Source organism: Mangifera indica, chromosome 16 (assembly GCF_011075055.1).
Source record: "Mangifera indica cultivar Alphonso chromosome 16, CATAS_Mindica_2.1, whole genome shotgun sequence".
NCBI lineage: Eukaryota > Viridiplantae > Streptophyta > Magnoliopsida > Sapindales > Anacardiaceae > Mangifera > Mangifera indica.
In genome coordinates, this window is record NC_058152.1 from 9330031 (window position 1) to 9402119 (window position 72089).

Here is a 72089-nt window from a genome sequence, read left to right on the forward strand (position 1 = left end):
AAATTATTTAAAAGATTACTACGTATAAAATGAAAATTGCCACAAAGATAGATTACCAAGAAGATTACTAGTTATAAAGTAGTATGATATTTGATAAAAATTGATATGAATAAATAATTATTATGTTTAGTTGGGTGTAATAAAATATTATTAAGATGTTATTTTACTTAAATATCCTTGAATATAATTATTTTAAAAAATTCTTCATATCACTTGTTATATTAATTGAAAATAAGAGTATATTTATCTTAAAAAATTAATAAGTAAATATAAAAATATAATAAAATAAAGATATTTTGATAATCTTTTAATATTTAAAGTGAAGTTAGTAATAAGATTACTTTTTATATTACCTGTCATATCACCCTTGGTAATAAAATATTATATAAAATCTTTTATTAATTATCAACTAAACCAAGTAATGTAAATAATAAAAGATAGATTAATAGAGTAATTTTTTTGTCCCTTAAACCAAACTCTCCTTAAAGGTATCATAGCTAGGTCTCCAAACAAGTTGAGAAGTTTGCAAACAACTTATGACTCCCTTTGATTAAAGCCGAATAGAGCTCAAGTTTAAGCCGCTCTAATTCAGATCTCAATTCAAGTTTGATGTTGGATGACTTGTGAGCTCATGATTCGATTTAAATAAAATATTAATAAGCTCTAAAAGTTTTAAATTTAATATATACCCTCAATTTTTCATTTTTTTTTAATTTTAAATATAAGATGTAATTAATAAATATATAAATTAAGAGGTTTTAAATATATCAATAAAACTATGTGTACCCACTTTAGGTACACAAATGCATACATATTTATATGTGTCATCATGTGATTCGATGATTTTGAATTAAGAATAAAACAATAATCAATCATATGATGACACATATGAGTGTGTATACATTTGTGTACCCAAAATGAGTATATATATATATATATATATATATATATATATATATATATATATATATATATATATATATATATATATATATATATATATATTTTAAATTAAGAGTTGAAATATAATTTTTTGAACTATGACTTCAATCAATCATTTATAAGTCGAGATTTCATTAACTTGTTGAGCTTGAGACATATATTCAAATATATATATAATATCGAGTCGAAACCAAACACTACTAAACTCAGCTTAACTCATTTGCACTCTAAGGGTTGCAAACTAGAAATGTTAAAACCTATATGTACACTTTAATTTTAAAAATATAGTGTATAGATGAGGTGAAATAAAACTGTAAATTATGAGATGAAAATTCTGACACACCCACCAATTTAATTTGATTATTTCATAATTCATCACCATACAAAAGGGAAGAAAATTAATTAAAGGATCTTCATCTTCAATAGCTATAGATTGGGTGATGAAATTCAAGCTAGCCAACCATGGCTCCTCAAAATCAGGACATGCAATAATGGCTATTGGTGAAGAAAGGAAAATTCAATTTTTCCAAGTGCCCAATTCGGGAAAAAGAAAGAAAAAAGTGTTCATGACTTATGTTTAGTTTAAAAATGGGACCTAGATACCTTTCCATGGTCAATTTATGGCTCATTGAGTACTTATAGTTTCAATGAATTCATAAATTTGTGTGAGTAAAGATGGTTTCTTTTGAGCATTGGGAAGTGGACAAGAGTGGTATTTATGATTTTTTTGTGTGCCTATAAAATTTGGATATATAAATAATAATATAATATCATATATAATTAGATGTTATAGTTTTTCACTAAAATATTTCAAAAATGAGAAATTATTTCTAATGATTTAATATATCAATATTATGTGTAGTATGTTTAATTTGTAGTATATAAATAAATATACATATGATATATTATTATATAATTAAATATTATTTTATTTTTAATTTAAAATTATTTAATTATTTAATAATATTGATAAAATATATACTTATTTATATATTCAAAATAAGTATATATAATTTATTGATCTAATGAAATACATAAACCACGTGTAAGGTTTGGTCATGGAGACGTTGAAGCACATGTGGTGGTCCCTGTAGGCATCTAAGGCACATGGTGAATTTGTAAATGCAAAAGGATTCCTAAAAGAATTGAATTAATATTGCATATATGTATAATTAAAATAATGCGATAATGATAAACTAATTAATTTGGAAAAGGTTGGGCTAAGCCCAGATCGCAGCTAGGTAAGGAAGAGCCCAAGCCGGGCTAGCCGAAGGAGGGAGCTCGATTCTAGGCCTAGGGCGAGTGCCCGGATAATAAAATAAATAAAAGTCCCAAAATTACTGATCTATTTTTAAACGGTCAAACTTTAAAAAAAAAAAAAACATTTTTTTATTCCAAATCCAATAGTCCAAATGTTGAGCTCGTGGTTGAATTTAAAATGGGTTTTGATTTTTTAAATTGAAGATAGAGAATTAAGTGATGAATTTTTAAAATGGTAAATATATATGTATATACACATAAAAAAAATTCCTCGGGTATTTTCCGAAGCTATTATACTAACATTTGATTGAATGATATTAAAACGAGAGAAATAAAACAATCACATGCCACTGATCAATTAGTATGAAAAAATTGGTTAAAAATGTTTATATATCTAGATTTATTCAATTTAGTAATTTTGTACAGAAAAAAATACTTGACCTAATCAGATCAAACACTTCAAGAGAATGCAAAGTTTCCTCATTACCTCTCCAAATCTTGCATGATTTTCCTAACCTAATAATCAGGCTCAATTTTTTTTTTTTTTTTTTTTTGTGCAAGAAAATAGCTAAAGCAGCACTTTACTCAAATACCTGATAATTATTTCAAGGCACAGAGAACATTGGACATAAAAAAATGTTAAAAGTTAGCATATAACCAAATGATCATAAAATAGCTCCATATAAAATCATTATGGCAACGTGCAAATGCCAAATTTTAAACTAAAAAGAAACAAGAAGATAAAAAGCTACCATATATCTACATATATGAGTTGAGAACTAGGCAAACCTTGTTTCCAACATCTAAAATACATAAATGGGAAAAACAAATAGGTTGTTCAGAAGCTAATTGCCTCAGAAAACCATTGGCTGTGGCTTGCTCAGTACTGGAAGAATCATATAAATGACATTCCCAATAATTCCGGCTCCATTTATTTAGCCCTTTTGAAATTTTTCGACGTACGCCTGCCATAATTATAAAATTATGTAACAGTGCAGTAAATTGACATAGAATTTTTTTTTAAAAAAAAAAAAGGAAGAATGGTATCATCTTGGACTCACCTGAACAAGTTTGCTAAGCTTTGGTTTCGAAAATGCCAAATATTGGTTAATTTTTTCTTGTGTTTGAGGAATATTAGCAGACTCTTGCATTGTACCAGTGACTTTATCGACTACTTTCTTCACTATGTTTTTGTAAGCATCTTTGGTAACTTGACCCTCTTTCCATGTGGGTTTCAGGATCTCCTTAACAAACTCCACCAGTGCAAATTTGAATGTGCGAATCCCTTTAGCTTCCTTGCTATCCTTAGCATCCTTCCTTTTCTTACCTTCATCATTATCCTTGTCATCACCATCTGTTTTCTCGACACCATTGTTCTCTTGTGGAATCTGGTTCTCTACTTGTGCTTTTTTCATTTCTTCAGCCTCCACTACACCACTGTTGTTAATACCCCTGCAATCTGCATCAGGTTCCAGTAGTTTTGATGTTTGGCTCTTGTTAGAAGGTTCTTCTGAACCACCATTCGGAATCTCCACCTTTACATCCACAATGCTTTTCTGTGCAACAGAATTTATTGAAAAAGGTGGGAGGTTAACAGCATTGTGCTTCTTGGAGTCAATGCTATCACATAAAGGATCATACTGCAATTCGGATTTAATGGCTTCATTCAGCTGACTGGTTAGAGCAGAGTCTGGTTTAATTAAACCTTCAGCATTCACAGATGATGACACTTGTACCAAATTAGTGGGATTCAGAGCAGCATAAAGTTGTGGTAGCTGCTGCTGATTTCCAAGAAACTGAACAAGAGAGGCCGAAAGCTTAGTGAGCTGTTCACTGCCAACCACATCTTTAGTTGGCTTGATTCCAGAACTAACCCGTGATGCACTTGTATCCACAATGTCCATTTTGTTGATTGATTTTTCCTCTGGAAACAGTGAGTGAGTTTGAGGAGTTTTTATATTTCCTCCACCAGAAGTTTCAGAAGTGATTGCACCTTGACTTTGTCCAAAGGAATTTAAGCTCGAGAAAGGTAAAGCACTTGGAATCTGGCCATTCTGATCAAAGCTTTGGGCTGGCAAGAGGTCGGCAGAAAAATTTAGATCAATGTGTGAAGTAGCAGTTCTTCCAATAGCATTCTTATCACTGCCAGGCAAAGCAACACCACCACCTTCTCTCTGATTATGGTCATGCTTGAAATAAGGCTCTTCAATTATCTTCAGCTGCATAGACGAAGCTGCATCATGCAACTGACCAGAAGTTTCACGACTTAGTTCCTGTTCACGACTGAGTACAGAGGTATTGCCAAGAGCTAGAGATTGTGAACTATGAGTACTATGACCATGCTCTACTTTTAGAGCATGGTTGGAAGGCGGCACTCTATAATTCCACTCAGGAGACATCTCCATATCGCCAATCCAATTTTCAGTACCTCCAGATTCAGAAACTACCACATCAGCACTAGAATTTTTCTGCTTACATTGAAGGGCTTCCATATTGTTGCTCTCAACTGCTCCATGACTTACTGCTGTTTGGCCAGCACGTGCTGCATTCTCATCCAAGCTGTGAGGCCATTTACCTTCAGTAGACCAAGCAGAGAACCTTGGTTCAAGGGATCCTATTCTTTCATTGCAATCCTCTATCAATTTTGTAGTATCTGTTGGTTTATCTTTACCAGCCCATTTTAGATCATCCGGTACTCTCTCCACATCATCTGAATTATGGCTTCGTGACCACTTATCATCCCTTTCCCTTCTGTTACCCATCCTTTCAATTTTTTGATCACTCAACTTTGCAGCATCAGTGAAAGTGTTTGTGTCACTCCATGTTCGACCATTCCATAATTTATCAGTGTCATCTAAATTATGGCTCCGCTGGAATGAATTGTCATCCCTTGATCTTCTGTTAGGACTTGCATGTGCCTGAACACTATGAGAAAACCTGCAATATTTTCCATTGCGACATTTTCCCACAGCAAAGAATTTGCAGGGAATATCACCATTCTTGCGGGAATTATGGTCACCTCCCCACTCCAGTGATGCATCCCTGTTTCTTCCACTCCTCATTGGATACTCCCTAGATTCGTGGGGAATGGAATACTTTGGAGCTCCAGCTTTCCTATGTCTACTTTCTCTACTCTCCTCATAACTTTCACTACTATGATGAGAAAAGGGACAATTATTTCCTCTCTTACATCTCCCAGCAGCAAAATCTTTACATAATTGAGCTGATACATCTGATCTTTCCTGGTTTCTGACATAGATGTCCGATTCTTGCCTAAATCCACGAACTGGGCTTCTGCTCCGATTCCAACTTCGGCTACGGCTCCTGCTCCGGCTGCGGCTTCTACTTCTGCAAGTAACATCCAAGAAAGGCAGACATAAAGAAACCAATTAATTCTGAGACATCGTACGGAAGTAAACACGTACACTATTCTCATACTGAATTTCATATGCCACATCACTCCCTCTGGCATGAAACATTCAACAAATCAAGTATAAAAATAAAACTAACTAGAAAAAAATCATGAACAAATTAAGATTTTAAAACAGATAAATATAACCAGGAAAAACACACCATAATAAATTTCAGTAAAAGAAAAGCAAGCAAATGTTTGTGTTCAGAGTTATTAATATCATCAAGTATAGTCATATATAACAGATCAACTTACCCAAAAAAAATTGCAGCAAATATATAATACAGCCATTTTTTAAGAACAATGGAAAATCAAGATAAGAATATGATATTTATAAAAGGAAACTAATTTTGACATGAATGTTCCATTAAGTACATAATCAAACCTGTGAGGTCCATCCCAATCACTTCTTGGAGAGTGGTGACGAATTTGTTGTCTCCAATCATCAAGGCCAGGAGACATTTTCATGCTGTAGCTCCCTTCTCCATCCCATGCGGTTGTGGGTCTGAAACTTTCTTGATAATCATCGATGCAATCCCCCTTCCGTGAACCTCTGCTTCCAGGCAATGGTTCCCTAGATGGCAATAGTGAATCCCGAGTTGATTTCAGCATGTCATCTTCCCTTGTTGACCACTTATGGCCACTATTATAGCCACCACCCTTGGGGGAAAACCATCCAGACCGTGATTTTTTGTCATGAAAAGATACACCCGCCTTCCGAGGCCAAGAATTGTCTGGTACATTTTCATGTGAATGTTGGGACTCTTCCTTCATATCCCATTTAGAATTGCGTTTTCTGCTACTTCCACTCATCACTTTACAGAAGAATGTCTAGCTTCACTTTGATCAAAAGCAGTATAGTCTGGAGGAATTACAAAAAAAATGTCTTAACAGAGGTACATAATATAAGTATCCATCTTGATCATTTTAATTCCTTTGTTTTTTTCAAATCTGCAACTTTTCAAATAGTGCAGAGTGTTGAGTAAACTTTAAATCCCAGAACAATTTTCAAGTCGGAGACACTAAATAAATTTTCTTATTCCATTTCGACAGGTCATCTCAACACTTCTTGAGTCAATGGACAAGGCCAATGAAATAAATTCAAATTTCAAGGACTAGTACCAGATATGAGTCCATGAGAAGGAGCAAATACTTAGACCATGTAGAAAAAAATTCTACTCTGCAAGCAAGAAGTTACATCTGACAACTACAATATTAAGCACCTCCTCATAAGTTATGACACTTGAGGGGTTTAAAAAAATTAGCTCTAGAATATTAAAGTCCCTACTTTTAAATTATCAAAAAATCTCACTTTCTTTTTGGTTTCTGAATAGGAAAATAAATAGAGATCTTAAAAAGGGACAAAGAAAACAACTTTTTCTTTTAACAATAGATGAAAGATACTACACAAAATTAGAATAAGGGACAGTTCTCTGAAGCTATCCCTTAAATCTAACTTGGATCAGAAACTAGAACAACACTGGTATTGGATGAAATTTAGCAAAATATCCATCATGTTTTAAGCAAGAAGCTATACCGTAAGTAATCCTCCAAATTAAGGCAAAAAACATATCTTAGAAGTATAAGAGCAATTATAAAATGGAAACTACCGATCACCAGTCAAATGTTACAAACAAAAGTCATCTCTTAGCTGTGCACGCCCACCCTGAATCAATTCCTCAGAAATACCAGGCGAAAATGTCAACTATTTTGGCATGTAAATATAGTGTCTTCCACTCAAAAGAAAATCGCTACTTCTATGACAACAGGTGGCACTAAATTATCTTTCCCAATATCACATAAAAGAATTGTCACCACAAGCACGGAATATATATCCAATTTTTACAGCCAAACCAGCACAAACAGGATAACTTTACACCCCACTCCATAAACCGCTAGGAACTTTCATAAATCGTAAGAGGGCTGCATGTGTCGTGCTTTTTCAAGCTTTTCTAAGTGCTCTCTCTCTTCACAATTAACTATAAGTTACAAACTAGCATATGGTCAACAAAGAGTCGGGCATAAGAAAAATTCAAATTTTGCAGTTTCAATTGCAAAAATATGCTATAGCTTGCTCATTTCATCATGCCAGGAGACAGAATACCACTATCTCTAAGGGCAACAGAAATAAGCCCTTTAGTATTGTTTTAGCAATTATGACAACTCTCCCCAGCTGCTCACTTGGCTTGACCAATTAAGCACGAAAATGTCAGTCAAAGCCATTCAGTTGGTTGGGATTCAGTTGTCTTGAACTATGACTCAGGTATTATAGTGCTATCTCAAAATTTTTGGACTGTCTCCACTCTAACAAAATGAAACAATCCATTTATTTGTGCTAATATTCAATAATTTTCTTGTGGAAGGACAGAATGTCATTGCTAAAGTAACCGGATCAGTCACTTTTGAATACACTTGGTAATCCCTTCATGCATTGACCTTGTTTATATACTGCAGAAAAATTATACTTGATATTAGCACCCAGGTAAATGTACTCTTATCGAGACATATAGAACTAATGCACTGGCCTCTAAGAATTTCACCTGAGCATAACAATAAGAGACTAAAGACTCAAAAAGAGGCAGAGAACACTTATCCACGAGCTATCTGATGTGGATACAGTGCAGTCAAATTTCAGTTGCCTAGTAGATTGTCAATGCACTTATAAATAGAGCTCAGAAACTAAATATTGGTGACCTAAAACTAAAAACATATATAAACCATAAATCAACCACTAGGGGCATTCATATTATATCACTAAGATCATAATAATAAATTCAATTCAAAATCATCAACAAAATAATTGCCACTAATAAATTGCATCTACCAACAGAACATTAAATTGGCGGCTAAATCTCAAAGAAAAAACGTTACAACACCGCTAATCAGTACAAAACCGTTTTATTCTCTTTTTTTACTACAATAAACCTTAATTTATTTTCAACCCTGTCACTAATTGCAGAAAAAAAACCCAACCCACTTCAGATTTCAACGTCAAACTCACAGTAACTCAAACGATTACGAAATTTAACCTTTCAGTATATCAAACAAAATCTACCTCCCGAAACCCCAAAAAACCCTAATTCGAAGCTCAACAACTTCACTGTCCGTTTACAGAAGTTTCAACTTTAAATTCGAATAAAAAAAACCAAACAAAAAGAAATTAAAAATAAAGACTAAAAACAACGAGAAGTTCTGAAGAAAGTGAACTTTCTTGGCGGTTCAGATCGAAGAAGCAGAGAAAAAGGAACATAGGACTTACGTGGAGTAAAAGAGAGGAGAAACGCGTGCCCAATGAGAGAGAGCTGATATTGAAGGTGACGGAAATGAGGGTTTTAGCATTGTCTGGTCTAAGCAGAGCGAAAGCGAGAGACGTAGAGATAGAAGAAGACTTTGCCTAGCTTACATTTAGCAATAGTCGCAAAAATATCTTTGTTAGATTCTGTGTGACAATACTCTTTCCCTTTTCGTGTTTGGGGTTGGGAGTAAATCTTGAATGTTTAGGGTTTGAAATTTTAACATTTTAAGTATCTCAATGGACTTTTAAGTAGTGTTTTTATTCGATTAGTTAAATCTTAAATTACTCTATAATTTGATTCAATTTTATAATCTAATTTATTCTATATATAAATATTTATTTATTTAAAATTCGATTAAATTTGATAAATTTGTTGAACTGAAAAAACTATTTGTAATTAGTTTTTCTTTATTTATATGATGAAATGTTAATTATTTAATTAATATATTTAAAATTATATTTTATATGTTTCGTATGTTTTATGTTTAAAAAATATGATAAATGTTTGATATTATTTAAAAAATATATAATAATTTGATAATAGGTTGAACCGGTTGGTTATCTAATTGAACCGATCAAACTATGAACCAATAAGATGACTGATTTAATGATCGATCTAGTTTTAAAAACACTATTTTTAAGTAGGGTTGATTCGAACTGAATTAAGCCGAATCTATATATGGGTTGATTCAAATTCAAAATGATTAGTTTGAGCTCGATTTTATTTGAGTTAGTTGAATATGTTATTGGAGGATGTTGACAAGATACATATTGTCACTAATAGGATCCATTGTATTATCGACAAAAGTAATAGTATTGTTGATATAATGAATAATATTATCGAGAGAAATCAAACAAAACGCAGCTCAATTTATTGAATTGAAACTTTAAAATTTTTAATGGCCAAAGGACTATTTCCCACCGAAGATATGTTGCATTCCCAAGTTTTCCTTCTTTAATTTTGATAATCTCAAATACCTACTCATCAACAGTTAAAATCTCAAATCCCAAGTTTTTGATAGTTTTAAATTAAGAAGTTAAAATCTTGAAACACGGTTAAAACTTATGGTTACTATTCATTCCTCCAAAAAATGTTGTTTTTCTTAAATGGTGTCTATAAATCCTAAAGGCCTAACTTGACTTTAACCCAATAGACTACCTAATTTACCTAAGCCCATTAACTAATTAAATGCCCAATAACCTAAGTTAAAAACCAACATGACCTTTAGGCTTTAAAAATAATAATTTAAGTAGCCCATTACATAACATATAACTTAAATAAAAGCTTAGGTTTTAATAAAACAAGTCTTAGCCCATTACAAAAAAAAAATGATAATAACATAATCCTAAGTCTAACCAAGGCATGCTTGGACGTCTTCCCTTTAATGTTTCCTTGATGGTCGAATATGTCATACTACTCTTAGATTGGGCTTTTATCCACCATGGTCGATTCCTCTACTCTTTCTTGAACTGAGAACTAGATCAAATTAACTAGTCCCACGGTGGCTTCCTTGACCCAATTTACCTTCATGATGCTTGACTTGGACAAAAGCTTTTTCATAAGTCCATTTAAGGCTTGTTGCAACTTCTTGGTTCAACTCCTCGTAATTGGTTCTACTAGTATTTGAAGTGGATCAACCCCGTGGCTTGATGTTTTGATTGGCACTCTAATGATGTCTTCATCAGAAAGGCAAAATGCATGAGCATCCCTAACATATTTTTCTTTTTTTTAGTTGTGGTCAACCTCGATAGAGCTCCTAACAGTCAAATTTTCTTCTCGGTATACGTTCGATTGGACATTCCTTTTAAATGTACGGTCATTTCTCTTTTATATCCGAAACCTTTCCAAAATTTCATAATCATGAATGTGGAATTTAACAAAGAAATGAACGAGATCGTGACTAGGGGTGTGCACGGTCCGGTTTGGTGCGGTTTACAATATTTTTCAACCCAAATTGAAAAAAATGGTTTGAAAAAATTTCAAACCAAACCAAACCATTTCAAATTACAAACCAAACTGAAAATATACGGTTTGGTGCAGTTCCGTTTACGATTCAAATCGAATAAAAAGTATTCACTTTCAATTTTTCAAATTCAAGAAAAAATAAATGAATAATAACCATGATTAAAAGACATAATTAGTGAAAAATCATTATCGATGTCTTCCATATGTGAAATTTAATAAAATTATAATAATACTATCATAGCATGTTTAATTTATAGTAATAGCATCATAAACACAACCCTAAAACAAAGCACATTCAACATATGGCCAAGAAAAAAAAAACTTTTTAATTTTCCAAAAACTTTTTAATTTTCCAAAAAATAAACTTGCATATATAAGTAGCACCATTTCCGGATAACATAACTATGGACACATTTAGAAAGGATACAAGAATCTCCACATAGAAAGTAAAGAAACAAATAAACAGAAATAACATAAAGCACTTTAAAGCTGATTTGTAACACACCCATCAGGGAAATGGTAGCCTTTTCCTGGCTCCAAATGCCCTAATCCGATAATCTGCATGCATGCATCCAACAAATGCCCAACTAAGTACAGCCTGCACAAGCAGAAAAACTAAAAGTGCAGTAACATGAAAGACCTCATAAACAAAAACTAATAATTTAATCATAAAACAAAGAAAATTTATATAATTAAAAATTCAATTCTTTGAACAAAACCCAATAATTAATTACATTTAATATCAAATCATGTCATCATAAACACATAAAATTCACTATAAATTAGTCATGAAACCCAAAGAAAAAAAAAAATGCACAAATACTCTATACAAGAACATAAGATTTAGGTGAAAAACTAATACAAGAAAAATCACCCAAAGAAGATGGAGAAAAATTCACTAAGAGATTAATTTTGTTCTCTCTATTTTGCAAGACTCACACTCACTCTTATACACCTAATCTCTCCCTTACCACAACAAATCAATGTTAATATTCACATCTCAAATCCATACTTTCTGTATTCTAACAACCTTTTATCAGGTCGCCACTATACAAAAATAATCAACTAAACAATTGGCAAATAGGAAGATAAATAAATGTTTCTTACACGTTCATACCTGGCAAGTGTTATTGATGAATGTAGAATCAATTAAAATTCATAATCAAACATGTCTTATTAAAAAAAGTACCTTATCTCACTGAACGTATTCTTTTAAATATTATTTTCAGAGCATCCACCAAAATCATTCATTGAGAACCTAACAATATCTGTTAGAAACACAATAGAATTTAAATTATAATCATATTGAAGTATAAACGTATACAAATATAATTAAAATTATATATTCAAAGGGAGTGACATATACCTTTCTCTAACTTTTCTACATCTTCAAGTGATTCATCCATATTTTCTTTAGGGACGCAACGAAGCCAATCTTCTGTACATATAAGAGCTTGTACAATCTTTGGAGATAAAAATGTTCTAAAGGAATCAAGAATGCGACCTCCCATACTAAATGCAGACTCTGACGTGATTGTGGAGATAGGAATTGCCAATACATCTTTAGCAATTTGTGCAATAGTTGGAAATCGAAAACTATTTAGTTTCCACCAAGCCAAAATGTCAAAAGAAGCACCATCCTCTTCAAGATCCTCATCCAAATACTTATCTAGCTTAGTTTTGTTTTCTACTATATTTTGGCTTGCCTTATGCTTCTTAAATAAATTTTTAAGAAATAAATCTTTTCTTAATCCTCTTTGAGTCTTAGTCTGTTGACTTGAATCAAAACTTATAGTAGTTGCACTTGTACGCTCAATTGGCTTTTTATACTCATCAAACAATTCATTCAAAGTTGATTTCACCTTACATTGGACCAAAGTAGCCATATCATCATCATACAATTGAGAAATCTCAAAATTCACATATTCAAGTTTGTATCGAGGATCAAGAACTACAACCACAAACAACAAAACATTTAGTTTCCCCGGATTTCCCCAATACTTGTCACATTTCTCTTTCATTTTCCATGCCATTGAAGCAAAATCAATAGACTTAGCATTATCAACAGTGACAGTCATGACTTTTTCAATACCCTATTCAAGCAAACATTTCTCAATTGTCTTCCCAATTGATTGACCAGTGTGACTGGTGATAGGAAAAAAATTTAAAATTTTCTTATGCAATTGCCAATTATTATCAATGAAATGACATGTGATGCACATGTAATTAATCCTTTGTAAAGATGTCCATGTGTCAGTGGTAAGGGAAATCCTATTACAATTACTCTTTATGAATCTTCTTAACTTCTCTCGTTCCTCAATGAAAATTTCATAAGAATCTCTACCAATTGTAGTACGAGATGGAACTTAAAATCTATGTTGCATTTTCCTGCAAAAATCCCTAAACCCTTCTCCCTCAACAAACTTAAAAGCAAGTTCATCCTTTATGATCATTTTTCCTAGGGTTTTTCTCAATGAAAGTTGATCAAATTTTCCCGAATTTACACTATCAGTTGCACTATCTCCTTCAACAACATTATAATTCAATATTTTTGCTTAGGGTCTACTTTATTCACATCATTTAGAGGATTTTTCTTATACCTTGACAAATGATTTCTTAGTGTACTTGTTCCAAGTTTTCTTGGGGAACACTTGTACACTTGACCACAATAATTGCATTTACATTTGTTTTCCCCATTAGATTTAAATTTAGTAAAATGCTCTCATACCTTAAATCTTTCCTTCATAAATTTTCTTTTTGCTACTGAAGAATCACTATCATTGCTCTCAACTAGAGATAAGGAAGATGAACTTCCTCTCCTCCTAATGGGAACTCATCATTGATGTCTTCCATCTACAAAATTTAATGAACTATACATTAGATAATATCATACTAACATTAATTAAAGAGATTAACCTTAAATTAATTAATAAATTGAACCCATTTGCCTTTAAATTTTACCATTTGATTAATTAAATCATTTGATTAATTAACACAAACTACTTACTTTCCTACACTATACATTAGATAATATTATACTAATATTAATTAAAGAGATTACCCTTAAATTAATTAAATTGAACCCATTTACCCTTAGATTTTACCATTTAATTAATTAAACCATTTGATTAATTAACACAAACTATTTACTTTTCTATACTATACATTGGATAATAGTATATTAATATTAATTAAAGAGATTACCCTTAAATTAATTAAATCGAACCCATTTACCCTTAGATTTTATCATTTAATTAATTAAATCATTTGATAAATTAACACAAACTATTTACTTTTTTATACTTATATTAATGCAATATATTCATACAACTTTAAGTTTTAATATTGTAAATTAACATCAGTTGATAATAATTTGGCCAAATCTCCAAATCAAAATGTAATATTAATATATTACTTTAATGTGTAGTAAACACGTCTAAAATTTATTGAAAAGTATAACCTATTAATGAAAATAAAGAATATGATGATTAAGCCAAAATAGATAACAATATGAACAAGAATAGATGCATCATTGGGTTCTAAAGTAAATTGATGACTTACCGGCGACGATGATGAGTTGAGCGACGGTGAGTTGACTGGTGCTTCAGATGAGAACTTAGACCAAAAAGATGGTGATGGCGTTATGGTTCCTTTTTGCTGAGAAAGAATCACAAAAATTTAAAGTGTGTTGCGGTGCTGAACGCAGGAAAGGGAGAAGGAAATTTTCGTGGAAAAAAAAGTGAGGTATTAGGTGCCAAATATGTTTTATTTTTAAGAAATAGATTACTGCATTATTATTATATATATATATGTGTATGAATATGTATATATATATATATATATATATATATATATATATATATATATATATATATATATATATATATATATATATATATACATACATGTATATGTATATATATATATATACATATACATACATGTATATGTATATATATATATATATACATATACATACATGTATATGTATATATATATACACACAACAATTAACATAGCAGTTAGCAATTCATATATGCATACATACAAAGAACAACAAAGACTCATAAATACACATAACAACCAATACAGTATTTTACAAATATATACAACCACCACTAATTAATATATATATATATATATATATATATATATATATATATATATATATATATATATATATATATATATACGGTTTACGGTTTGGTTTAGTTTGAAAACCATTCAAACCGTAACCCAAACCAAACCGTTTTATAATCCAAACTAAACCAAACCGTAATTTTCAAACGGTTCGATCCAGTTTTATGGTTTGAACCAAATTATGCACACCCCTAACCGTGACAGTGTTAAATTTTGCCTATGAATGGGTGTTCATTGAATTTGCCTTTGCATTCTCCACAAAGCATGGTAAGAGTTAACAAGGAAAACTTCTCATGAGTTTTCTTCCCAAAGATACACGAGCACGTTTTGTTAAACACACAGACATGTATGATGCTTTGAAATTTTGACCATGTTGACTTTGCTTTAACTTGAATGAGGGTGAATGCACAAGGTCTTTTCCTCGTGTGTGACTTGCAAAAAAGAAGGTACACAGGCGACCTTATATGACACATAGGCGTGCATGTCTTGTTCTTGCATTTTTCAAGTTGTGTCCATTTGTTAATGTTTTTAACCCAGTCCTTGGACATTGTTTGACATTCTAACCTAGGTTTTTATTATCATCAAAATACTTAGGGGTCTAACAATCTCCTCCTCTTTAATTGATGATAAAAAACAAGTTTGAGTCAAAATTTTTGACAAGGAAAAATGCAATTGAAAATGCTCCCGCTAACATTATTGAATATTTGCAAACTTTGCCAAATTGTTTGTCAAGTTTTTAAGCCCAAAAAATTTCATTATTGACTCCCCCTTTCTTTTAGTCTTAATGAACAAATTTTAATTCAACTTATCTCTCCTTCTTTTTGGCATTAATTTAAAAAAACTGGAAGGATAAATTAAGTTTGAATTTCCATTTGATTACCAATATAAGGCCAAACAACACCAATTAAAATCATTCTCCCCTTTACTTAATACCTATGTACTCCCCCTAACTTTAACACATTTTAATAAACATATTTACAGAGTTTCCTAGTTAATTCATATGTAGAGAGCAAGAGAATATATATTTGGAGTCTAATTTCCTAGTTAATTTCAGTTTTCTAATTGTTTAAGAGCTTCATTTGCTTTAAGATTTTTAGTTAATTTAAGAGTCTTATTTGTGTTTGTTTTAGAAAATTTAATTAAGTTAAGATATTGTTTAAGTGTTTGGATAAAATAAGGAGTCGTTATTTGAATAAACCTTATGTAACTAGGAATAGTAGTATTAATAGGAATAGTAAGCGTCCAAATTGTAAAAGAAATCCTATTTTGCTACATTTTAGTGTTCTTCCCAATATAAAAGGGTGTGACAAACTAAATTAAGCAATTAAAGTTTGAAAAATAATTTCATAAAGTGGTATTTATCTTTATTTCAATTCTCATCTACGTAATTAATTTGTTTAGTGCTAAATTCTTACCGATTCCTATCACTCTTCTTTTTTCTTTCTTACATTGTGGTGAATCAACCTAGTTTCTTCTTGTTTATGGTGAAATTCTTACCAAACAAGGGTTGCTAGTGCTCCTTGTTTTTTTTTTTTTTTTGTTTGATCTTTGATGCAAACTCTCAAACTATCCTAAAATCCTTACAAACATTACCTTAATTAACCACACACAAAAACTTTGATTTTTGGGCACATGAAAACCCTATAATGGTATTTGAACCCAAGGGTACCCTATAGTGGTGTCATTATGGGCTCAACTAAGTTTTGGTTTGTTCATATCTTGTCCTCCAAAGCGACACTCAACTTGGTGAAAACCAAGTGATCAATAGTGATAGGTTTGATTTAACTAACCAAGACACTTGTTCACCAAAGTGGAAATGGGTTGAGTAAGAGACACGATTAGAGTTATATGCATTTGTTGATGTATTAGTGATATATAGTATTCACTCTATTGATACTGAGAGTTAAAGTTATGTGGTTTATAATTAAGGCTTTAGGTTTAAAGTTATGTTAAGTTTAGGGTTTATGGTTTAAAATTTGAGGTTATGCTAAGGATAAAATATGATTAAAGTTTTATTGCCTCAGTTAACTGCATTTTGAATTGTTTAAATTCCCAAAATGCATACAACATAGAGAAGTACATAACTACTTAAATTTATGTTTAAACCCGCAGGTTACCCATAATTATTGATTTATTAAGTTTAATATTTCAATTTTTAGTTATCTAATAAAATTCAAAGAGAAAATTAATCAAATGTTTACTAAAACTAGAAAGATGGCAAAATATCATCACAAAGCTCTTGTAGGTTGATTAAAATGTCAGTATAATTGGAGGATGGATGATCAAATGCAAATGAATAAGTATCTAGACAGAGAAAAAATTATCGAAAAATGACCAAATATCAGCATAATTTGTTTAATTAACACCCAAATAGATGTTTTTAAGCAGTGTTATTAAGCTTTCAAAGCCCTTAAGCATCTCACTAAAGAAAGAAAGTATAATATAAATGTTGTTTATAAATGGTTTTATATTATGAGTAACTCATGAGTGTTTACGGATATACCTGATCTGTCTATAAAAACGGGTGTTATATAGGTATGAGTCTAAAAACTTAAAGTCATACTTGTTTTTTAGGTAGATATCCACGGGTAATACGGGTAACCCACCTGTTTTTTATGGCACCCCAAAAAGTCCATAAATGCCCTTAATTTCTTTACTTTTTTAACTTTAAGAAAAATCAACATTTCAGTTGTTTCACTAATGTTATACAACCCTTACCATTTTGATCCTAAAACAAATTATTATTTTTTTTTGGAAAAATTAAAGCTAAAAACAATCATTGCAAATAATTTGAAGAACATAACACAATTAAACAATAAAAAAAATGCAGATTAAAATATTTATAAATATTTTAAAAATAAAGAATAAATTTATATTTGACTACAAATAGTCTCATATTTCAATTTTTTTAACTTGATTTTTAGCTCCCACTTAATTGATTTTCACCTGCCATTATTAATTTTAGCTTTTATTTTAACAATTTAACCTTAATTTAAATTTCTAAGAATAACATTATAATTTCTAAATACGCTTAACTCAATCAATAAAATTATATATACCTACTTTTAATACACAAATAGATATATATCATTATGCGATTTAATAATTTTGAATTAAGAATAAAAAAACTCAATAATATAATGACACGTATGAATATATATTTATTTGTTTACTCAAAATAGATAAGCATAATGTTGTTCTGACTCTATTATTTATTCATTTATTTATATATATATATATTTATTTATTTATTTATTATTTTAACATTTAATCATACATAAACATTAATGTTGTCATAAACTAATTTATCATTGATGCCTTGTGTTTATATTCAATATTTGTTAGCTTGATGACTAAAAAATACTAAAGCAATGAAAACAATAAATACATAACACGATAAATCTAATTATGAAGAATAAACGATAAGTTGAAGTTAGGAAATTGTAGAAAAAATGTAAAAAAAAATAATAATTAAATTTGATTTGAGAAAAATGGTCCATATAAAACCCCTAACTTAGTTTAAAATTTAGGAAGGTAAGCATGGAGGGTTATTTTTTAAAGAGATTTTTCATTTTTAATTACGTGAGAAGTATTGTTAGCAGTTTAACCATACATTCTTAAGGTCAATTATAAGAGGTCAAAACTCTAAAACTAACTTTTTTAATTCATTAATAATAAGTATTAATTTATAAATTAATAATAATGTGTTATCATATAATTAGATTATTATAAATTAATAATCTAGTTAGTTTTTATTGTAAATATTAGTTGTGACATATTATTATATAATTGGATATTCTTTATACTTAGAGATTATTGTACACAAATTAGTATTTTTTGCTAGTTATAAATAGTTTTACTCTAATGAAATCTCAAAATTTGCCTTTTTTATGACTTTTTTTTCTTATTATGTGGATAAGTAGAAAATAAAAATTAGGGGACAGTCAAGTAATTGTTGAACAATTATACTTTGATCAGTTTTGAGTAATAAATTAGATATTTATATAATTTGACCCATGATTAACAATCAAACTCCAACACTTCAAGTTTCACCAACTCAGTCTAAGTCCAATGAAGTTACTTATTTATTTAATTATGTTTTAGTTACTCTTGTAATAGATTAATCATATGTTTTGTAATGTAAAACCTATTAGTTTTGTACTAGTTCAATATGAGAAAGCTCAAATCAAGTCAAATGAAGCAATTAATAGTGCAGGTCAAGGAGACAAATGAACGACTCAAGAATTGCCCAAATCGGCAAAGACAACAATGACACTATGATTGACTATATGTCCCTTACCTCTTTGGAAGATCTTTTAAACTATTATTTGTCTTGAATTTTGAATTTGAAAATGTAATAGTTTAGTAATATTTTGAGATTTATATAGGAACTTAACTTCTTCATGTAGTATCAAGAGATTGATTAATGAAATTGTTTACCTCTCGCAAGTTGTTCTTTTTTAAGCCATGAGTGTGTTTTTATCCTTTCTTTCTTGACCAAAGTTAGTTGATATACTCTCTTAGGCACTAGTTCTCCTTTAAACCTTCGGTATGTTTTTGATCATTTATTTCATTTATCCTTTCTCTCTTGACCAAAGTTAGACGGTAGAATCCTTTGGGCAATGTTGTGTCCTTTAAACCTTAAGTTGTTTCTCGGTCATTTATCTTCTTATATTATTATTTATTACCTTTGTGCTTGTATTTTGAATTGGTTAAACTCGACTACATATTTGCTTGAAATTTGTATTTGTTAAACTTACCCTTATCTTATTAAACACCTGTACTTGGCTACACATCAAGATGTTCATCACATAATAGCACATCTTGTAGATAATCAACTAAACACTCAAAATTATGTACATAATTTTGTTATAATTACTTAAAATGATTTAGTGGTTACCATTCATCAGCACTACCCATTCACATTAACAAAAAATATATATATTCACCTTTAATCACTTTTTTCATTTCAAATTTTGGCCAGCGACTATTTTTGATCCAAGGTTCGATGAAATGATAAATACTTATTTTTTAAGTTTTAAAAAGTTAATTTGTCACCTATTATTTATTTTTGTTAGGAATATCCAAAATTAGGATAACCAAACCGGTTTAAAAAATTTGCGAACCGAAATTCTAAATCAAAATTGAACAAATTCCATATGAAAACCAATTAATAATCAAACCAATTTTACTGGATAACAAAATTAAATTTTTGGTTATTCAGTTTTTCAATTCTATATAAAAATTTGTTTTGAATATATTTAATAAATTAAATTACTCCACGGAATTGTATTATTTAATAAATTAAAATTTGTATCATGGACACTTCAAATGCTTACTACAGTACAATGATAACGTGTAATAATTCTGCTATACTTGTCAAGTTTAAAAATTTGTGGTAATTCTCAAGTACTTATTACAATACAATGTTTTTAAAATTTGTTTTAAAGAAGTAGTAGTTCTGATAAATTATAAACAATTATCACGATTGTCTGAAAAGAAATATTTTAACTTACAGGCATGCAAGTGAACAGAGAAAGCCACTAGACATTAATTGGTATCTTTAACGTCATGACCAAAAATCGAGGCTTTTCTTTTCATGTTTGTTGACTTTTGTAACGTGATTTAATAAATATTTAATATAAAATAAATTTTTATTATTTATATAATTTAACCCTCCTGCCGAAGCCTAATATTTCATCTTATACGGTCAAACCCTTGTCTCATCCAAATAAGACGAAAGTATATTTTATACTTACCTTGGTTATACTAAGGATCTTGTATATCAGAACTTGTTTGGGATGGTTAATTTTATGTTAAAATAGAGTAATCCAAGTTTTACCCTCATAAAAGGTCTGGTTGAGTGTGAATTGAGTGACCTTAAACCCATAAAAGGATCTTTTATTGTCTGTACAATTCACCGGGGTCATAGTTTGGGTTTTTGAGTACCTTATTTCATTACTACACTCTTAGACATACCTTTTGCTAAACCTTGTTTGCTCCATAAACCATCTTAGTAACCACCTAGGGGTCACCCCCAAGCTTGGTATAACACAAAATTACAAAGGTTGTGTCTGTGAACTAGCCCTCTAAAGAGAAATAGGCACAAGGAAATAGCAATAGGTCAAACTAATTCATAATATTTCAACCTAATATATTTTTAATAATTTACTTTCTTTAGTAAATTTATTAAGTAAAAAGATAAAAACGTTATTTTTTATATATATATTTTTTATTTTATTTTTCTTTTTATTCTTTTTTATTTTATTTTTTATTTTTTTTATTATCCATTTTTAAAAATTTGGGGATGAACTATAAATTTTTAAAATTTTATGAGTATTTATGAAATTTTTAAGGGGTTTTTAAAAATTCGAAAAACTATTTGTGAAATTTTTAAAATTTTAATATGTTTTTTTGATAGTTTTAATAATAACAATTATATCTTACAAAATTGATCAAATTATAATATTTTAAAATTTGTTAGAATTTTAATATTTTTTGTGAGAGTTAAAATAATAAATTTTTAAATTAGATAAGTATATATTAATAATATATATATAAATTAATTATTAATGGTAATTTTATAATTTTAATAAAAATGAAAATAATAACTTCTAGACAAACCAAATAGAATGAAAATAAGTGACGGATGAAAATTTAATTTTTTAAAACTTCAAGAATAAAAATAAGTCGGTACTTTTGATCTCGAGTTGGAAATACTCTATCCGCCTCAAATTTTTTTTATGGCCAAAAGTGTTATTCCTACTCAAGGTTTGATGTAAGACCAACTCACACCTATTAACTTTTAAAAATTTAAAATCTCATCTATAATTCAATTTCTGTTAAAATTTTTAATTAGGATTAAAAGTAAAATGGTCATTTTAATAATATATTAAAAATATATAATTCATTAATTTTCTCTTAGATTTTAAAAACTAATAACTTTACCCATAAATAGAATTTTTTAATTTTGAAAAATTAAAATTACCCCCCCCCCAAGCCTAGGGTTTTATTTTCATCTCTCCACCCACTGATCTAGACCTCTCTGGCCACCTATCAATCATGCATCTAGATCGATGTTAGTCTAAACCGATTTAGACGAAGATTGGTGACAAATGCACAAAGATCTTCATCCAAATCGATGACGAAGATCTAGACAATGTTTGTCTAGAACGCATCTATAAAAGGTGGTCCAGATCTTCATTCATGAAGATGCGTTTTCCTCAGGTTCTTACTGAGACATTTTCTGACACCGACATCTAGATCTTCTTTCACGAAGACGTCTATCATCCTTTGCTTCTTGTAGAGGCATTTTCCTATATCAGTGTCCGGATCTTTGTTCATGTATAAAAACAATGAAAATGGTTTATGGGTCAAGGCCGACGTTGGCTTAAGCAAAAGGAGGAGGTTGGAGATGGATGAAGAGGATACCGGAAACTGAAGTTCAATAGAGGCTGAAATGAAGTTTTTAAAAGTTTTGAGGGTGATTGAAATAGGAAAAAATGGGGGTAAAATGTGATTTTTCAAAACTAAAAAATTTTATATATGGATGAAGATGTTAGTTTTAAAATTTAGGGAAAAAATAAAATGAATTATATATATTTTTAATAATATTATTAAAATGATGATTTTATCTATAACACTAACTAAAAATTTTAACAAAAATTAAGTCATAAGTGAGACTTTGAGTTTTTTAAAGTTGATGGGTATGAATTTGAAAGTACATCAAACCTTGGGTGGGAATAAGGCCTTTGGCCTTTTTTCATCTTTGCATGGTCATCTTGGTGACTGGCTTCGTCAAATCAGGCCCAGTAACATTAAAGCTCATAAAAAAAAAAAAAAATCTCCTGAGCAAAACCATCGTGTGAGTAAACCAAAGTTCACAATTTACATGTTGTATCAAGAGTTTTGTCAAAATAAGCCACTAAGGATAGAAATAAATGGGATAATTTTGGGTCCTTAGGTTTGTGATTATCACAATTTAGTCAATTGAAGCAACTATATCTTTGGTCCCTATAAAATTATAATTAACACATTTAAGTCCCTCAAATAAAGACTAAAGTGTTACATTTCGATTTTAAGGGACTGCACAGTTCTCGTTGGTGGTTTTTGTCACCATAAATTGATAATTCTATGAATTTTTTATTAATAAATTATGTTAGAATATATGGTTATAGTATATGACAGAGTTCAAGATGAAAACGAATATAGAATTTTGGTCCATAAATATTGAATTAATAAATAAAGCATTAAATAATATAGAAATTAAAAGTAGTAATCTAATATCAAATATTAAATGCATTAAATGTATATTATAATAATTCTATATAAGGAAAATGATAATTTTTCCTCCAAGTTTTAATCTGTTATGATACACCCACAAATTTTTTATTAGGGTTAATTGGTAAATTTATCATTTTATTAGTAATATTAAAACAATTAAAATTATATTTTATTTCTCCTCTTAGTTTGAAAAACTAATATTTTTTTCCTTAAATTAAGTTTTGAAAAATTTATTTGCCACCCGCAATCCAATCACTTTCTCGAACGAACAACCAACCAACGATGGAGGAATAAAATGGAATCCTCTAAGGACAATGACCGTTATCTAAATCTGAACGACAAACATCATCCAAATTTAAATAATACTTCTTTGTCTAGATTATTGATGGCACTCTGTCGTCCAACAACCAGCTACATTGGTCATCGGTGGCTGAAGGGAGGAGTGAAGAAAAAATTAGAGATTTGAAAGGGGAAAGTCACTTTTCAAAGTTCAGATAGGGGGTTAAATGTTAAATTTTAAAATCTGAGAGAGAAAATAAAATAAATTATATATTTTTAATGTTATTGTTAAATAATAATTTTACCCATTGTATTTAATAAAAAAATTTTAAGATTAAACTAAAACTTGAGTGAGAAATAGTCTTTTGCCCTTCTATATATATTAGATGGGATTCAATAATCCTATTTAATCCAATTAAGTAATATTAGATGCATACAATACAAATTTAATATAAGTATAAAATGTAATGATATTAAATAAATATACACTTAATTCATTAAATATTATTAAACATTATGAAACCTTTATATGCATTAAAATAGGTCAAGTATAGACCAATTTAATCCAAATTTATATTATTGAAAAGTATAAATGGGAATAATAAAATTATGCGTATATATTTTAAATAAATATATATATATAAATTTAATATAAGTCATCATATGATTAAATGATTTTAAATTAAAGATAAAGTAACTTATAATAACGTAATAACATATATAAGTGTGTATCAATTTATATATTCAAAATAAATATATATAATAGGCCAAAGCACTATTTTCCACCCAAAATATCCTCAAATCTTAAGTTTCCATCTTTTAACTTTGAAAATTTCATTTAACCACCCATGGACAGTTAAAATTAATAGAACCCTAACTTCTTAAAATTTTATCTTTTTTTCCACCCATAAACCTTGAAAATTAATCATTTCCTCCATATACCTAGTTTTAAAAAATAATATTCTCCCTTTAAGGTTTAGTTTTCAATCCACAGCTCCAAATCTGGAGTCATCATTAGTGACGGATTTGAAGCCGAAAATTGAAAAGTAAATCTTAGGGAAAAAATATTATTTTTTAAAACTTGATATAGGTGCAAACTTTTAGTATTTAAAGTTTTGAGGGAAAAATAGATTAAATTTTAATTTATTTTTAATATTATAAATGAAATAACAATTTTATCTTTAAAATTAATAAATTTAACCTCTTATAAATAAGTGTTTGAGATTTTAATAATTAAAAATTAAAAACTTAAGATTAAAAAATATTTTAGACGAGAATAAGTCCTTTTTGGCCTATATAATATTACTAGAAAGAAAATGTATCATATTTCAAGCGGGTAATATCATATATTAAATAAATAAAAAATTAATATATTTGTTAACTACTACCAACATTTAAAATGGGGAAATCTAATGTGTTTTATCAAAAATAATAAAATATTATTAATTTGATTTGACACTACAAATACTTACAAAATTTCATTCAGAATACCTTGACAGTCAAAATTCAACAAGTTTGGTACAACATAAAGCAGGGGTGTTGCCGTCTCTTAGCAAGTAAAATATATTAAATATATATTTTATATTATATTTATATTAAATATGAATTATATATTATTTTTATATTTATTATATTTTTGATCTTTCAGATTAAATTTAAAATAAAAAATATTTTTTTATTTTTAATTATTTATAAAAATATTATTATCATTTAAAAAAGCCTAACAAAATTTTTTCTTAATTTTTAGTCTTAATTTTGTATTTTTTTCCTATGATTTATACAAAAATTTATTCTGATTTGAAATCTAAAATTTAAGTTGATTAATTAATTTATTTTTCTTAATTAACTGATATATTACTTATTATATAAAAAATTTGATTATATATTATGTTATATTAAATTTAAGAATTAATTAAATATTTTATATTTAAATTATTATATTAATTTTTAATAAGAGATTTATAAAAAATATTAAAATTATTATGGTATTATTGATGATATACCATATTAAATATATATATACAAGTTATATATTTTTCTAGTAAACAAATTTAAAAAATTCTTTTTATAAACATATTTTTTATTATTTATTATATTATATTAGTATAATTTATGTGCCTTTTTTTTTTTTTTTCCCTGTTTCAATATTTACTTACTAACCAGGCAACTGTCTCTTCATTAGGATGTTGTTGAATGTAAGAATTAAAAGTTACATTCAAAAGATATTGGATCAGAACGTCGTTTTCCAAATAGACTTGGGTCTGCCTCTTTCTTGGATGCTGTCAGGATCTATGACCAGAGATACAGAGAGATCTTCCCGTTTCCCAATTTCAATAATAATTTAAAAAACTCAAATCTCTCTCTTTCTTCTTTCCACTCGACTAACACTTCCCCCATCCGCATTTTCCTTCTTTTAACCGAGCTTTCTCTTTGTCTTCAAACCGATTTAGTTTGTGTCTTCTGTTAGTCGATTCAATTCAGTTCAAATCAAAACTGTTACTTTTTCCCCAAAATTGCATCAACAAACAAACAAACGAAACTGTGGCTCTTTCCTTTCCTTTCCTTTTCATTGAATCCCTGAAAACAACAGCCAATTAATCAAATTCACAAAATCATCTAACAAATTCAGTATAAATGCCCAATGCCCACTAAATGGCCTCACAAGTAACCCAATTCCAAATACCTACGTCTCCTCTTCATGGCTTCCCGTCTCATTACCCTCTTCCTCTTCATCTTCCTCTTCTCAATCTCCTCAGCCTCCCAGAGCAGACAACCCAAATCCCTCCAAGAAATCCCCCAAATCCCCCTCGCCTGCAAGGCCACACGCGACCCCGTCACCTGTGAATCCTCTCTCTTGCAATCCAACCAAGTCTCTGCCAACTCCACGCCCTCGCAGATGATCCAGGCCGCCGTGTGGGTCTCCTCCGAAAACCTCAAAGTTGCCCACGGTAAAGTTCGGTCTATTCTAGACTTGTCCGCAGACAATCGGAACCTTTCCGAAGCGGCTAAGAATTGTTTAAAGCTGCTCCGGTATTCGGGGCGCCGGATTCAGTCGGCTTACGATGCCCTGCCACGTGGCAAAATCAAGGACGCACGTGCGTGGTACAGCGCAGCTTTAACGTATCAGTACGACTCCTGGTCGGCGTTCAAGAAGATAAATGACACAAAGTTGGTGGTTGACACGATGCTATTTCTAGACTCTTTGATCCGTTTGACGAGTAACGCGTTGAGCATGATGGTGTCGTATGATAATTTCGGGGACGATTTCAACAAGTGGCGGGCACCCGAGACGGAGCGGGCCGGGTTCTGGGAGAAGGACGAGGCAGGCGCGGTTCAACCATTGTTTAACGGTGGGTTTCCGTCGAAGTTAGAGGCGGATGTGACGGTGTGTAAGAACGGGAGTTGCAAGTACATGAAGGTGCAGGACGCCGTCAACGCGGCGCCGGATAATGTGGCAACACGTAGGTTCGTTATTAACATAAAGGCGGGAGTTTATGAGGAGATCGTCAGGGTGGCGTTTAAGAAAAAGAATGTGGTGTTCCTTGGAGACGGGATGGGTAAGACAGTCATTTCCGGTTCTTTGAATACAGGCTATATGGGAATTACGACATTCAGAACTGCTACAGTTGGTAAGTTCAAATCATCATTTTATGTTTTTTTTTTTTTCTTAAAAGAAAATTTGGTGACACCAAGTTTAAAACTATTTTTAGGCTAAAGGACTATTTCTCACCCAAGGTATACTTTTTTTTGCACATTTCTACCTATAAATTTTGAAAAGCCCATTTCCTTATCCATGGGCTATTAAAAAAAATAGATTTAAGAGTAAAATCGTCATTTTATCTGTAATATTAAAAATAAATTAAAATTTAATCTCATTTTCCCTCTTTAACCCCTAAAAACTAACCAATTCCCCCTAGATCAAGTTTTGAAAAATAGCATTTCCCCCCTCCTAGGGTTTAGTTTTCAATCCCTGACGCCAAATAGCCTCCCGACGAAGCTCTTCAACTTTTCAGGCGCAGATGACGCCAGATCTGGGCCGATCGGCTTTCCAGAGGAGAGAAGAGAGGTCGTCGGAGCATGGTGGTGCGTCAAGAAGACTTCCTTGTCGGCGATGGCGCCGGATTTGGCGTTGGGGATTGAAAACTAAACCCTAGGGGGGGAAATGCTATTTTTCAGAACTTGACTTAAGGGGAAATAGTTAGTTTTTAGAGATTAGTGGGGGAAAAAGAGATAAAATTTTAAAGGGTTAGAGTTTTTTTAAATTTAACTGCTCATGGGTGGGTATTTGGTATTTTTAAAGTTAAAGGGAGGGGGGGGGGGGGGGGGGGAACTTGAGACTGCAACATACCTTGGGTGGAAAATAGTCCTTTGGCCCTATTTTTAGGGTAAAGTATGGAATGTCTTCAAATTTATAAATTTTAAAAATGGATTTAAGTTTATTGCATTGATAGAAAGGAATGGGATGAGAACATTTTTTTGTGGGGAGAGAATGAAGACTTTTTGTCATCCTCGCATCGGAGATAGGCCAAGAAGGGGAAAGTTTTCCATACAAGGATAGGGATAGGACAAGGACAAAGATTAAGATAAGGTAGACCCGAGTTAAACTTATTTGAACTCGAAAGCCAGCTCAGTTTGATTTGATTCAATTCAAATTCGTTTAACTCAAATTCTTATCAAAATTGAGTTAAGAGGTTTAACTTATTTTTTAAACAGAGTTAAACTCAAGTTAAAACATAGTTGTTAAAGGCACATCTAGGCAAGACTTTACTTTAGGCAATGACCACACCGCCTTGAGTATGGTCAAAGCGACCAGTGGTTTAAGGGCCATGACCTTTGATGCTTTTTTGATGTCTTGGGAGAAGCTTTAGATATTAAAAAATGTGTTTTATTATCACCTAAATTATCTCTAACTAAATTTGAGGGTTATTAGCAAATTTTGGACAAATTTCATCACAGTTTCAGACTTTTCAGTAGGTTTTGATCATTCTTTGGCTAGATATGAAAGTTATTGACAATTTTTGAAGTCTGCAATGAGGTTTAAGGTTGTTGGGAAGATCATCAACAAGTTCAAAGGTTGTCGGGAGGCCGACAGTGAGTTCCTTGCTAAGAGGCTGTTGGTGAGTTCTAAAGTACCAAAGAGGTTGTTAAAGAAATTTAAGGTTGTTGGATAGGTTCATTAATCCCATTGCTAGATAGGTCAAGACATGATAACTAATTGTTGAACTGATATGAGATTTTCGAGTGAAGTTGTCAATTTAGTATTAAATTATTTTAAATTTAATGAAAATTAGAAAAAAAATTAATGGAATTTTTTATCGCCTTAGGTAAAAAGGTGATGCCTTTTGGTGCTTTTCGCTTAGGCAATAGGACTCTTCATCATCTTTTGGCGTTTTTCGCATAGGTAATAAGACCCTTTATTGTCTTTTGACCTTTTTTGCCTTTGGCAACTATGAGTTAGAAAGAGTTTGATTTGGTCTAGCTTACGAGCTAGGTGGACGATTCGATTCAGTTTGAATTTGGCTCGTGATTTGATTTGAATTATGCAAAACAATTGTTAAGACGACATTGTTTTGTTTATTATTAGATAAAATAATATTGTTTCATCTATTTGAATCTGAATCACAAGTTCAAAACATAAACTTGAGCTGAATTTGAACATAATTATTTTCATTTGAATCAAACTTAAACTTTATTTAATTTTTGCTTGACAAACTTGAATCGAACTATTTTTCATTCAAACTGAACTCAAGGCAAACAGTGTTTGGTTTTGACTTGGTTCATATCCACCCCACCCCATTTACATCCTCATTACAGATAAGAAACATCCAATCATAATTGAACATCTATCTGTACTTGATAATTCCATCATGTACTCCTATTGCCATCTGGTTGATAACGTGGTCAAGCAAATCTCTTACGTGGCTCTTCATGCAGTAGTTCTTCATTGCAATGGGAGTTGTAAAACTTGTTTTCCTCTTAGGGGACGACGACACTGCTTCAATATATGTCAAGGGTCAGACCACGAGGTGTACCTTGGAAGAAGTCACAAGAGATGTCGGATCAAAGAGCAAGTTTTCATGAAAAGCTTTAAACAGCGAGACATGAAAAATTGAATGAAGGCGCGTGGATGCGATAGGTTCAACTTGTAAGCCACAAATTCAATACATTAGGACACATAGTAACACTTGTTGAGTTTGGAATACTGTACATTTGGCAGTATGGCTAAAGATGGACTAGGACCTGATCCCCCTCGTTAAACACAAGCTCACGAAGTTTGCGATCCACCAACTGCTTCATACGGCTACGAGTGGCCAGTAAGTTGTGACGATGTTGTTGGGAGGAGGTGAGTGCAGCATTGCAGGGTAGGCTTGACAGCTTCGACAAGGGAATTAGGAAAGGCAGAGCACAGTTATGGTAGTGGCGGCTGTCCATATACAATCTCAAGAGGCATAAAGCCAGAAGTAGAATGCAACGAATTACTATATGAAGCCCATTTTGGAGGTGTTTCCACCACAAAACAAAGCAAGTATTGTTTAAGGCTCTGATTTATCTCTTTGGTTTGCCTAATAGATTGTGGATGGTAGGAGTTACTGAAGTTCTGGTTGCCACTCAATAGAAAATGTTTTCTTCGAAAAGAACTCAGAAGGATTGGATCCTGTTCTCGGTCCCTAACAATTGTCTTAGCCTCTAGGAAATCCATGCAACTTGGCAATGTTAGTGACAAGCACATGAGCTATTGTAGTTGCTGTAAAGCCATAGCCAAAGCACAAAAATGTGCATGACTTGTATGGTTGATTTACCCTTAGATAATGGAAGGCCAACAATAAAATCCAGTGAAATTTCATTACTTATTGTTGAGGGACACTTCAAAGGTTGAAGCAAACCAATAGGTCCTTTTGTCTCGTACTTAGCAAGTTGGCAAAATCAATATGATTGTACGAAACGCCTAATGTCATCCTCAAGGTATCACCCGAACTGTTGTTTGCCTCGACAATGAATGGCTTGAAAAAGTTAAGGAGTTGGAGAACTGGAGTTGATGTTAAGACACTATTCAGGGCCTCAAAAGGATGACATATTAGTAAGGAGGCGACAATGGTAGCATAGTGGCAAATAAAATGCCTGTAATATCTGGACAAGCCCAAAAAGGCATGAAGCTATTTCACAATCCGCGGAGGAGGCCAAGCTTGTATAATAACATGGCCAAGTGTTTAATATGAGTTGAGTAAAAGCGCACCTGCTCATCCCGGCAGAAAACTAATTGGAACAACGACAATCTAGCACCAACTAGAGGTGGAAAACATGCTTAGACAAGGTTCGATTGTAAACCAAAATGTCATCCAAGAACATTAGATCAAATCAAAGCTTACAAATACAGTTTAATAATCTGATTCATTGTCTCTTCAAAAGTTTTCGGGGTATTAAAAAGGCCAAAGGACATAATAACAAACTCATGGTGACTGTTGTCCATCTGAAATGCGGTCTTACAAATGTCTTCCTCCCCCTGCGATTCAGTGATAACTAGCATGGAGATCCAATTTTGAATAGAAGGCAACTCTACATAATTTGTCCAAAAGTTCATCTATGGAAGGAATGGAAAAATAATTAGGAACGGTGATTTGGTTCAGCTTGTGATAGTTCACACAAAAGGGCTTAAAATGCCATCTTTTTTCTTGACCAAATCAAAGAAGAAAAGGAAATACAGCTGGGCCTAATAACATGGGATTGCAACTTCTCTTCCACTAATTTTTTGATTAGTCTTTTGATAACAAGGGTAACTATATTATTCCACGTTAATTGTGTTGGAGCCCGGATGAACATGAATGGTCAATCTCCCTCTGGAGGTAAGGACAAAGTGATTGCAGACACATCCTCATATTCATCCAAAATAGCCTGTATCTTAAGGGGGTGATCCGTTTCCTCGATAGGGTTCAACAAATCACCTTGTAGTATAGCTAGCAGCTGGAAACAAGAGCGAATTGAACTAGAAGACATCAATGCTATGACTTGATGAAAATGAATTGCAATAGAGCTAGGCGTTGAAACTGGAAACACCTAGCAGTTTAACATGTTGGTCGTTGCAAATTAATTCCATAGTTAAATTTCTATAATTAGTAACAGGATTCCCCAAGAGGACAAGCCACTGAAGGTTGAGGACAACATCTGCACCCTGTATGGGTAGAATATAACAATCAATAAAGAAATAATAACCTTGAATCTCAATTGGAAGCTGAGGACACCTGCTCGAGCAAAGTAGAGAATCCCCATTGCCAACCATAACCCAGAAGCACTTAGAAGGTAGAATTGAGAGTTGCAAGTGCTGAACCAATTGGTTTTGTATGAAGTTATGGGTGGAACCCTTATCCACCAAAATCTGAATAGCAGAATTGCCAATACGACATCGCAAGCAAAGTGAGCTAAGTGAGTGCGCCATGACAGGGAATCCTTGGAGTGCCTTCATATTCACCAAGCTTAGAACCAACAGACTTAACCAAACTCAACAAACTAGTAACACTGGTAGTGAGTTACCAAAATCGAGATCCATCAATAGAACATGTAATTTTCCTTTGCGAATATGATTATGATTAAATTTCTTGTTGCAAGACGTTCCATCTCTTCACTGGAAATGGTGTCTTATTTAAAGGTGGGGAATTTGAAATAGGCTTTGGTGGAGTGGTTTAAAGGCCATGTAAGTGCTTATAGGTTCCACCAAATTAATTTCATTCAATTTCTGTTCCATCAATTTAGCCAAACTAGCAGCCTGAAGTAACGAAGTTGGTTGAAACACGTATACCTTTCCCCTAATATCATGAAGCAAATCAGAATAGAAACAACTCTGTAAGAAGGAATCAGATTCACCAAATATCTGATTGGAAAGAATTTCAAATTGATAATGGTAGTCCTCAACGGTAGACGTTTGGACAAGCATAGAGAGTTCTCTCTGCAGATCACGTTATTGAGAGGGACCAAAGCGCCTCAACAAACTCAACTATTTTTTTTTTCTCCATCCAGCGATACTGTTAAAGTCCTGGTCCATCCATGTAGAAGGAAGAAATGGAGAGTTGTTGAGCAAAAAAAGCCTCATGAAAATGGAAATACTGATTTGCTTTATAGATTTAATCTGCAAGCTAGGATCCATTAAAAACTGGATAATTCCAGTTTCACCGCTCATAGCAATGCTGAATTATAGTTACTTGCATAATTGCAAATCTCACAACTTTTCTCACTTCTGGCAGAATTGTCAGATCCTAGCTATTGCTTGTTGCGTTGACCTTGATCAAATTGGCCTTCCAATTTCCAATTGCAGACTAATCTCCTTCAATGCAGAGGTGATGACAATCATGCTCCTTCTGAGTATTATTACAAGCCACACAATCGTTAACTTGAAGCTTGAGTACCATCAGCCATGGTGAGTTGAAGAATGAAAGAACCAATTTATGACAGGAACCAACCAGGCAATTCGAGTTTGCCAAATACTCTAGAACTTGAAGAGCAAGAGAAAGAGAAGAAGAGTTAGAAAAAGAGATAGAACAGAGAAGTTTCTGGTAAAATGGTTGATTCCTTCTCGCAGCCGCTTCATGGGATATTTAAACATTGCAAATAAGAAACATTTAATCACAATTGAACAGTTTTTCAAAAGCATAACTAACTAAAGCTTAAAAAGGAAAGGCACACTTCACATTGTGGCAGAGTCATTGGATCACCATCATCATCACTTGATAATTCCATCACGTACTCCTGCTGCCATCCTGGTTGATGACCTGGTCAAGCAGATCTCCTACGGGCCTCTTCATACAGTCCCGAGTCCATAGCAAAGATTTGGATACCACCCTTTCATTTACTTCTTGTGAACTCCCCAATTGTCTCCTAATTTATTTCTATTCTTGAATAGTTATTTCTTTGAATGTTTTAACTGTTTTTGCTTAAATATTGTTCTTCATCTTCATTTTTGGCACCCTTATGCCATTTTGGTTTAAAGATAACTTGAGTGGTGAGCTATGTTAATGGGGTAACGTCATTCTAAATGAAGAGTAGATAAAAATCTATATGCAGTTGGACAAAAATTTCTGTTAAAGTTTTTTAAAATGTGTCAGAAACCTCTTCTATAGCAAAATTTTTTACAGATTTTGTTGCAGTCTTTTGTATGTAGAGAGCATGCATGAAAAATGTGTTTACAGTGAACTGGGGAATGAAAACAATTACTTAAAAAAATTGGAGTCAGAAAATGGATTAGAATAAACATATAAAAATTGGAGTCAGAAAATGGATTAGAATAAACATATATGATGCGGGTTCTTGAATGAAAAAGGAATTAAAAGTATAAAAGATATGTGGAGGAATTGCAAATGTGATTTTGTTTCTCATGTTGTAATTGTTTTGATGTGTGATATGGTAATGTTACAGGAGTTATTGGAGATGGGTTCATGGCTAGTGGTGTTACATTTCAGAACACAGCAGGTCCAGATGCACGCCAGGCAGTTGCCTTCAGATCGGATAGTGATCGATCCATTCTCGAGAACTGTGAATTTCTGGGCAATCAAGACACTCTCTATGCCCATGCCCTCCGCCAGTTCTATAAAAACTGTCGCATACAGGGCAATGTGGACTTCATTTTCGGAAACTCTCCTGCATTTTTCCAGGATTGCCAGATCTTAGTTGTTCCACGACAATTCAATCCAGAAAAAGGTGAGACTAATGCCATTACAGCTCATGGCAGAACAGACCCTGCTCAATCGACAGGTTTTGTTTTCTGCAACTGTCTGATCAATGGCACTGAAGATTACATGAAGCTTTATCTAAGTAACCCCAAAGTGCACAAGAATTACCTTGGACGACCATGGAAAGAATTCTCGAGGACTGTTTTCATTCATTGTACCTTAGAAGAACTCATACAACCAGATGGCTGGACACCATGGAGCGGCGATTCTCCTCTAAAAACGCTCTACTATGGAGAGTTTGAGAATTCTGGACCCGGATCCAATACTTCTAAGAGAGTTCCGTGGAGTAGCCAGATTCCAGCAGAGCATGTTAATATATATTCAGTGCAGAATTTTATTCAAGGGAACGAATGGATTTCAACATCATCTTGATTTTTCAGAAGTCATTGAATCTGTAATAGTTTTATTTGCAGAATAATTTGTTGTAAAATCTGTTACAAAAGAGTGGGAAATTAATTTCAGAATGTAAATCCCTTTTGGAACTGCATTGTATTTTTTGGGACTGAAATTTTCCATATTATATACTCTATAGGCAATTCTTCGAGGCTAGTTGTTTATAATTAAATATTTATTTAAATAAAATACTTTTATATTAAAATATTTTCTTTATTTGTTCTTGCATTTAAGAATTATTATAGTAATTACCTTTTACTGTGTCCTGATTAAGACATAATAGTTCCCTAATGACTATTATTCTCTGTTGTGGTGTCCTGATTAAGAAAAAAAAAACCACTATACATAGCCTTCCATAAATACGAGATAGATGAATGCATAACCAAACTAAAATAAAAATGAATTATTTCAATCATTTTTAACTTGTCTATACAACCTAATTATAATTTTTTTATTGTACAATTTAAAAAAAAATCTAAATAATATTATGTTATAAACAGCTCGCCCGATATTGTCCACTTTAGATCTTTAGGATCCTCACGGTTTTATTACGCGTCGTTCGGGGTGAGGGACTTTTAGCCCAACACCTGGACCTGCATGGGCCACCACCACGATACTGTCCGCTTTGGATCTTCAGGATCCTCACGGTTTTATTATGCGTCGTTCGAGTTAAGGGCTTTTGGCGCCTGCCTATATACAAGCTTAGTAGACAGAACGTGAACGATGTGGGACTTCAGGTCACAACACAAGATCTAAAGCGGACAATATCGATCCTGTTTATAACACGTTATCAGCACGATAGCGATGAGGGGGTGTGTTGTGACCTGAAGTCCCACATCGCTCCCGTTCCGTCTACTGAGCTTGTATATAGGCAGGGGTCAGAAGCCCTTAACTCGAACGACGCGTCATAAAACCGTTAGGATCCTGAAGATCTAAAGCGGACAATATCGATCGAGCTGTTTATAACACGTTATCAACACCATAGCGATGAAGGGGTGTGTTGTGACCTGAAGTCCCACATCGCTCCCGTTCTGTCTATTGAGCTTGTATATAGGCAGGGGCTAAAAACCCTTAACTCGAACGACGTATTTTAAAGCCGTGAGGGCCTGAAGCTCAAAGTGGACAATATCGGTCGAGCTGTTTATAACAAGTTTTACCCTTATTTTATTTTCAACCTTTAAGAACCCAGACATTTTACTGGCAGTTTATAGTAAATTCAACTGTTGTATTTCAGAAATTATAGTAAAACCTTTAAAATCTGGTAGCAAACTCAGTATAGATTTAAACTCATATATTTTTATTTTATTAGAACACTTGAAATTTCTAGAAATTGAAATATCCAAAAGTTTGTGATTTTTTTTGGTTAAATCGTTATTTCTTGATGAATGTTGTTATTTCATAGTTAAATGAGTTAAAGTATTGATTATTTTACGTAAACAAATTATTAGATTAGGCTGAATCTATGTTTCTGTGGAAAAATGGTTACAAAAAACGAAATTGTTGAAATCTAAAAAATTTTCATTAGGTAGGCTGACAGACCAGTAGAGTGGGTACTACTCGCAATAATTTTCCCAATAAAACTAATTGATTTTTTTCATTAAAACCGAAGAGTTATTGTTCACATGTTTTTTTTGGGTTAAATTTTGATATATACGATAATGTATGATACATTTTTTGGTTTTTTTTTTTTTGAAACTAATTATTTGTTACAATTTTTTATTAAATTGTTTTATTATTTTTATCACAGATACATTTTTTATTTTAAAATGGTTAAAACTATATTTGCAGTTGGGTTTGGAGGGGAGTGAGTTATTGAAGATGACAATATTAGAAGATATGTTGGTGGGGATGAAATAATGATGATGGTTGATGCAAGAATTGATTACGAAGGATTGGTTGAAGAAATCTCCTCTTGTCTCAAAATTAATCAAAAGCAATCAAATATCCACATACATACGAATTTTGAAGTCTCATTACCTGGAATGCTAAGGAATGGGTCTGAGGTCAAAAGGATTAAGTACCAACGTGGGGTGCATTTGATAGAGGGGATGAGATGGATGACGTATCAATCAAAGGCCTTGAGTTGTATGGAAGAGATGATGTTGGGAAAAGTCCAAGTGATGTTCATAATGTCAGGGTTAAGTGTAGGGTAGGTACTCATGGTTTGGTTAATCATCGGGCATATCCGACAAATGTACATGTTCTGAATCTCTTTTAGTGGGTTCCACCGATATGAGAATGAAGGTATTGGTAATTTTGAAACATGATGCAATGTGAGTATCAAAGTAATTGACTATTATGATAATAAGGAAGCGTTACAAGAATGTAATTGAAAAACATGCTTTAGAAACAAGTTTTCAGTACAAAGTTATTCAATCTATCAAGGACCAATGGAAGATCACATGTTAACACGAGTAATTTCAATGCTGGACACAGACAATAAAGGTTGGGGCATTTGACTTATTTCAGTTACATTGCTTGGATAATGACAACACTTGTCTTGGGGACAAATATTGCTATATCATAGCCAAACTAGTGCATAGGTACTTAGGAATATCTTTTGATCCAAGTTTGTGGTTGACTGTATCTACCGACTAAAATAAATTATATCTAATAGGATGGATAGGTAAAAGATAAACATTTCATACACAAAAGCTTGATGTGCCAAGGCATAGGTCTTAAATGCATCGAGAGGATCACCTATGGAGTTTGTCATGCTCTTATCAGAATATTGTCATAACCTTGGGTTATAGAACCTTGAAATAGTAACACAATTTGATATAGATGCAAGTAACTTGTTTAAAATTTTCTTTATGGCTTTCGAATGCTCAACAAAGGCATTTCAAGAGTTCTGTTGTTTGCTGATTTGCATTGATGATGCATTTTTAAAAGGGAACTATCTCAAGAGACTATATACCTATTGAGAAAAATGGTAATAATCAGGTTTATCCACTGATATTCGGTATCGAGGGATAGGAGGAAACATAGATTTGGACTATCTTCTTAAGGAGTTTATATAGGTGCATCGATGACCTCCCTAACTTGTTTATTATTTAACGTCAGCATCCTGCAATAATTGCAACAATAACAAACATTTTCCCTAATGTCTACCATAGTTATTGTAACTAACACATAAAAGGTAACATGCATGCTAACTACAAGAAAACAAAAACCATTGAAGGATTATTTTAAAGAGCTACCAAGAAATATCATCTCTCTTATTTTGAAACATGAGCGAGATAGTCAATGAATGAACATCAATGTAAAAATGTCATAGTTTATAGAATCGAGCATCTACTGAGGGACGTCTACATGTCGCCTCATAGTCAACTATTCCATGTGTCGAGTGAGTCCCAAAGCTAGCCAATATTGACTCAATGCTAGCATGTATGGCAAAGTCACATACAGTGCCATTAACTTTTGAAACTTTTCTCGTTTAGATGTATATAATGATAAGTCATAGAGTGTCAATGTACATCCCTCAAATCAAGTTCTCAATAGACTTAGTGCTGGTTATCGTAGTCGATTGGGATATAGACCTATAATACAAAAATTTATTAGTCCTATTTATTTTCAAATTTGATTGGAATAGATTTCAATAATACTTAACTACCTTTTCCACATTATTCCATTGCCGAAAATATTGGTTATCTTTGCCACTTGAGATCCCCTCAATTTGATCCAAAAAATGTTGTGGCCATAAAAAACTTAATCCCCTCTTGGAGAACTTTTGGACTGCCATCTCTAAATAAGCAACAAAGGAGATGGCCACTACTGTCTAATTACTATAAGGGTATAAATGACGTAGTACTCCGAGATAACCTTTGAGATGCTATGTAAGAAGAGAAAACATATCATTAATTAAATCTATCAAAACATGATAAATTTAAATAAAAGAATATTGACTTATTAAAATAACACACTTTGTCTTCCAGTCGCTCACCTGACTACACCAATTTCCTCTAGAAACCCTTTTTGTCATCTTGCCAACCAAGAAGACATGCCCTTATCGTCATCTGCGATTAAGTTGTACCATGCATCAAATGTTACATTAGCCTTAGAATCAACAATAGGTGCTATCGAAGCTACCTCTTTAGGCCATCATGCCTTGGTGGGTTCAATGTACAGACTAGCTTGATATTTCCCCTCTTTAAAATATAACTGAACATAGTCTATTTCGTGGCACTATGAATTAGATCCTTATCGGTTGTAATGAGGGAAGCCACCCAACCAGGATGGCTCCTCTTAAGAGGGGGCATCATCTTGCACATATAACATAAAAGTCATTTATAGTAAACATGTGTATGTATACACGCACTTGGATTGTTGAGGGACTTTAACTGCACTCCTCCTCTCACATGATACAATCTATGGTAAATGAGTTGTTCCAATAAGACCATGCATCATCAACTCTTGGTTGGAGTCCTAAATAACATTTAGTCAGATAAACTTGACCAAAAATACAGAAACTTACATGGAGTGCTTAAATTTCATAGCCATAATAATAAAATCTATTCTAATTGTCCCAAGCAAGAAAGAATTAATTCAAAATACGTTGAATCAAACTTTAAACTTATTTGATATAATAATAATAAGGTCGGTTATTAAATTTAGGATTTTCTCTTGTATGACTTAGTCATATTGTGGTCGCTTTAGATACAATTAATGGTGACCAAGTCTTACCTAAGCTTTGAAACTATTAGGTAGATTGTCGAAGCAAGCTGGCAAAGGCTTTATAACGTGGACGTAACAGTAATCACATCATGGGATTTGTCGGCCAAGTTTATTAAACAAGTATGCCTTTGACCCTGAGGCCACAACTGATCTGGATGAACAATCTAATTGATCTGACCATCGGTTATTAAAACATTGGTTGGAGCATGAAATAATTGTAATAAAGGACAAGTGGTGCAACAATTATTATAATGAAGATTAATCTAACATTATTTTGGAGACTTATTATTACTACAGACGGAATAGAAACTCATACATTTTTATTCAGTGTCTCCAAATTTAGTTCAACAAACGTCCAAACAGTGTTGATTAGCGAGACTATAATGCTGGCTGAATCACGACTCCGTTGAGGACAATTCCTCTCTTCCAATAGAAGTCACTGGTTTCAGTCATGGAGAATTCCATCTGCCCTTGCTTTTCATTTTCTTGAACTCTAAACTCAGCCACTAGGATCTCGATCCACTTGTTTTTAGGCTTATTCTTAAAGTTCTCTTTGCGTTGAATTTGGGTGCCATTTGGGAGATCCAGTTTCAGATTCACTAAATTTTCCCATCCAGAAGCATCTTCGTTAAACTTGACCACAAATGCAAGCTTGTAAAAAGTCCCTGGAGTCAGCTTCTTTGTGTCGAATTTCCCCTTGACCTCAAACCAACATACTTGTAACAGTTCAGCCACCTCCACATAGGCACCACTGCAAGTAAAAACATATCAATGCCAATTAAAAATCCTTAATAAAACAACTTTATTCATTAGAAACCATTATTTAGGAAGGTTTTAGGAGAGACATTAGTCACTACATTCAAAGGATTTTCAGGAGCTCGATGAATTCAAACTATATATATATACACATTACCTTGTCTCTTTTTCATAAGTCCACTTCCAATAACGTTCGTCATTTCCCCAAGTGATTGACAGATTCCCTGCAAACAACACGAAGCTGCTGGTCTTGGTGTTCTTGTCAACCGAATATTTCTGTAATTATATGTACAGTAAACCATATGAGACGATAACGATTAAACTATAAAATAATATGAAAAATAAAATAAGATGAAGAATATATACACGGATTGTTATAATTAAGATATGACTTGCCATTAGGTTTTTGTTCAAGAAAATTCCAGAGTGCAGCTGGTCATTGAACTTCTCCTGGGAGGACATGTCAATTTGGACGTCAGCTTCCTGAACAATTTCGTGATAGTTGTGAGGAAGCAGAAGCGCCATCTTCCCTTGATTATTTGAAAGCTCTTTAATCACTTTTACTGATGAAAATCTCCGATTCCCTTGCGGTCCTATTTATACATAATTGAGATCCATATGGTCAATTTTAATAACTAATTAAACATATAATTTATTGTGATTGATAATAGTGAACATGCAGGAGCCCAAGGCATAAGTTTTCCTAGTATACCAACCCAAACTCTGTTCGTTAGTGATAATACTTTCAGATTTTCAAACTTCGTTGCACATGCATGGCCGCAAAGGTTGCGAATGTTTGATATCGACTTAAAAAAATAAGCTAGTTCTAGGGTTCCATTCCTATAGGACCAAGCAATGATAATTAATTCAGTCACCACTCTCCTCAACTCTCTAACCCTGATATTTCTATATATCGATTCTCAAGTTTTCTATTCTTTCTATCAATTCTCAATTTTTAAAACTAATTTCTTTTCAATAATTTGTCAGTTATTAATTTATTATTTTTAACGCCATATAAATAAACATTGTAGAAAATACCATAACACATGAGAAGGCAACAACAATTAGAATGAATGATGCAAAACAATATTTGATCAGCATTTAAAAAAAATTCAAGATCTAATATTAAAATATGATAATTGAGAAATTATTAATTAATGAAAATAAAAAAACTATAAATAAACTTAATGAGTTTAACAAAGTTATTTCAATAACTTTTGATTTATGAACATTTACTAATCAAGAGTTAAAATATTTACCCAACTACTTATTTTATTAATTTTTATTGACAGTTACCTAACAAATTTAACTACATTTAAAGTATAAGAATATCAGCAACCGCATTATAGAGTATTAAAATAGTATTAAAGTAATAAAACTTACAAAATTTTAAAATTTTGTAGGGACATAATTGGAAAAAGAAAAAGTTCATTCAATCTCACAATCCACTCATTCAAAAAAAAAAAAAAAAAAAACAGAAGTTACACCTACTGGCTTGTAGATTATGAAAAAATGTGATTATAATCACAATTAGATTATTCACATAAGTTAGTCCAAACATATATTAATGTGAAAAGAAACAAGTTTTCTCTTAAAACAATGAATGAAATTACATGTACAAATTAATCTTAATAATTTATCATTACTAATTGACATGATAATATATGATTAATTGATTTTAAAGAGAGAAAAGTAAACAATACCTAATTAAATATTTTCACTCAGTTAATACGCATAAGTTAGAATAATTTATTTGTATATTTAGTTTTATTTTACAATTAAATAATACTATACTACGGTATAAGAAACTTTTCTTAGGGTTGTTCAATATAGGTGTGAAAAAGTTACTTATCAGACTATTTACCTTCACATTGAACTCTAGTCTTGATTGTGCTTCTCTTGTTGTCACTTCTAAATCTCTATCATCACCTTAGTCAGAATAATACCCTTAAATGTGTAGCAAGGTCGATCAATTTACATTGAGTTTGAGCGTTTGATGTGTGCATTTAAGTTAAATTAGGGATTAGTTAAAAAGATAATGACAACAAGTTAATGAATGGTTATGCATGAAGGTGAACACTTGTTAATAGTGTTAGATGGATGAATTAGATAATGTGTTACATCATTGATGAATTAAGTGACAAACAACTGTTCACCAAGGTGAACACTCGTTCCAATGGTTATTAGATTCAAAACTCCATAAAACGGGCTTGTTACACACGATCCCCCTTCACATTTGCACTTATCCAAGTTTATTGATAAAACATTACCACTGAATTTATTAGTGACCAGAACCGGTTTTTGGCAATCTAAAGTGAAGAGAAAGGATTCGACATCAAAGTGTCCCGCTAGGCTACTAAATTAGTAAGGGAATTTTAGTTTTGTTTAAATGAATCAATGTCATGCTTATGAAACTTTAACTTATCTGGTATAGTAGTTGTGGATTCGATGATTATATCTCAGGTTTACTTATCCAACCAATACGGCAAGATACTTGGTTACCTAAAAAAAAAATGAATGGATGTTATACGGTGTTATAATGATTATGTGATTCGGGAACTATTGAGTTTTTGGTTAGAACCGATATGCTACTAGATTAAACGATTTATATTGCATTATAGGATTGAATTCACATGAGAATTATGTGTTTTTGATTTAAAATATTAAGTTGGAGTGTTTGATAAGGAAAGGTTGGTTGATTTGAGATTTTCAGTATGTTATAAATATAAATTTGGCTTAAAAATACTTAAAATAACGTGTTAGATAAGTTGGTATGTTTAGATGTAAAAATTTTGGTGAAAGTAGTCGCAATTTATTATTCAAAATGCGACAAAACAACTGTTCCAAGAAGAGGGACACTCATTCCTTGATAGAATTATTGAACGAATGGCCATCTAACGAGCACGTATGATCATTCATGCCATATAGACTAAGACATAAATGAACGCTCATACTGAAGTATAATACTATCATTCATAGGTATAAAATAACTCAATTGCCTTTAGGATGATCTATGATTATGAACATGAAGTTGGGTAGACATTCATAACACAATGATGAATGCTCGTTCAAGGTTATGAACAACCATACGTGATTGCAAGGACATGAACAAACATGGAGAAATGGTAGACAATCATGATGAGGAAAATTAAGCTAGGGTGTATTCGACAACTTCTATTTCTCCCATCAATTTAACACATTACTAACATGGATTTATACCTAATAACTCATCAATAAAGTGTGCATATTTTATAAACAATTGACAAATACATAATATCATAAAGGTTGCATAAAGATGATGACTTTGGACTAATATCATCACACAATCACCTATCACGCTATTTTCATCATCAATCCACATACTGATCTTCTTTAGAACCCTCTTATCTGCCAACTAAAAGTTGAGTATAACTACTAACCATGGTAACACATGGATATATAAATTCATCACACAACCATAATAGAATAAAAAAAGCACTTTTCTCATAAAACCCATCAGATTAAGCATTATTCTATACTAAATTTTCATGACCACAAGAATCATATAAAGCCTTTAAATGACATCAGCATGAATCACAACAATAACAACAAAACCTACTTACCTCTATTCACAAAAAAAAAAAAAAAAACACAAGCAGACTTCTTTCTCTCTTCTTTCCTCGTCACCACTTCACCGTAATTGAGCTGCCAGAACTTTCATTGAAAAGCTTGAGGATCAGCTATCAGACCTTTTCTTTATTTCAAAAAGGTGAGTGAGTTTGGTTAGGAATAAAAATCCCTAAAACGCAGCAAACGTGCCTTTTATAAAACTAAAACCGCAATCAACACACACTGGTGTGTACCGAGGGAACATGGTTGTATGTCACTTATTTTCAAATTTGCATAGAAATCATCTTATTCAGCTGACATGACAATGACACATGGATATGACGTTACTATTCACTATCGTGTGTCATATAAAACTCATAATTTGTCTTTCAAATCACATTAAATCATTCATACATCATGTAAACTCATGGATAAGGACTATTTTGCCTTTAAGACATAGTTGTGAATGTCACACTAGGCATTTGTGCCTTAGTAGGGTCGGCTTAAAGGGTAGCTTGATATTTCCTCCTCTTTAGAATATGAGCAAACATAGTTGGTTACATGACATTATAAGTCAAACCCTCAACAACTATAACAAAAAGGACCTTTTAGGCTAAGATAGCTCCTTCTGAAGTTAGGCAATATTTAATCTATGCTAGCATATTTGACACAATCGTATATAGTGCCATCAACTTCTAAAACCTTTCTCATTTAGATGTATATGACGATGAGTCGTAGACTGTCAGTGTCCATCCCTTTAAATCAAGTTCTCCACAGACTCAGTATTGGATATTGCAGTTGATTATGATGTAGACATATAATACAGAACTTGATTAGTTATGTTTATTTTCAAATTATATCGTAATACATTTAAATAATACATAACTATCATATCCACATCAATTTCCTCTAGAAACCCTCTTTTGTCATCTTTCTGACCAAGAAAGAACCTCGCTTATCATCATCTACGACTGAGTTGTACCATGCATCAAGTGTTGTGACAGTCTTAGAATCAATTGTATATACTTTCGAAGATGCCTCTCTAGGCCTTTGCGCCTTTGTGGGTTTTGCATAAAGGGTAGTTTGATCTTTCCTCATCTTCAAAATACGACCAAACATAGTCTGTTGTGTGACATTATAAGTTAGACCCTTATAAGCTATAACAAGGAAGAGCCCTCTAACTAAATTTGTTCCTCACAAGGGGCATCGTCTTGTGCATATAGCATAAAAATCATTTCCAATGTATATATATAATAAGTAATGGTAACATAGAATTAAAGCATGTCATTAGCACTTGGACTATTGAGGGTCTTGAACCGCACATCTCCTATAGGGTTAGGACACATCAATCCATATGATATAATTTGCGATTGATGAGTTGTTCATGCTTAGGGAATCTTTGCTCAATGCTTTTGCATGGTTATAATAAGACAATGCATCATCAACTCTTGGTCAGTGAGCATTTGTTATCAACGATCCATTGAGACACTACTAGCAAATGTCGTATAAGGCAAACCCTTTGTGAAAGAGGAAGTAGACCCCAAAACAAGTAGGGAGGTCAATGCCAGAGTAAATGGAGATGTGGTGGCAAACTGAGGGAGGAGTCACCACTAGTGTAGGGGATGAGGCACCTTATTGTGGGGACCTCCATATTGTGACTGAAGACTAGGCAACAATGGGGATGCCTAAGCAACAACCTCTACTTCTCCCATGTATGCGAATGTCCTAATATGCCACTTTGTCTCCTTCTCTAATGGTGTTGAATGCAAGATAATAATGATAATATCCAAATTATAAAAAGAATAAAAATATGTTTAAAAAATGAATTTGAATTTAACCATAGGAACAACTGCAAAAACTTAGGCTAATATATATGACCATATGTAATAAACTAGATTAATTTATAACATGTTATCTGGAAGGCTAGAGGATACCCCATTAGTAGATAATACTGTAGGAGTCACATAAGGGAAAGATGGGCATTAATGACTGACGTGCTCATATTTCTTATGTATTGCCCACCTCATCAAGTCAGTCATGACATTCCATACCATGCAACCCCAAGGGTAGCAACTGAATGCATCGATATCATTCGCTAAAATAAATAGGAAATCTTGGACAACCTTCCTATTGTCTACCTTAATTATCTCGAGATGCAAAAAATAAAGTATGACTAATTGAACAACATCTTTATCACAATTGCCCAAACACTATGACTTAAATGCCATGTGGAGGTCAGTATAATCACTTGTTGAAGCCCCTATGAAACACCACTGCCTTAGTCAGGGTGCCCCCTAAATCTCTACATGTGATGACACATTTGTATCATCCCTAGAAATAAACAATTTAACCATTGTAGACTCCATAGGCTAAAATGGATGTCGATACCATTTAATTTGAATCATAGCTCACTTGTTGGGTCCTTGCGATTTATTAGACGGAATAACATCAAATGTATAAGTACGTCGCTACCGATGTTTTTTCACGTCCATGAAATGGCCAAAACATGTTATTCTGAATATTTCTCTTTGTGTCGTATTTAGTTTTGCATGGATGTTTGTAATTGCATCCTTTCTGCCTCAAATAGTCAATTGCTCATAATATTTATACTCCCCTTCTTGCTGATTGAAACCAAATCTTTGAAAAAAGACAAAACCTCTTTTAACTTAGTAAACAAAACCAACACCTACTAGTATTAGACCAACCAAAAAAAAATTAGTTGTTAACTTAGTAAACTTACGCTCCATGTCCTCAAGTAATCTAAGGTTGAATCAAATGAATTATGTTGAATTATGGTTTAATTGTCTGGTTATATTGATATTAGCATGATTGAAAATCTTTAAAATTTTAATTATGCAATGTTGATATTACCAAGTTGTTCAATCAATGGAATCAATTGACCGACACACTAACTATTCGATCAGGTCAATACTCGGTCTAAGTCTGAAAATATTGATAAATGCCATATTTTAATAATCAAAGGTCCAATATGAGTTTTTCTCTATCCAAATGGTTAGACTGACGTTTAGATTGAGAAAAAAACACTTTTTAAGTTTAAATTATTTTTAGTGTACCCCAAATGAATTTGTTGGCGATGGCTTGCACCATCATCCCCAAATGTTTTAAATCCCATGATGGCATGAAGATGATGTCATGCTAATGTTAGTATATTATATGTTGACATCATATAGTTTATTTGGTAGAACTACGATTCAAAGTGGTCCAATATTTAAAACCATTAAGCCACTTAATTGAACCCAATTGGCCACTAAGTACTATCAAAGTTGTCGAACTAGCTGGTCCCATTTTCATATGGTTGATGAAAGGCTGACAACTAGCAACCGCCAAGATTTATTATTCACAAACAATAAATTTTAGTTCTCCAACCCGTGTCCCTTCTAAGTTACTTGGTTCTGAAGTGTTTCTCACCTTGGAAGTTCAATTAATAGACTGATATCTAGTCGTTAAATTCAGGAAACTCTCTTACAATATTTTTAGAAGAATGATAATATACGAAATTTGTTTATGACAATTAAGAATAAACCGCAAAACTATATCAATCAATCCAAATCAATTGCATCCAAAGTAACATTTTGCGATATAAGTTACACCAACAATAAATAAACTTACATGGGGTGCATAAATTTCAGGGGTATAATTGTAAAAACCATTCTGATTATCAAAGGATTTGTTTGAGTGGCAAAGATGAAGACACCCAAACAAGAGGGTATTGATTCGAAACTCATTAAATTGAACTTTTTAATTACTTAACATTGTAGTTATAAGTCAATCAATAAACTTTAGATATTTTCTTATTTGATCTAATCTAAAAGGGTTTCTTCTATATGGTATGATTGTTTCAAATAAAATTAATAGTGACCAAGTCTCACCTAAGCTTTGAAACGGTTAGGTGGACTGTCAAAGTGAGCTCTCAGAGGCTTCAATACGTCGACGTAATAGTATTCAGATTATGGAATTTGTCTGCCAAGTTTATTAAACAAGTATACCTTTTACCTAGAGGCCAAAACTGATTTGGATGAACAATCTAATAGCTCAACAATCTGATTGACTTAACCATCGGTTATTAAAACATAGGTTAGAGCATGAAATAATTGTAATAAAGGACAAGTGGTGCAACAATTATTATAATGAAGATTAATCTAACATTATTTTGGAGACTTATTATTACTACAGACGGAATAGAAACTCATACATCTTTATTCAGTGTCTCCAAATTTAGTTCAACGAACGTCCAAACAGTGTTGATTAGCGAGACTACAATGCTGGCTGAATCACGACTCCGTTGAGGACAATTCCACTCTTCCAATGGAAGTCACTGGTTTCAGTCATGGAGAATTCCATCTCCCCTTGCTTTTCATTTTCTTGAACTCTAAACTCAGCCACTAGGATCTCGATCCACTTGTTTTTAGGCTTATTCTTAAAGTTCTCTTTGCGTTGAATTTGGGTGCCATTTGGGAGATCCAGTTTCAGATTCACTAAATTTTCCCATCCAGAAGCATCTTCGTTAAACTTGACCAAAAATGCAAGCCTGTAAAAAGTCCCTGGAGTCAGCTTCTTTGTGTCAAATTTCCCCTTGACCTCAAACCAACATACTTTTAACAGTTCAGCCACCTCCACATAGGCACCACTGCAAGTAAAAACATATCAATGCCAATTAAAAATCCTTAATAAAACAAATTTATTCATTAAAAACCGTTATTTAGGAAGGTTTTAGGAGAGAGATTAGTTACTACATTCAAACGATTTTTACGAGCTCTATTAATTCAAACTATATTTTATATATATTACCTTGTCTCCTTTTCATAAGTCCACTTCCAATAACGTTCGTCACTTCCCCAAGTGATTGACAGATCCCTTGCAAACAAGACGAAGCTGTTGATGTTGGTAGCCTTGACAGTTTTGAGGTCAGCTTCTTGAGCAGTTTCGTGATTGTTGTTAGGAAGCAGAGGCGCCATCTTCTCTTGATTATTTGAAAGCTCTTTAATCACTTTTACTGATGATAATCTTCGCTTCCCATGCAGTCCTATTTATAGATAATTGAGATCCATATGGTCAATTTTATAAACTAACTAAACATATATATGGTCAATTTTAAAAACTAATTAAACATATTAATTTATTGTGATCGTTAATAGTGAACATGCAGGAGCCCAAGTTTTAAACTTTCCTAGTATACCAACCCAGACTTTGTTTGTTAGTGATAATACATTCAGATTTTCAATCTAGGTTGCACATGCATGGCCGCAAAGGTTGCGAATGATTAATATAGACTTAAAAGTAATAAGCTAGTTCTAGGGAATTAAACATATTAATTTATTATATTGTGATCCATCAGCAAAACACGTAATTTTCATTGCAAATATGATTATGTTGAAATTTCTCATCGCAAGGCGTTCCATCATCTCCGTGATGATCATTCTCTTAACTGGAAATGGTGGGGAATTTGAAAGAGACTTCGGTGGACTGGTTAAAAGGCTATGTAAGAGCTTATAGGTATTCCACCAAAACGATTTTGATTAATTTCATTCAATATAGCCAAATTAAGTAGCAACTTGAATAACGAAGTTGGCGGAAACGCCCGCACTTCTCAAGTCGAAAACTAGATTGGAACAACTTTGTAAAGAGGAATTAGATACACCAATTAACTGATTGGAAAGAATTAGATGCACACTTCACATCATGGCACAGTCATTGGATGTGGCAGAGCTAGAGGCCTCATCTGCACCTGATAATTCCACCGAGTACTATTGTTGCCATCCTGGTCGATCACATGGTCAAGCAGATCTCCAACGATTTGGATACCACAGTGACATTTATTTCTTGTGAACTCCCCAAATTGTCACCTAATTTACTTTTATTGTTGAAAAGTTGTTTCTTTGAATGTTTTATTTGTTTTTGCCTCGAAATATTGTTCTTCACCTTCATTTTTGGCACGCATCTGCCATTTTGGATCAAAGATACTTAAGGGGTGAGTCATGTTAATGCGGTAACGTCGTTCTAAATGAAGATTAGGTAGAAATCTATATGAAGTTGGAAAAAATCTATGGGGTAGTTTTTAAAAACGTGTCGAAACCTCTTCTATATATAACACAATTTTTTACAGTCTTTTGTATGTAGAGAGCATGTATGAAACATCTATTTACAGTGAACCAGGGAATGAAAACAATTACTTTAAATAAGGGAGTTCTTGAATGAAAAAGGAAGTAGAAAGATGAGTAGAGGAATTGCAAATGTGATTTAGAGTGTTTCGCTTGTTGTCATTGTTTTGAAGTGTTTTATGGTAATGTTGCAGGAGTTCTTGGAAACTTTCCTGCATTTTTCCAGGATTGCCACGGCAAGACTAATGCCATCACAGCTCATGGCGGAAAAGGCCCTGCTTAATCTACAGGTTTTGTTTTCCATAACTGTCTGAAAAATGGCACCGAAGATTTACACAAAGCTTTTTCTCAGTAAACCCAAAATGCGCAAGAATTACCTCGGACAACCAGGGAAAGAATTCTCGAGAACAGTTTTCATTCATGGTACATTAGAAGAACTCATACAACCAGATGGCTGGACACCACGGAGCGGCGACTCTCCTCTTCGAACGCTCTACTATTGCGAGATTGAGAGTTCTGGACCCCCCGGATCCAATGCTTCTAAGAGAGTTCTGTGAAGTAGCCAGATTCCAGCAGAGCATGTTAATATATATTCAGTGCAGAATTTTATTCGAGCATAATTTGATTAAAATCGTAAAATTAAACTGATTAAAACCATAAATTTAATATAGTGCTAATTTTAACTGGCACATTCTGCGTGCCAGCCCAACAACTAGTGGCACACCCAATGTCGTTCCACACCTAAGTTAAAATTTTTTTTGGTCGTGTGGCCTAATTTATAGGCCGGGTACGATTTGATGAATCCACGGGCCTATCACAACGCATTACAGTAGCAAATTATGTGAGTCATGGGTCAACCCAATCCCCTGTTACCTCTATTCCTAATTCCTAATTAAGATATAATGGCACGCAAGTGTCCAACTATTCTTTGCTGAGAGGCATCTGTTCGGTTGCAGATTTAATGGTATCCGTTTCTGAATCTAGTCATTTCAAATACTTCAATGTCAAAATTTGTGTACTAACACGGCGCTTCAGATTCAAATTTATTATGAAATTGTGTTTTTGAAATTAGTTTTTAAATTTTTATAATGACCTTGAAAGTTAAAAGTAGGGTGTTTATGGCCTTTTAATTTGTCCATGAACCAAGAAGGAAAAAATATCAGATATTGGATTGATTAATTGCAATTTTTTTTTTTTTTAACCAGTAAAAATTATTTATAAAGTTCCATCACATTTTAATTGAATTTATTTTTATATAAAAAACTAACAAATTAAATATGCAAAAGTTATTCAAACTTCTTTAATAATTTCTTAATAACAGGAAATTATCTGATTATTTTCTGATGATTTTTTATTATTATTTATTTTTTACAGAGTAAATAGAATGAGAAAATTATCAATTTGTGATTTTCAAGAGTTAATAAAACTAATAAAATATTAAAATTTTTAATATAAAAATTGAGTTGGAGTCTTTATCATGTTTAAAAAACCTCGATTTATCTAATATAATAGTTATGAATTTAATTACTGAATTTTAGGTATATTTATTTAATAAATACGAGTAATGTCCTAATTACTGAAAAGGTAATGAACTTACCCAAATTGTATTAACAGGCATTCGAATTCACTTAGAATATACATTCCTTTTTGAAAACCGAAAAAAGGTAAACAAAAACTGAAATTAAAACTGACGGACACATTAAACGATTTTCTTGGCTTGGTTTATGGTTTTTCGCGGGAAGCCTAATCAAAAGAATGTGTGTAAAATCAAACATGTTATCTCCTACTTCAAACTAAATAATACTAAACAAGGATATACAATCTTTTCATAAGTTTTTAAATCTAGGTAGGTAAAAGTTACTGGATGAAACTGTTTATTTTCACATATGTACTCCTCCCTGTCACTTCCAGATCTTCACAAACACAAATTTTCCCTCTTTCTCAATTTCCATAACCATTTTTATAACACAAACCTTTCCCTCCTGCTTTCTCTTCCGCATTTTCATTCTTTAATCGTGATTTCCTTTTTATCTTGGAACTGATTTAATTATTGTCTTCTACCATTTGATTCAATTAAAAAATGTTACTCTCTCAGGCCCATGGGGCATGACTCATAAAATTGTGGATGGTGTTAGACCTATAGAAGACAGCATTAGGGGTTTTAGGGTCAGACTCATGGATTGATCGAACATGATTTATGAAAAAATAATAATAATATGTTGTAGGTTGGCCTGTCTGTTAAGGGCTTGCAGAGACACAGTCGGGGGGCTCTAAGTCATGCCTTGTGCCTTGTACAGATCAACATGGCTCACATAGCCCACCAATCGGCGAGCCATAACATGATACAATCCGTTGGCATAGTGGGAAGTGTTAGATTCAATTCGGTATGACCGACTGTCATGTCTAAATACGTGTATTGATAAACTGAAAACTTGAGCCCTATATGCTTAAGTAATCTACACCGATGGAAGGTAGTGCTTTAGAACATGGTTCAGACCAAGCGGACTAGTTTGAATGGGAACTAATAACAAATTTGGCCCATATCATAACTAAAATCCATTTTAGTCATTAAACTAAATTGAACTAAAGGTTGAATCAAACGATTCATATTGAATTGTGGTATAACTATCTAGTCAAATCGATATGCCCATCTTGCTAACATTAGCATAACTAAAACTTTTTAAAATCTTAATTATGTTACGTTGATGTTACCAATCTGCCTAATCAATTCGATTGGTTGACTTGTACATTAACCCTTTAACTGGATTAAGACTGAGTTTGAATCTAAAAACATTCATTAAAGGTAATGTTTTAATGATCAGAGGCCCAATTTGAGTTTTTCTTAATTAAACCAATTAGGCTAACGATTAGATAGGGAAAATAATATTATCTGAATATAAATTATTTTTAATATACCAAACTGGCAACTAAATCCCGGTAGAATTGGTCGAACTCCTGTTTGGTCTTCATAGCATTGATGAAAGGTTGACAAACTAGCAACTGGCCAGATTTATTATTCACGAACAGTAAATTTTAGTCCTTCAGCCGGCGTCCCATCCAAGTTACTTGGTTCTTTAACTATTTCTTACCCTTGCAGTTCAATTAACAGGCTGATTTCTAGTCGTTAAGTTCCTGGAAGCTCTTATAAATTTTCGAAGATCGACAATATCCCAAACTTGTTCATAACAACTACCAAAAACCGCAAAAACATATCAATCAATCAAAATTAATTACATCCTAAATAACATCTAGTGATATAAATTAGATCAACAATAAAGAAACTTATATACAAGGAGTGCATAAATTTCATAACCATAATTGCAAAAGCCGCTCGGATTGTTCCTAAGGATTAACTTGAGTGACGAAGTGAAGACACCCCAACAAGAGTGTATAGATTCAAAACTCATTGAAGATATTTTAATATCAAAATTTTGAGCTATTTAACATTTGATTGTAAAGCTGGTCACTAAACTTGAGGTTTCTTCTTGTTTGACTTGGTTGGTTCTGTAAGATTTATTATACATGAGAGAACATAAAATCATGTAATATTAATTCATAGGATCAACGCATAGATCATAAAATATTGAATTAAATATTAGGTTTTTAAGAATATATGAATCACTATGTAATTTGAATCTATAAAACTGTAAATATTATCGGTTGAAATCACCTCTCGATGTAATTTAGTCTTCTATTCTAGAAACCTCTCTCAATAATAACTTTGAATGAATAAGTTATATTGTAAACATACTGCATGCGGTGTTGGAACAAAGACCTAACCAAAGAGAAAAGAATTCGTCGTTGAAGCCAATTTTGGATTTAGGGATTGTGTAAAATAAAGAGAAAAAATGACCTATTTGAAATCAATTTAGTGAATAATAATTCTATGTATATACTAAAAGAAAGTAATCAAAAGGTTTGCAGGTATACCTGCGATCTGAAGACCTCTTCTTGAGTCTTGAAGGCCAAACAATCTTTTCGGAGAGAACTGATGCTTTGTGAAGCTTCATGAATGGTGTTTAAATCAAGTTTCTAATAAAAGAGATGAAGATTGAAGTGCAAAAAATGATTTTGAATTTTTTATTTCGATATTTTTCAAAAATTAATGGAAGATTTCTAATTTGGGGATTATGCAAAATGAAGAGAAAACACGATGACATTTTCCTTCCAATTTCACAAAAAATGAGGTTGTTTTCCAATATTTTCATGCAATCTTATATAATATCAAAACGACATCGTATCAATGTAAATAATCCAATGTGGTTTTGATAGACAAATCAAACCTACCTAGTTTGCTCTAGCTCAAACTCATCAACCTATGCTTTATTAAAGCTCACACAAGCTGAGTTGGCAAATGAACTCGAGTTAGCTTAACTCAAATCCAAGGCTAATGGTATCAAAGCTAGTTTAGGCTTTAAGATTTTTTTAACTTTTAGAAGAAAAAAGGGTGTGATCATTGGGTATTGTCAAAACTCTAATGAAATATTTTTGGAAATTTTTAGACCTCAAACAACATTGGAGTTCCACTCAGTGGTCACAGAAGTCATCAGATGTCCATAATAGGATTAATAAAATCACATATATGGAAAATCTTCATGTAAACTTTAATTCAGAATATAATTTAATATGAACAAACATAGAATACTGAATACTGAATTCCTATATTAAATTGAATATAAAATTAATAATTAGGGATATAAAAAAACCTATTTGAATCATATCTCTAAAACCAAAGATCTTTAGAAACCACCTGAAACTTGAAAATACATTATGACAGGTCTTCCATTCGAGAAACCTCCCTATGATGGCTTTGAATGGGTAAGTGCATCAAAATTAGATTTTGGAGTGGAGACCTAATGTATTTATAAGAAATTATTTGGACCTTCTCATTAAAGGTCTAATAACCGAAGACCTACACTAAATCGTCCTCCCAAACCAATTATACATGTCTTTATTAATCATTCAAGCCCATATGTAAACTGACATTGGACTATCTAATTACCTGGTTTTATAAAAGGAAAATATAATTAATGTTAGCCCATATAGGAAATTTCTAACATTCTCTCACTTGGGAAACATTAATTATTTTTATTTTATTTTAGAAAAGAAAACAATTTTGACTCTCGGGTAATCAACAATTTTAACTTTAAGTGACTACTATTTTATAAAACAAAATAGTCCAAAGATAAATTATACTATAATAAACAATCCAGTTGATATAATTATCAATATCGAATCAAGACATTACTTATGTACTATATCGACATAAGATCGTTCTCGATTACAATTACTAATAATCAAATCAATACGGATCAAGTCTGAGAGTGTGGCAGAATAGCACCCAACAAGGTGATCATAAACAGTGTTATATCTCTGTCAGTCTTATTTATGATTTCTCTCTAACCTTTATGTTTCAAAAGAAACAAGAAAGAATTCCCTTTGCTTCAAATAAAGCCTGTATGTTTCAATTTTGCTCAAGACTAATGAAACATACTCATAACTATCATTCTCAAGGGAAACTTTATCTTAAGACATATGTTGTACCTTAATTTTATACATGCACATATATCCATACATAGATAAATATATATAATCAAACATACATATAACAAGTTTTGCAAAACTTATAATTATAATAAATCGTCCAATAAAATAATGTCATAAAGTCAAATAGAAAATAACCAGAAATTACTTTAAGATTTCCACTAACCTAGGGAATCAAAAGATTCTAACACACCTATATTCATCACATGACCTTTAAAAACAATAGGTCTAAGTCCTTTGGTTAGGGGATGGACCAACATCATATCAGTATTAATATGCTCCATCATGATGTCTTTTTTCTTTATGAGGTCCTTGATTATAAGATATTTTAGCTCTATATGTTTTAACTTGCTACTGACTTTATTATTCTTGCAAAAGAACACAATTGCATAATTATCATAGTAGATCACAAATGGTCTAGAAATAAAGTCAACCACTTAAAGCTCAGAAATATAATTCTTCAACCATATGACATGGGTAGATGTCCCAAAGCAATCAATAAACTTAGTATACATAGTTGAAGATGCTACTGATGTCTACTTAACACTTTTCTAGGATATAACCCTACCTACAAGCTTAAAGATGTATCCTGAAGTGGATTTGAAGTTATCAGGAAATCCACTAAAGTCTGAATCAGAATATCCCACTACCTCAAGAGTTTCCATTCTTTTGTACACAAGTATGAAATCTTTAGTCCTCTGTAAATATCTCATGACTTTCTCTGTTGCTACCCAATTATTAGAACCAAGATTAACAACATATCGACCAAGAACATTCACAACAAAAGTTATGTCAGGTCTCGTGCACACTTGGGCATACAGTAGGCTCTCAATCATACTAGCATATGGTTTATCTTTTATGAATGCCCTTTCAATATCACTTTGAGGACACTACTTGTTACTAAACCTATCCCTTTTTATAACAGGTACATTGCCAGCTCTACAATCTTGCATTTGGAATCTTTTAAGACCATGTTCAATAATGTCTTTTTGGGATAAGCTGAGTAAACAACGATTTCTATCTCAATGGATTTCAATGACAAGAATAAAAGAAGCTTCCCCAAGATATTTCATGTCAAAGGCTCTAGACAAAAACTATTTAGTCTCATAATGCATACTACGATCATTGCTTACAAGCAAAATGTCATCAAAATAGAGTACCAAGAAAATAAACTTGCTCCTATTGATCTTCATATACACATACTGATCAAATTTATTTTTAGTGAAGCCATGTGAGGTCACAACATCATCAAACTTAAGATATCATTGTCGAGAGGTTTGTTTTAAACCATAGATAGACTTCTTAAGTCTACACACCATGTATTGCTTCCTACCAACCACAAAACCATCTAGTTGTTTCATAAACACCTTTTCATCAAGATTGTCATTGAGGAAAAGTTGTCTTTACATCTATCTAATGAAGTTCCAAATCAAAATGTGCTATTAAGGTCATTATGCATCTAAATGAATCCTTTGAGGATATAGGTGAAAATGTCTCATTGAAGTTAATCCCTTTTCTCTGAGTAAACCTTTTTGCAACTAATCTTGCTTTGAATCTGTTTATCTTTCCCTTAGGATCTCTTTTAGTTTTAAAGACCCATTTACAACCAATAGGCTTGAAACCTTCAAATAGCTCCACAAGATCCCAAACCTTATTTTCTTTCATAGATTACATTTTATCTTCCATAGCTTTCATCCATATGTCTAAACTTGAGCTTTTAATTGCTTCAAGGAATGAAATTGGATCAGTCATATCTCTAATATCATACTCAATTTGAGTTAAATAAACATAGATATCTGAAATGATAGCCCTCATTTGTCTTGTTGATCTCTTAAAGCGTATTTCAACTACAGGATCTTGAGTTATATTTTCAGGAATTTTAGTTTATGGTGTAGGGGTTTTATTTAGCTTCAGTAGTTTGTCTTTGCATAGAATCATTTATACCAAAGGGAGGAGGTAGAGGGAATGTAACAACTTTTTCATGATCCTTGATAGGGGAACCAATAATAACAAGAATCTCAACAGATTCTGAAGCATCATAAACATCAAGTTCAAGAAACTTAGCAGTTTGAGACTTAATTATCCTTGTGCCATGAAAAGGACAATAAAATCTGTATCTCTTAGAATGAGATGAGTATCCAACAAAGTAATACTTGATGGAGTGAGGATCAAACTTTTTCTCAATAAGATTATAAATCCTAACCTTAGCAAGGCAACCCCAAACTCAAAATTGGTTAAGATTAGTCTTTCTACCAGTCCATAACTCAAAAGGTGTTTTAAGAGTTGACTTACTAGGAACTCTATTCAGAATATATAAGGCCATTTTGATTAACTCTCTCTAAAGGCATTCAGGCAAATTAGTCTTACTCATCATGTTCTTTACCATATCCATAAGTGTGCGATTACGCTTTTCAACCACACCATTTTGATTAGGACTCCCAAACATAGTATATTGAGCAACAATACCATATTCTTGTAAATACTTGGCAAACTGACCCATATGTTGACTTGAATCTCCATGTCTTCCATAGTACTCACCTCCTCAGTTAGATCTTACTACCTTAATAACTTTCTCCAATTGTTTGTCCGCTTCAGTTATGAAGATCTTAAATTTCTCCAAAGTATAGAGAAAACCATAACAAGAGAAATCCTCAATAAAAGTAATAAAATATTGACAACCATAAATTGTAATAGAGTAGGGCCCACTAATATCAGTGTGAATTACTTCTAATAAATTTGAACTATGAGTTGCCTCCTTTTTTTTCTTGGTTAATTTTCCCCTAATGCAATCAACACAAGCTTCTAGATTCTCAGAATTTAATGAAGGAAAAATATTATCTCTTATTAGTCTTTCAATCATCTCTTTAAATGTATGCCCAAGTTTTTTACGCCACAATAAAAAGGATTTTTCATTAATTAAAGATCTTTTTCCTATATTATTTTCAACATTCATGGAAGCAAGAATATTAGTTAGGGCCAAACACATACAATATAATCCATTGTCCATTACACATTCACCAACAACTTTAGAATTTAAAGATAATGTAACTAGAGATTTTTCAAACTTAAAACAAAATCCAATCTTATTTGAAGTCGAATCTGAAATCAGATTCCTTCTAAATGAAGGTACATAGAATGTATTATTTAAAAGTAATTCAAAACCACCTTTCAACCTAAGGCAAACAACTCCTATATATTTAACTTCAAATTCTGCATGGTTTCCAACTTTAAGTGTCTTCTCAGCCTTACTTGGTCTCCTTTTCCTTTTAAACCCCTGTAAAGTAAAAGCAATATACACAATTGCTCTACTATCAAACCACCAAGAATTTGGGGATATATCAACAAAATTATATTCAAAACACATAAGACTTAATGGGTTACCTCTCTTTTCTAACCAAGACTTATATTTCATGCAATTCTTCTTCATATGACATTTTTTTCTTACAAAAGAAGCATTTACCAAGATCTTTCTCCTCTATCACATTTGATTTTTTCTGACCTTGACCATGTCTTTTATTTCAATCATTTTTAAGAGTAATAGAATTAAACTTGTCTTTCTTATATTTTTTCTTACCATGATCATCCTTAGAATGAGAGACAAAAAGAACCATGTCACTATTTTCCCTCTGTATTTCACACTCCTCAGCAACACACTTAGTAATCAAGTTATCCAAGCTCCAGGGCCCTTTTGTGGTATTATAAGTTATCTTAAGTTGGGAAAAAGTTTGAGGTAGGGTAGCAAGGGCATGATGAACAATAAACTCGTCAGGTAAGGAGATCTTATGATTCTTGAGTTTGTCCTGGATGTGAACAAGCTTCAATATATAGTCCCTAACACCCCTAGATTTTGTGCATCTCATACTAATCAACTCAGTAACAAGAGATGAATCTTCAACATTGTTGGAGATTTGAAATCGTTTCCCTATAGTTGTGAAGATTTCCTTGGTAGTCCCATCAATTGGCAACCCACTGAAAAGATGTTCAGCCACAGTCTTTTTCATAGCCATCAAACATAAACGATTTGACCTCTCCTACTTAGCAAATAAATCCTTCTTTTCAATGGTACTCATATCAATAGTATAAATTGGTTTATCTTAAGCAAGTGTCATATCCTAATCACCTATAGTCATAGCAAACTCAATATCTTGCTTCCATTGCTTGTAATTGCTTCCAATTAGGACCCCAATAGTAGCATTACTATTGTTCACAGAAATAGAGACTAAAAGAAGATAATGCAACAAATTAAAACATGAGCAACAATGAATTAAAATAGCTTTAAAGATAAATAATGAAACTTGATAGGTTATACCTTATAGGGATTCTTCGGGCATCATCATCAACTCACCTTTGGGCATAAAAAATGACATGTAATAAGGGTCCCAAACACAAGGTTATATATATATAAACTTTATAAGGACTTTAGAACATATGATATTCAAAAATAATATCATCTTTGGACAGATATATTTTTTAGATCACAGTTCATCCTCTTCTTGAAAGAGTAACAACTTTATGAGGACATTTAGAACATATAATGTTAAAAAATAATATCACTTTTAGGTAGATATATTTTCTAAATCATAGTTCATCCTCCAATTTTGGAGATCGGTTGATTTTTGTAATTAACCTTATTTTTTCTTTATATTTAATACACACAATAACCACCTTTGGGTAGGAAATTATATGCATTAAAATTACTGAATGTATCATTCCTAAAGCGAACATTTTGTAAGCCTTAAAATGTGTCACTTTGGTGATTGATATTTTAAGAACTCATAAATTATTCCCTGATACAAAATCATGTTGCTTTAATTTAAGATTTCATGAAACTTAATACTTTATGATCTTTGATAGTCTTTTCCTAAGTCTGTTGCATCTAATTTTATGAACATTAGTTGACAAATTTTATCCAAAATATTTAAATTTTAATAATTTTAAGCCTTAAGAGTAGGGATGACAATGGGGAGGGGCGGGGAGGGGATATCAATCCCCGTCCCCGTCCCCGTCCCTGTCCCCGTAGGGGATATCAATCCCCGTCCCCGTTACGAGGATAAAAAAGAATCTTCGTCCCCTCCCTATGAAGAAAAATCCCTTCCTCGTCCCCGAGCGAAAAATCCCCTCCCCATACCCATAAATATAAATTTTAATTCCTTTATGTATTTCAATAAATAAAATAAATCATATTCTTCCAAAATATTACTTACTACAAGAGCTACAAAATATTCATTGTTACTTTAGTTCAAATACAAAGTTTTCATAAAATCTAATAATATGCAATAATCAATCTCTTTATTAGTAGCTCTTCATATATGTGATTTAGGGTAATTTTATAATAACATTAAATTTAACACTTTTCATTCACTTCAATTGATTTTATCAAGTTTATAATTTGTTTTTTTTTTTTTTGTGTAAAACCTGATGAATTGACTAACTAAGTTTTGAAGTTGAAATAGAATTAATTTTGATGCATTTGCATTTTATGAAAATAAGATTCTGGGGTTTTTTTAATATATTAGATTAATAGTTCAGAAATTAGTAAAAGCTGATAATTGATAATTCAAAAATTAGTAAAATTAAAGTTATAGTTTTAATAAATCACAATGTTTTTTTCTAGAACTTAATAGTTTAGAAATTATTATATTAATATATTAAATTTAGGAGGTGAGGTGGGGTGGGGTGGGGAGGGGAGGGGAGGGGACATATGTATCCCAGTCCCCTACCCGTCCTCGATTACAGGAATTTTTTTCGTCTCCATCCCCCTTTTCCCCGTTGTTATCGGGGAATCCCCTCCCCGTTAGGGTCGGGAAGGGTCGGGGCCCCTAAAATCTGATCCAAATTGTCATCCCTACTTAAGAGAGTAAAACATGCCAACACAACAAGCAAATAGTATTATACGTGCCACCACAATCTAAGGAAAATATTTCACGCACCTTCACATTCTGCTAGAATGAATGACGAGCTGTTATGTGCTTTCACACGCTCAAACATGCTTTCACGTTCTCAGACACATGTTCATACGCTTCAACACATCTTCATGGTACGTAGATTCACGTGTACAATACTCGATCCGCTTGGGCCAAGTTAGCCCATATGTAGCTTGGGTCAAATGACCTAGTTTGATCAAATTTGGTCAAACAGGTTATTTGACCCTACAGGTCAGTTAATCGGGTTAGGAAAACTCGAGTTTGACCTGTGACACCAAAAACCCTAATAGCTAATTTTCTTGATTTCTTCTGCTTGATTCCACCACGGTCGACCACCAGTTTGATCCCCAATTGTAATAAAACTATTTTCTATCAAGATTCAGCCATCAAGAATGATGCTGGCGATGGAATTTGGTCGTGACTACATGGCAACAACCAAAACACAAAAAAAACGGGACAATTCGATGTGGGAAGAGATCATCGACAACCCTCCAGTCATAGGAAAGTTCACTGTGGTTGCCACAGCTCACACTGGCAGCAAATTCGACAATGCCACCATTGACGTGCACTATTACTTATTCTAGGGTTTGTTTATACATCCATATTTTAATCAAAATAATAATAATAATTAAACAAAATAATAATAATCATAATAAACCCTAAACTGAATTTAAAAACAACTCTAATTTCAATTCTCATAAAGTCTAGATTCTATATCTATGTTAATTTGCTCTGATACCATATGTAAGCTTTAATTTAGAATATAACTTAATATGAACATACATAGAATATAGAATACTGAATTCCTATATTAAATTGAATATAAAATTAATAATTAGAGATATAAAAAAGCTTGTTTGAGTCATATCTCTGAAACCAAAGATCTTTAGAAATCACCTGACACTTGAAAACATGTTATGACAGGTCTTCCACTCCAAAACCCTTCTTATGACGCCTTTGAATGAGTAAGCGTATCAAAATTAGATTTTGAAGTGGGAACGTAACCTATTTATAAGAAATTATCTAGACTTTCTCATTAAAAGTCTAATAACCAAAAGCCCACACTAAACCGTTTACCCAGACTGATAACTTTTAAGTGTATTAGATATGTCTTTATTGATAACTTAAGTCCATCTATAAACTAATATTGGATAATCTAATTATCCGATTTTATTAAAAAAAATATAATTAATGTTAGTCCATATAGAAAATTTCTAACACTTCAGACCTAGCTAAAAAAGATTGGAAGTTGTTGATCTACAACCAAACACCATAGAAAGCTATAAATCTACTGCCAAAAGTTGTCGGAAGTTTTGAGCTATGGTATGTCGAAAGTTTCCTAATCTGCTAGAAGTCAATGAAAGTGTCACATCTATTGCCAGAATTTGTTGACCTATTGCTTGTTCAAAATGTCAAATTTCCCAGAAGTTGTTAGAAGTTTCTGGTTAATTTGTTGGAAAGGGTTGTTGAAAAATCTAACACACAATCCAGTGTGTTATCACAAGGAGTAAAAAAAGCAATAACTTGTATCCTGTAGTAGCGTTGAAGCTGACTTTAAAGTCTTATCACAAGAAGTTTGCAAGCTACTGTGACTAAAAAGATTAATGACAAACTAGAGGATTTACTTGACAGGTTCTAAAAAAGCTCTATAGCAATGGTAAATTTGCAATCAACATAACACACAATCCACTGCATCAAGTGTAACACCAATATATACATTTCAAGGGCAAAATTTATTACATGTATATGTGATTATGTGTGTGCAGTAAAAGTTAGAAGTTGAAACAAGTAATTATATAGAGTTTTTAAGTTGATAAAGTGTTGCACATAAAGGTTGCACGCCCATTCATCCGACGCCACGTCAGTAGAATAAATAACGTGCACGTTAGAAAATTCAAAATAGGCCACAACCATGCAAGCTTACGATGCACCTTTGTGCACTCAGTTACAACTGGAAAAAATTATAAAAAGGTATGTTATCCGATCATTACATCCCATAATTTTCAAATGCATTCTTATCTATATTCATGAGTGAGTGAATTGATTACCTTGATCTCTGGTGACTATAGCAGATTCCGGCAGTCGAGAAGGTGCTTTCCGGTGAACTAAAGAAGGTTGTTTCGGTCGCACTTTGCTGTGTGGAGGGACAAGAGTGTTGTTTCTGTTCATATGAAGATAAAGCACGATCTGTAATGATTAAACTAGACCTGATTCTTAGTATTGTAATCTGAATACCTATAAGTGATCTTAGCTTTATAATAACCATGTTTAGGACCCGTTGGAAGGATTATATGTATAAATATTGTGTGATCTGGTCTGCTATGTGGTATTTCTTTGCATAATTCTTGTGATAATAGAAAAGGGAAAGTTGTATTTTGTGTTGAATATGCAAGAGGCATGGGTATATAAGTGTATGATATGTGTATAAACATATATTCATGTATGAGTTATAGTAGATTTTCCGGCTTACAAAACATGTTAAAGATCATTATATAAACATAGGTATCGTTTTGATGCAAAGTCATGATAGAAAATAACCTTGAAATATGCTATGTATAATCATCTTGAGGAAATGTATGGCTGTGACATATCTTAAATTTTAGGCCAAAAGACATAGTCCCACCTAAGGTATATTGAAAACCCAAACTAGTACCCGCTAAATATGGAAAACTTAAACTCCCACCCATTTATTAAAATTTATTGTTAGAGTTAAGGGCAAAAATGTCATTTATTTAAAATATTAAAAAATTTAAAATTTTATCACATTCTCCCACCTAAAGTTTGAAAGGTTAACTTTTCCCCCTAAGGTTTTTCTTTTCTTTCTTCGATGATTGGAATTCAATCAGTTGACTTTGTCTTCCCATCCATACGTTCGTCGAGACTCCTTCTCCCCCTCTTCAATTTGATTCCATTGAAACAGGTTTCTCTTCTTTTGTTGGCTTCTAGAAACTTGAAACACAATTCGTTGGCTTTTAACGTGTCTTGATCTGGACAAAGAGCAAGCATTTGGGGGAAACACTCCAGATGTTGATCTTCAATAGGATGAAGACGAATCATCTTTATTTGGCCGAATAAACAAAGATGGTGTTTCGTCGTCTTCATCAATGTTTCGTCATCTTCTGACAAAATCCCAAGCGACAGTGGTCGATCTTCTCACCTAGGGAAATACTTCATCGTCTTCTGAACTTCGACAACAACAACAATGGTCGTCAGAGAAGCAAAAAAGAAAATACAAACCCTAAGGTGTAATTGATCACTTTTTAAACTTTAAATGGGGAAAAAATATATTTTTAAACATAAGGTGAAAAATATGATAAAGTTTTATTATTTTAAATATTTTTAATTAATTTATATTTTTATCTTTAATTTTAATAAATGAGTAAAAATTTAAATTTTCTATATTAAATATATACCAATTTGGGTTATCAATAAACCTCGGTGGAAATAAGTCTTTTGGCCTAAATTTTATGATTTGCACATCTTATATGGTCATATTCCTGCAAAGGACATTTATGTTGTCCCACGTAGACTAGACAGCTAAGAATGACAATACAAAAGACTGTACTACCATACATAAGTTTAAATTATCATTTACTCACTAGTCACTAATGATCTCCCGATTTTCTCAATTTCCATAACTATTGTAAAAACTCAATGATCCGAATTAGCTCGATTTTAAAAGTTGATTATATTTGATTTAACTTAATTCAAATTTTTTTTATTCAAATTCAAATAAAAAGATTTAACTATTTTTTAATTCAAATAAAACTAAAGTCAAGGGGTGTTCAATTGAATCCAGCTAAAATTCAAGACTTGGATCAATTAGTTAAGATTCATAGCTTGATTCAATTTGAATTCATGGCTCGAATCAGCTCAAATTTAATAGTTTAAATTGATAATTCAAATTCATAGTTTGATTCAGTTCGAATTAGTGGCTCAAATTAAAATTTTGAATATTATTTAGGTAAAACAACGTTGTTTTACCTAAATAATATTCAAATTTTTAATTTGAGCCACTAATTCGAACTGTTGTTTTATCAATGAATCACAAACTCAACTCATGAATCTAAATCATGCTTTCAAACTATTAATTTAAGTCAAACCAAATTACAAAATTCAAATAATTGATTTGAGTTACAAAATCGAGTTAAAATCAAACTGAACTAAGTTAAGTTATTTTTATTCAAATCAAATTTGAGTCAAATTTAATTTTGGCTTGACAAAATCAAACCAGACTATTTTTTATTCGCACCAAATTAGAGTCCAAAGCTATTCAGGCTCAGCCTGCCCGAATCCACCCCACTCCTCTTCCTACTTTCCCATTCGCATTTTCATTCTTTAAACCGTGCTTTCTTCTTATCCTCGGACGTTACCGTCTTCTTTCAATCGACTCAATTCAAAAAAGTTACTTTTCCCCCAAAATGCCACTGGCTAGAAACAAATCCCGTGACTCTTTCACTTTCGTTTCTCGTGAATATTTTAAAACAACAGCCAATTATTCTCAAACAAATTCCCTTCCTTTTTTACCTCGATAAATACCCGATGCCAATCAAATGGCCTCCCAAGAAACCAAAAAGCAGATTTCTCATCCTCCTCTTCATGGCCTCCCTTCTCCTCACCCTCTCCTTTTTCTCCCTCTTCCTCTTCTTCTCACTCTCCTCCGCCTCCCACCGTAATCACCTCCCGAAACTAATCCAACCGTCTGAAGAAATCCCCCAAATTGCTTTGGCCTGCAAGGCCACACGTGACCCTGTCACTTGCCAATCCTCCCTCTCCGAATCTAAACAAGTCCCAGCCAACCCAACGCCGTCGCAAATGATCCAAGCCGCCATCTGGGTCTCCTCAGAAAACCTCAAGACCGCTGTGGTTAAAGTTCAGTCTATTTTAGACTCTTCCGGAGGCAATCAGAACCGTTCCAATGCGGCTAAGAATTGTCTAGAGCTGCTCGGGTATTCGGAGAAACGGACCCAATCGGCTAACGACGCTCTGCCACGTGGCAAAATCAAGGACGCACGCGCATGGTACAGTGCAGCTTTAACTTATCAGTATGACTCCTGGTCGGCGTTGAAGTATGTGAATGACACGAAGTTGGTGGGCGAAACGATGTCGTTCTTGAACTCTTTGATGCAGCTGACAAGTAACGCCTTGAGTATGATGATGTCGTTTGATAATTTCGGTGACGATTTCAACACTTGGCGGGCGCCCGAGACGGAGCGGACCGGATTCTGGGAGAAGGACAGGTCGAAAGCGGCCCACCTGGGATTTAATGGCGGGTTCCCTTCCGATTTAACGGCGGACGTGACGGTGTGTAAGGACGGGAGTTGTAATTACAAGACGGTACAGGACGCCGTTAACGCGGCGCCGGAAAATCTGGCAACACGTAGGTTCGTTATAAACATAAAGGCGGGAGTTTATGAGGAGATCGTTCGGGTGGCGTTTGAGAAAAAGAACGTGGTGTTCTTGGGAGACGGCATGGGTAAAACAGTAATTTCTGGTTCTTTGAATACAGGCCTGATGGGAATCACAACATTCAAAACTGCCACTGTTGGTAGGTCTCAAATCTAAATTATGATTTTATGAAATGTGTTCTTTCTTCTTAAAAATAAAAGTAATAAGAATAATCTATCAAAAATACTTCAACTTTAAAACTATTTTCTGGGTAAGGTATGAAATTATTAAAAATATTGAAAATGTGAGAGGATAGAATATTGTCGAATCATCATCTGTTAGAATAAAATTATCTTAAAAATAAATTATACAAATTTATATATAAGTAATATAATTGATAATTTTTATTACACTTTAAAATGACTTAATCGGGTGTCACTTTCTGTAAATTTTCCAATTCTCACCTAACGCACTTTATTGGTGAAGAGTTATTGCTTGATTGATGGAGTTTTGAGCATTTTTTACTTTCAATTATTGGTTTTTGTCATTATTTTTGCCACCCAGCTGCCATTTTGGTTTAAAGATTTCATTAATTCTGGTAGATGAATTATCTTTTACAACAAAGTTAACTGAGGGGTAAATTATGTTATTGGGGTGACGTTATTGTGATTTGGTAGAAACTGATGTGAATTCTTGAATGAAAACGGAATTAGAAGGGGAAGTGGTTGTGGAAGTGGAACATATCTGCTTTTAAGTTTTTTCCTTGATGAAGTCTTTGGTTATTGTTGTCGTTGTTTTGATGCCTTTGATGGTGATGTTACAGGAGTTGTTGGAGACGGGTTCATGGCAAGTGGTGTTACATTCCAGAACACAGCAGGTCCGGATGCGCATCAGGCAGTTGCCTTCAGATCAGATAGTGATCTATCCATTGTTGAGAACTGTGAATTCTTGAGCAATCAAGACACTCTTTATGCTCACTCCCTCCGCCAGTTCTATAGAAACTGCCGCATCCAGGGCAATGTGGACTTCATTTTTGGAAACTCCCCTGCATTTTTCCAGGATTGCCAGATCTTAGTTGCTCCACGGCAAATCAATCCAGAAAAAGGCGAGAACAATGCTGTCACAGCTCAGGGTAGAACTGACCCTGCTCAATCTACAGGTTTTGTTTTCCAGAATTGTCTGATCAATGGCACCGAAGATTACATAAAGCTTTATCTCGAAAAGCCTAAAGTGCACAAGACTTACCTTGGAAGACCATGGAAAGAATTCTCGAGGACGGTTCTTATTCACTGTACCTTGGAAGCACTCATACAACCAGATGGCTGGATGCCATTCAACGGGGACTTTGCTCTGAAAACACTCTACTACGGAGAGTTTGAGAATTCTGGACCCGGATCTGATACTTCTAAGAGAGTTCCGTGGAGTAGCCACATTCCGGCAGAGCATGTTAATACATATTCAGTGCAGAATTTTATTCAGGGGAATGAATGGATATCAACATCATCTTAAGTCATTGAATCTGCTGTATTTTTATCTTCAGAATCTGTATAATTTGGCAGAAAAATGAGTAGGAAATTTCGGAATGTAAACCCTTGTGAAAATACATTCCGAAATTTCTATAGGCAATTTCTAAAGACCTCTTTTACCTAAAAAAAATTAGTGTTTTAGTGGAGTGATCTGTCTATCTAGAAAATAATTTTAAAAAATTAAATATATCTTAATAAGAGTTTTTTTTTTAATTTATTTTCTTATATTTTATTGAGTAATTGTATTTTATATTATGTCACTTAATTTAATCAGATTAAGTTTTAAACTCTATTTGTTAAAATGATTTAAACTAATTTAAATCAAATACTCACTACATTATATACCTTTCATTTACATAAGTGATCCATCTCTTACGTAAGTGTTTTAGATGATAATTTTTTTTTCTTCTGTCGTTTATTTCCATGTGACAACCATTGACTTAATACAATCGAGTTACAAAATATGATCCATAACTCCACAATTTACTATTGTATTCTTGACGGGATGATGTATATTTAAGTTTTTTAGATGTCTTTAGGTGAGTGATGTTTTGAGAGCATACGTACATCATCATTTTATAAAATTCAAATCACTTGAAAGAGACAGCATACAAGAATATTTAATTGGTTCATTTAACTACAAATTTATTAAGCAATAACGGAAGGTTAGTGTTTGTTTATATTCGTAAATTATAATCACTGATTTTATCTTGCATATTTCTATTTTTTGTGCATGGATAAAGACTATATTTATGTCCAATATTTGGTATTAGAGTATCAAATAATGTAATAAAATTTTAATTTTTTTAAATATTTTAAAAAATAATAATTTATATTTAACTATAATAATAAAATTTAATAAATAAATAGGTATTTAAATTTTTGATAATTGACGGATGAGAATTTAGGCACACTCTTTGGCCATATGTTAAAAGTCTAATAGTGTATTGCGTTAGGTGAAATGCCAAAAAATCTTTGTTGGGTGGGTCAATTAAGTATGATGCCATGTGGAGATTGACAACAACACCCTTCCAACGATTATAGCTAAAAATAAACTTAACTCGTTGAAGCCATAAAAAATGCACGAGTTCTCCATTTAATTTATTTCTAAACCTCAAAAGCAATTAGAAAATATTTAATTTTAATTTTTTTTTAAATTATCATTTACCTAATTTTCTAATTTGTTCTAACTTCTTTACTTCATTATGATATCAAAGTTGCAAGGATGTTCGAAGAAATATTATTTTTAAAAACAAGAAAAAAAAATATAATTCAATGAATAGATTATGATATTGTAATTGCAATGTTTAAAAAGTAGAAAAATGTGTTAAAGATTTTGTTGTAAGATTAAACTATGTAGACTATCGCCAATATATCTATTTATTCAACCAATTTTCAATTCAATAACTACTATTGATTTATTTGTTTGCATAAAGATTATAAAATACTAATGATACAAGAATTAAACAAACCCGATGGACCATAATTGACGGAAAATCCATTCCGAATTTGATTGATTGCCAATATGTGAAACTAGACTTTTTTTTTTCTCATATCCTATCAAATGACGATGTTTTAATAGATGAATAATCGCATAGATTGGGGAAGGGGATGTAATCTCATTTTATAATAGTTTATTGAACCCTTTAATTAAAGGTTTAATAAACTCAATAGTCTACATTTACATTGTTATAACCCAGGTTTTTATATGAAATGTATGGAACATTTATAATATGATCACATAATGCCCATAAAACTTAATTCACCAGACTATACATTTATTTAGATTTTATCAAAATAAAACAAGATTAACATTTGTTCATATTCGAGAAATTTTCTAACATTTGATACAAATAGTCCTTTTCATAATTTCAATATTAGGTTGAGATTCTAGTTTCGTATTTACATTTATAATAAATAATTTGTGTACAACATGAATATAAAAGTTTAGTTAATGACGTGTTATTATGTGATTATATAATTTTGAATTACATATAAAATAATATTCACTTATATAATGATATATTCATATTTATATTACCATTTATACCTATTATTAATGCATATAATTATGAAGAAAGGATCCATCAACCTTATCAAAAGGAGATTCTTGCCATATTTTTTTTTCTTGACTTGTTGGCAGGGAAAAATTGGAAAGGTGACAATTATTTAAGCCTCAACTAAAGTAATGCTTATTTTTCTTGACTTCTTGTAGCACCATGCATTGTGAAGACACTGTCATCGTCCATGAAAATGAAAAAAGCTTGCACCATTCAATAATAAAAAAAGATGGTGGGCAAAGCAAGTCGGCATTTTCTTCTATATAATTCATTGAATGATTGACATAGTCTTTAAGTAAACGGATAAAACATATAGAGATGGTGATTATACCCCAAAATTCGAGCCGTCTTGTTTTGTAGGGTGTAGGGATTTTCCGAAATAAGAGGAGACGGGAGTAAATGTCTTCTTGATGTATACTTGCTCTACCAATTTTATTAAATTGTCTTCATATATTAAATAAATACCAAAAGGTCATTCCTATAAAGTCTAACGCTATTTCATTTTTTCCCAAGCTCACAATTTCAACATGATCTATTAATTCAAGACAATGCAACACAAAAAATGAGATTAGAGTTGAGATTTTTTTTTTTTTTACAGAAAATTTATTTTTGGCCAATCTAATACAATTTAAAATTAAATTAAGTAATGCTAAGATTAACAAGAAATAACTTAAACTAACTTGATCTAATTCGAATGTTTATATAAATATTATTTTAGTAAAATTTGTTATGGATCAATCATAGAAATGTCAAAAGACAATATCAATAACAATTAAAATATTTACAAATTGTATATAATTGTATCTTTATATAATTGTAATTATTCATATTATTCTTGATTTTATTTGAATATTTTATTTTATTATTCTTTTGTGAAAATGCAATTTAGTTAATAAGATTATTGACTAAAATGGGACAAGATAATTTTTATTTTAAAAGGTCTTAGCATGTAATTTTTATACTATTTGTAAACAAAATCAAATCATATATTCGGTAAATAAATTAAATCACTAAAAACACTTACGATAGTGAAAACAATAAACAATTTCAAATCAATTTGAATTATGTTGGAACAACCCGACCATTAAAGGGTTTGGTTAAAATTGAAAATTTTCAGCATAATTTTAATTCAAATTAGATTAGAGTTAAAGATTTTTGACCTAAAACTTAAACTAACATAATACAAACATAATTTGATGATACAAACTACCAAGTTTTCCTGTAAACTCTAATCATCTCATTCTCCACTCTTTCGTCGGCTCTGCTATTTGCTTTAGAATCCAGACGCCCAATCAAGGTAATTTTCTTCTCCATAGTTTAATATAATGTAAAATGCACACTGTCCAAAAAGAAAGTCCCATTCTAGTTCATTCCCTCCGTCGGCTTATTTCCTATAAGTTGTATGTCGTGTTCTGCTTCTCTTATATTCACCTCGGAATTATTATTATTATTTTGGTAAATCTTTTGGCAAAAGACTACAACATCAACAAGAAGCTTAGTATTTACACCGAGGCTCTTTTGCAAGATTTCAACATTGAAGCGTAAGTCAGTTTTTTCTGTGAATTTTTTTTTCTTTTTCAATCAAAATACTGGTTTAATATTTAGAGTTTAATTTCCCGTTTCATGAATAATGCTATGTTTCTTTGACCTTATCAATTTGGAGGCTCAAATTACTGTATTCCTCACTCAAAACCTATTTGAAAGTTTTTAAGTAAAATTTTGAGTGTAATTTCTAGCCTGAAATCACCATTTTCTTGTTAAAGATTAATGCAGAAAATATACATTTCTTAAAATGGTGACATTGTCTTTTATTTGCTCAATTTGT

At 32.2% G+C, this 72089-nt stretch overlaps 5 protein-coding genes across 8 annotated transcripts; 2 read left to right on the forward strand and 3 right to left on the reverse strand.

Moving 5' to 3' along the window:
* Positions 1 to 2831: 2831 nt before the first annotated feature.
* On the reverse strand, positions 2832 to 9050 carry LOC123199098 (zinc finger CCCH domain-containing protein 38-like). 3 transcript variants are annotated; one of them, XM_044613938.1, is made up of 5 exons: positions 8874 to 9050; positions 7232 to 8062; positions 6000 to 6476; positions 3264 to 5550; positions 2832 to 3167 (listed from the first exon to the last, which is right to left on the reverse strand). In XM_044613938.1, exons 3-5 carry the CDS (start codon positions 6425 to 6427, stop codon positions 3138 to 3140), a joined length of 2745 nt encoding a protein of 914 aa, XP_044469873.1. In that variant the 5' UTR covers positions 6428 to 6476; positions 7232 to 8062; positions 8874 to 9050; the 3' UTR covers positions 2832 to 3137. The 3 variants fall into 3 exon arrangements, with proteins under 3 accessions (XP_044469873.1, XP_044469872.1, XP_044469871.1); XM_044613937.1 differs by having other exon boundaries at positions 7225 to 8062; XM_044613936.1 differs by lacking the exon at positions 7232 to 8062 and having other exon boundaries at positions 8874 to 9048.
* Positions 9051 to 25828: 16778 nt separating this feature from the next.
* LOC123198605 (probable pectinesterase/pectinesterase inhibitor 51) lies at positions 25829 to 34836 on the forward strand. Of its 2 annotated transcripts, none has more exons than XM_044613320.1 (2): positions 25829 to 27134; positions 33979 to 34836. In XM_044613320.1, the coding sequence occupies exons 1-2, from the start codon at positions 26276 to 26278 to the stop codon at positions 34662 to 34664; spliced, it is 1545 nt and encodes a 514-aa protein (XP_044469255.1). In that variant the 5' UTR covers positions 25829 to 26275; the 3' UTR covers positions 34665 to 34836. The 2 variants fall into 2 exon arrangements, with proteins under 2 accessions (XP_044469255.1, XP_044469254.1); XM_044613319.1 differs by having other exon boundaries at positions 25832 to 27206.
* A 4901-nt stretch (positions 34837 to 39737) lies between these two features.
* On the reverse strand, positions 39738 to 40640 carry LOC123199656 (protein PHLOEM PROTEIN 2-LIKE A1-like). Its single transcript, XM_044614687.1, has 3 exons — positions 40512 to 40640; positions 40273 to 40391; positions 39738 to 40110 (listed from the first exon to the last, which is right to left on the reverse strand). The coding sequence occupies exons 1-3, from the start codon at positions 40638 to 40640 to the stop codon at positions 39738 to 39740; spliced, it is 621 nt and encodes a 206-aa protein (XP_044470622.1).
* Positions 40641 to 47978: 7338 nt separating this feature from the next.
* On the reverse strand, positions 47979 to 48679 carry LOC123198915 (protein PHLOEM PROTEIN 2-LIKE A1-like). Its single transcript, XM_044613722.1, has 2 exons — positions 48513 to 48679; positions 47979 to 48351 (listed from the first exon to the last, which is right to left on the reverse strand). Exons 1-2 carry the CDS (start codon positions 48677 to 48679, stop codon positions 47979 to 47981), a joined length of 540 nt encoding a protein of 179 aa, XP_044469657.1.
* Positions 48680 to 65719: 17040 nt separating this feature from the next.
* Positions 65720 to 68415, forward strand: LOC123198582 (probable pectinesterase/pectinesterase inhibitor 51). Its single transcript, XM_044613293.1, has 2 exons — positions 65720 to 66838; positions 67502 to 68415. Exons 1-2 carry the CDS (start codon positions 65833 to 65835, stop codon positions 68185 to 68187), a joined length of 1692 nt encoding a protein of 563 aa, XP_044469228.1. The 5' UTR covers positions 65720 to 65832; the 3' UTR covers positions 68188 to 68415.
* Positions 68416 to 72089: the final 3674 nt, after the last annotated feature.

Bases quoted from the DNA above. Each gene is read 5' to 3' on its own strand.
- LOC123199098 (XM_044613938.1), bottom strand. From the start codon at position 6,427: ATGAGTGGAAGTAGCAGAAAACGCAATTCTAAATGGGATATGAAGGAA. The intron at 5,551-5,999 runs GTTTGATTATGT...TGTTACTTGCAG, and splicing joins GATTGGGATGGACCTCACAG to AAGTAGAAGCCGCAGCCGGA. The intron at 3,168-3,263 runs GTGAGTCCAAGA...TAATTATGGCAG, and splicing joins AGCTTAGCAAACTTGTTCAG to GCGTACGTCGAAAAATTTCA.
- LOC123198605 (XM_044613319.1), top strand. From the start codon at position 26,276: ATGGCTTCCCGTCTCATTACCCTCTTCCTCTTCATCTTCCTCTTCTCA. The intron at 27,207-33,978 runs GTAAGTTCAAAT...GTAATGTTACAG, and splicing joins ATTCAGAACTGCTACAGTTG to GAGTTATTGGAGATGGGTTC.
- LOC123199656 (XM_044614687.1), bottom strand. From the start codon at position 40,640: ATGGCGCTTCTGCTTCCTCACAACTATCACGAAATTGTTCAGGAAGCT. The intron at 40,392-40,511 runs GCAAGTCATATC...ATATAATTACAG, and splicing joins TCTTGAACAAAAACCTAATG to AAATATTCGGTTGACAAGAA. The intron at 40,111-40,272 runs GTAATGTGTATA...TTTTACTTGCAG, and splicing joins ACTTATGAAAAAGAGACAAG to TGGTGCCTATGTGGAGGTGG.
- LOC123198915 (XM_044613722.1), bottom strand. From the start codon at position 48,679: ATGGCGCCTCTGCTTCCTAACAACAATCACGAAACTGCTCAAGAAGCT. The intron at 48,352-48,512 runs GTAATATATATA...TTTTACTTGCAG, and splicing joins ACTTATGAAAAGGAGACAAG to TGGTGCCTATGTGGAGGTGG.
- LOC123198582 (XM_044613293.1), top strand. From the start codon at position 65,833: ATGCCAATCAAATGGCCTCCCAAGAAACCAAAAAGCAGATTTCTCATC. The intron at 66,839-67,501 runs GTAGGTCTCAAA...GTGATGTTACAG, and splicing joins ATTCAAAACTGCCACTGTTG to GAGTTGTTGGAGACGGGTTC.